General features: G+C 38.9%; 3 protein-coding genes across 18 annotated transcripts in view; 2 read left to right on the top strand and 1 right to left on the bottom strand.

The window, feature by feature from the left end:
• Positions 1-40,425: 40,425 nt before the first annotated feature.
• pfdn4 (prefoldin subunit 4) lies at positions 40,426-47,100 on the bottom strand. The gene is made up of 4 exons (XM_026154148.2): positions 46,959-47,100; positions 43,537-43,644; positions 42,106-42,246; positions 40,426-40,803 (listed from the first exon to the last, which is right to left on the bottom strand). The coding sequence occupies exons 1-4, from the start codon at positions 46,983-46,985 to the stop codon at positions 40,672-40,674; spliced, it is 408 nt and encodes a 135-aa protein (XP_026009933.1). The 5' UTR covers positions 46,986-47,100; the 3' UTR covers positions 40,426-40,671.
• A 1,340-nt stretch (positions 47,101-48,440) lies between these two features.
• Positions 48,441-63,694, top strand: bcas1 (brain enriched myelin associated protein 1). Of its 12 annotated transcripts, XM_026154140.2 has the most exons (16): positions 48,442-48,679; positions 48,834-48,893; positions 49,099-49,183; positions 50,814-51,193; positions 56,130-56,309; positions 57,252-57,311; positions 57,590-57,625; positions 57,897-58,112; positions 58,234-58,320; positions 60,154-60,195; positions 60,334-60,399; positions 60,686-60,724; positions 61,363-61,485; positions 61,607-61,687; positions 62,030-62,248; positions 62,649-63,694. In XM_026154140.2, the coding sequence occupies exons 2-16, from the start codon at positions 48,852-48,854 to the stop codon at positions 62,727-62,729; spliced, it is 1,737 nt and encodes a 578-aa protein (XP_026009925.2). In that variant the 5' UTR covers positions 48,442-48,679; positions 48,834-48,851; the 3' UTR covers positions 62,730-63,694. The 12 variants fall into 12 exon arrangements, with proteins under 12 accessions (XP_026009930.2, XP_026009925.2, XP_026009927.2 ...); XM_026154142.2 differs by lacking the exon at positions 60,686-60,724; XM_026154141.2 differs by lacking the exon at positions 57,590-57,625 and having other exon boundaries at positions 48,443-48,679.
• Positions 63,695-68,927: 5,233 nt separating this feature from the next.
• znf217 (zinc finger protein 217) overlaps positions 68,928-72,089 on the top strand; it is a 6,747-nt gene continuing 3,585 nt past the window's right edge. Inside the window, exons 1-2 of one of the 5 annotated variants that reach the window (XM_026154734.2) lie at positions 68,928-69,058; positions 70,892-72,089. The exon at positions 70,892-72,089 is cut by the window's right edge and continues 152 nt beyond it. In XM_026154734.2, coding sequence (XP_026010519.2) covers positions 70,933-72,089 — 1,157 coding nt within the window. In that variant the 5' untranslated portion in view covers positions 68,928-69,058; positions 70,892-70,932. Of the gene's footprint in view, positions 69,199-69,236; positions 69,377-70,184; positions 70,336-70,891 lie in introns of those variants that run through there. The other 4 variants (XM_026154731.2, XM_026154733.2, XM_026154735.2 and 1 more) reach the window with 4 other exon arrangements.

Here is a 72,089-nt window from a genome sequence, read left to right as displayed (position 1 = left end):
GAGTATTTTGGCTCAACCAGCCTTGTAAATTAACTGGTAGGCATGGTAGGCAGGCATTGATCTCCTCTAACTGAAAAAAACCTGAGTAAGGGTAGTTCTGAAAATGCTAACCTACTACACTTTAATGCCATAGACTCATGTGTTACACCCCGGCCTAGGCAACCGGAGTGCAACACGAAAAAAGTAAAAATAAAGGGAAAAAAAAAAAAAAAACACACACACAAAAACCCCCCACTAAAGCTCACCACCAAAATCCCGAAACGAAAGTATCGACAAATCTATTTACAACAAACTATTTATTTACAACAAAACACCAAACTATTTACAACACGGGGGAGATCGCGACCATGACACACTGAAACACAGGGTTTAAATACCTAGAGGGAGCAATCAGGAAAATGGACAACAAGAGGGAAACACAGCTGGGGCAACTCAGAACTGACGAGACAGGGAAACGTAAACTGAAAAGACTAAGATAACACAGACTTTCAAAGTAAAACAGGAAACACATAACAGTCACGCCAAAAAGAGCACACTGACAACACCGAAACGTAACAGTTCCCCCCACCCAAAAATCAAACATTTAACACCAAGTGAAAAGTTTGATCCAGACAGACGAAGCCGATGAAGGCTGGAGCGGTCCCACTGACCCTCCAGCAGACGACGAAGGCTGGAGCGGTCCCTCGGACCCTCCAGCGAAGGCGGATGAAGGCTGGAGCAGTCCCACGGACCCTCCAGCGAAGGCGGATGAAGGCTGGAGCGGTCCCACGGACCCTCCAGCGACGACAAAGGCTGGGGCGGTCCCCGGACCCCCCAGCGAAGGCAATCCCGGACGAGCCCCCATATGTTACACCCCGGCCTAGGCAACCGGAGTGCAACACAAAAAAAGTAAAAATAAAGGAAAAAAAAAAACACACACAAAAACCCCCCACTAAAGCTCACCACCAAAATCCCGAAACGAAAGTATCGACAAATCTATTTACAACAAACTATTTATTTACAACAAAACACCAAACTATTTACAACACGGGGGAGATCGCGACCATGACACACTGAAACACAGGGTTTAAATACCTAGAGGGAGCAATCAGGAAAATGGACAACAAGAGGGAAACACAGCTGGGGCAACTCAGAACTGACGAGACAGGGAAACGTAAACTGAAAAGACTAAGATAACACAGACTTTCAAAGTAAAACAGGAAACACATAACAGTCACGCCAAAAAGAACACACTGACAACACCGAAACGTAACACATGCTTTCTGTCACTGCTGACCTACTTGATTAGCTCAAGATAACAACTTTAATCTTCAAAGAAAATCAAAGTTATGCCAATATTTGTTTCAATTGATGTGTGAATAACGGGAGACGCCCAATGGTAACTGCACAAAAAAGAACACAATGTCTGAATGCGAATCTGCAACCTTTCATTTTGTTTTTTTAAATCACACATTGCAGTATAATTGTACAAAGAAACCAGGGTGCACGCTTTGGTTGTCTTGGACAACCCTTTTAGATTATGAGAGATAAGAAAGCATAATGAAAGTCTGGAATCACAACAGCCCCAAGAGGGGTGGAAGGCTGCCTTCCATCAAATCTTACTTTATAATCTTACTTCATCACAATCCAAGTCATGCTTCGTTCTTAGTAACTGCTGTGACACTTCACCAACTGTACGCAGACAAAAGCGATTGTCTCACCTCAAAGTGAGAATCCCAGGTAATTTTCATAGTGGAAATAATAGGATTTTAGTCATACATAACTCCCTGTTGCTACAGTTTCTTATATTTTAAATTCTACTGAAGAATAAAGGAAAGCTGTCTATAAACATATTGTATCGCAGAGGGAAGACGGGGTTAGTTGTAAACAAAGCGCGGATGAAGGATGATCAGTACTGGAGACGACCAAGCTTCCATCCGAGGCTCACGGATGTTTTTAGGGTTTTATTTGCAGCACTGAAGATTTTATACCGGAATAGTCTAAAAGTTAGTAATAACCATAACAGCCCCATGAGGGGGTATTCGTGTTATACAACAGACAGTCAGAGGGCTCAACAACAGAGGTACATGTTGTTATTCTGAGCCATCCATGAGGCAAAAAAGAAAAAAAAAAAGAAAAAAGTTTGGGGGTTGTGACAGAAAAAAGGCCACATTGTACTGCTGCTTAAATCAAAAAGATTTATCCTCTGGGTGACATCAAAGTTTTATTTGTATTTGTTTTTTGGCCTCAGGGTGGTGCTTTAGGAAAGGTTATTGCTGCACACATCTTTTTAAATTTTGGGATATTTTTGGATGGGACTCGTGTTTCTTTTCTGACGTGTTGCCAAGAATAATAATAAGATGACAATTTGCTCAATAAACGCACGTTTTTCATGCTATCCCCTGAGTTGCTCAATTCACCAAGAATTTGGCTGCAAAATGTGAGTACATGTTATCTAAATATATCTAGAAAATCTTAAGTGCGCGCATTAAAAAAACATGATAATAGAGTTAAACACTTTAGGAACCAAAACAGTATCAGTTCAGTATAATTAATTAATATTTTATAATTATATTTTGTTAATTATTTGTAGTGGCTGTGAAAGCTGAGTTCAGTATATTTACGTACCATGCCAAAACACCACTTTAGCTACACTGCAACCATGGGGTCTTGCAGTTAAGATGAAGCATTTGACACCATTTCACAGCAATAACACACTGTAAGCATAAATGGAGGCCAAGCCAAACAAACTGGCATTCCTTCAGCCATTATATTGCATGCTGTGAACCAGATTATTCTAGATATTTTGCTATCAACAGGGAACACCAGAACCTTGTTAGGATGTACATCTTAGCATGGATCGGTCTAAGAACTTTCCAGAAGCAACAGTTTTGATTCCTGTCTGTATTGACATATCCTCGACAACAACTCCCTGTTTTATATGCTTTGTAGATTAAAACGCATTTTTGTAAAGAACTAAAAAACATGTCAATCAAATCAAATACATTTTTCTATGATGCAACAGACTGGCAGATCTAAGTTATATTACACAAATGTAATATCCACTGGTACATTTTACGTGGTTTCTGCTTCCAGTTCAAGGTCTGTTTTCTTCTTTTGAAACTGACCTGAGAGACAGCTACAGAATAACTAAAAAAATAACCGTTTCCTCACCTCAGAGCAGTTAATGTATTAAAAGAAAAAGGAAAAAAATAAATACATTTACTTTATTAATGTAACTGTTTTCAGTGCAAGAGCAACGCAGCAATGCCAAAGTACTTTATAGATGAAGCAGTTAGTCAGTTTATCATCAGTGAATTTTGATTAATAATTAATTAATTCTTTGTAATTTATAAATGCGTGGCTAATTAAACCCTCGACCTCGCAGTAACAAAGCGACTCTTCTGCCATGGCTGACGTTTTTCTCTAAAGGTTTGGCTCTATCTACTACATAGAAGGTTGGTCTGAAGGGTCATCTATATCACCGACTGGATCATGAAAATGGTGTGACTCATCCGGCATTAAATATTAGATTAAAGCGTTCTCTACCCCACATTTAATGTTTCTTTATCTCTTCATTAGAGTCATCCAGAGACTTTGAAATGTCATAGTGCAGCGGTCCCCAACCCCCGAGTCGTTTGGAGTCGAAGCTCGGGTGTGAAATTTATGGTTTTCAGGCTTTTTATCGTTAACTCTGTTTCCCCGGGTCTTTTCCTGCGTTGTAGTTGGCCGTCTTAGTGTGAAAGAAGTGTTTACGCGTTACCATGGTGACCAGAGAGTATTAAGGGGAAGAGAGGAGGATGTTACTCTCATTGTTGTTGGAACATTTCAGGAGGTCGCTGCTAATAAAGTTACACAATTACATAGTGAATTCGCATTTATTATTATATTTACAAAATACCACAGTTTTTGTCTTGGTTGTATAATTTTATTATGTTGTATTTATCTGCACTACCTGAAAGGCTGGTCTGTGGCGCAAAACAGGTTGGTGACCGCTGTCATAGTGCACAAATTTCTGATGTACGCCTCAGTTTCCTCTGATGGGGTTTAAAGCAATGTATTTCTACCCTTTAGTCGTGCATGAAACCATTTTTAGTCTGAATATTTTGCAGCTATAGAGTTTACTTTTAGATTTCTTTACACAGATGGGCTGCTCTTAAAGCTTGATGAGCCGACTCCTCTGGAAAAACCACTGCACATTCCAGTGTTCCAAACCTGCTTCTGGTGCTTTTCATAATATTTCCAGCTTCTCCTCGATTTGATTCTCTGCTGTGTCAGCATCTTGAAATTTCACACTCCTACCAATTATATATATTTCTTTGTCTCTATACTCACAACTTATCGAATCAGGATGTAGTCTAGGGGGGCAAGGGGGTTTTTGATCGTGCCATCTATAGGTGGAGTCCTATGCAGGTATTATGCCCTTAAAAATGTGATTATTTAATATAAACTGATTTTAAACACACCTCCTTCATTGTCAGTGACCTTTATTTCCCAGGTTAACAAGGACTGTTTTAGATAAACCAGTAAAATTGGATGTCTGCACCTTCTTTGTTCAAATTATTGTCATGTTAATCTAAATACAAATGAAAAGGCTATACAAAGTCAGTGATTCAGCCAAAAAAAAATAAAAAATCTGGTAAGAGTGGCTTGCTTGCTCTTCTTCTGAATACAGATTGAACAACAGCAAAAAGCTTTTCAGCAGAGCTATATTGTGGCTCAGGCTCATCCAAGGCTCTCTGGGGATGGCTGGGCCAGAGAAGGAAGCAGCGGCAGCAGCCTGAAACTAAACTCCATCTATCACACTTAAAAAGCTGCCCACCTCCACCAGCCACAAATATGCCAGGAGATGTTGGGGGATTATAGAGGGATTTTGCAGCGAGATAAAGCTGTGAATAACCATTGGCTTGTTGTTTTCCATTAAAAGAAGCCGATATTGTTTAAGGTTAATTACTGACTTGGGGACATGGTTCAAAAGAATACAAGTCCCTGCATAATTGTGGGGTATATTAACCAACTGATTTGTCTCAGACAGGGTACATTTTGAAGAGAAGCGACTTAAGGTAAGTCTGATAAAAGAAAAGGCAGCACACTGAGGACAAAATGAATCAGAATAAGAATAGAGAAGCAGTTTTTCCCCCTCATTTAAAGTCTGATAATTTTACACTGATTAGCCATAATGCACATGTAAAGTACACTTAGTCAGATTTTGTTTCCGTCTCACTTATGCCACTTAAAAAATGCTTGCAGGGGATCTTTTATGGCCTCTGTGTCCTGATTTATTCCTGCACAACTTCCAATACCATAAAGACGAATTCAAAAGGAACCAAAGCTTCCCAAAAGAGCTCTATACTGCGACAAGATGATCAGTACTGGTTTACCCGTCAGAGGTTTTAATGTTTTGGTGTGCATGATGTGTGCATGGCCTTGCTGATACTAAGATTATAAGTACAGGATTATTTAAAAACCCTTAAAATAAAAAATGTTGAAGGCAAAAGAAAAGATTTATTGCACCCTTTTTGTATTTATTTTTTGAGGAGGGGCAATAAACCTGTTCAAAGAAACCACAGTTAACTTTTGTGAAATTGTTGACCATCAATCCCTCTGGCAAAATGATTAGAAAGCACTGGACCTGTATTTATCTACGAAGGCAGGGGACGCAAATCAATTAGTTAAATGATAAGCATGTCTTAAAGCCATAAAGGCCCGAGCGACCTGTAATTTTCTGCTTCTAAATTCAGACGCAATTAAAGTTATTATATTTTCGCCCCATTACATTTAGAAAGCCAGGTGTCCTACCAGATAGATACTCAAGACGACATTACCTTGGCCTCCAGAACAGCTGTCCTTTAACGTGCATATTAAGCAAATTAAAGAAAATCTCCAGGGCCACCGTCCTTCATTGGCTCAATATTGTCTAACTTAGGAACATCCTGCCTCAAAGTGATGCTGAAAAACTATTCCAAGCATTAGTTATTTCTAGACTGGACTACTGTAATACCTCATTATTAGGAAATGCTCCAGGGTGAGCACTAAAGGAAATTAGAAGGAGAGATCACATTTCTGCCACACTAGCTTCTATTCACTGAATCTCTTTAAGATCCAGAATAGAATTCAATATCATTCTCCTCACAAAGTCCTGAATGAACAAGCTTCACCATACCCTAAAGACTTCACATTAATATATTATCCAATTAGCGCACTTCGTTTACAGATGGCAAGCTTACTTGTGGTTCCTGGAGCTTTTAGAAGTACATTTGAAGGCACAGTCTTCAAGTGTTAGGCTACTCTCCTGTAAAACCAGTTCTCAATTTAGGTTCAGGAGACTGATACCCTCTCTGCTTTTAAGACTGGGCTTAAAATTTCCTTTTTGATAAGTTTTACTGCCAGAATCAGGTGACCCTGAACCATCCTTTAATATTCTGATATTGGCCCAAGCTGCCAGGGGACCTCCCAGCACCTCTCCTTCACTCGCTTCTCTTTAACTCATCATTCATTTATATGCTACTAATACATTAACCTTGTAACTTTTCTCTACTGTAGTCTGTGCCATGTCCCCCCTTCTCTCTGTATATACCTGTTCCTTTTTGCAGATATCTCTGGCTCTGGTAGAGCTACATGTTCCTGGCCTGCACTTACTGGTCCCACTAGCCTGCCAAGAATATCAGCTTATATTTGAATAACAGCTGATGTCAGTAATTGTCCCACATATTTACTTGCTAACTGCTGAGCATCAAGCATGCCTCCCGCTAGATTCATTTATTTAAGCAAAACTAAGAACACTTTTACTGCTCCAAAACTGCATTAAGAAGGTAAGTTGCAGCCAGAAGTTCAATAACAGAACATCACTCGGGTTCTGATCAGGCAGGCCATACATCCCAATCACGCCTCTCCAAGACTCACTGCTATTGCCTACATGAGCATTGAACTCTCCCATTGGGTGATGGAGCAGGTGGAACAGCTTCCAGCAGCTTCAAATATGCTGGGGTCTCTAAGCTGTTGTTTTCGAGTATAAGCACAAACAACAGTGAGAAATCGATCCCCAACCAGAAGGTACAATAAAGCAACCCTCTCGTCCACGTGCAAAAATCCAAATGTATATGTAGCAAGCTGAGGGGATACAAGGATTCACAGTTTGTCCACAGTGAACACCATATTTGAACATAAGGGTGACCCCATAAGTGCATGAAACATAACCATCCATCCATGCTCTTTCGTTTATCCACATCAGGGTTGCAGGACGGCTGGAGCCTCTTCCAGCTGCCACAGGACGAGAGGCGGGGCACACCCTGGACAGGTTGTCAGTCAATCACAGGCTAACATAGAGAGACAGACACCCATTCACACTCACATTCACATCTATGGGCAATTTAAAATCACTAATTAACCTAACCCCACTAAATGCATGGCTTTGAACTGTGGGAGGAAGCCGGAGTACCCGGAGAGAACCCACGCAAACACGGGTAGAACATGCAAACTCCACACAGAAAAGCCCCGTTCAGGTGGTGATGTCGAATTCAGGACCTTCTTGCAGTGAGGCACAAGTCCGATCCACTATGTTGCTTGAACCATAACCACTGGGTGTAATTAGTTTTTCAATGGACTGCATAGAGGCCTGTTCCTTTTCTTTGGACAGCAGCAGCATACCTGAGAACCCGCAGCAATGCGATGCAGACATGGCAGGCCAGATCTTCTGTTTTGTTACACGTGAGAAAGGCAAAAATATATTCAATGTGTATAAAAGGTTTCTTCCTGTTCGCCCCTCCACTCCCAATCTTCGTCATTCATATGAATGTCTGAATTCACAGAAGCCTTTTTCCTGTTTCTCACCAAGTGCTTGCTCATGGAGGCAGACTGAATCACTGCATTTTCAGTTTGTGTGTTAATATTGTAGGGTTTTTTTATGCTACAACATAAAGTGAGTTCAGATGACTGTTGTTGGGAAATGATGTTATATAAATAAAAATTAACCGAACGGAAAATTTATCAATTTCGATGTCAGTGTTATTCATTTTTTCTTATATAAAAGTTGTCATTTCAATTTGTTCTCTATTGCTAATGTTAATGCACGACAATCTGATGGAATCCCCGCTTTATTGTAGATCTTAATTTTACATAGCTGTACCAACATAGAAGTAGCGTCTGTTATTGGCGTTTTCATTTATTTATTTTTCCATTACCTGGTAGTGCTCAGTGTTCATTTAAAAGTAAACAGCCTCCTCTTTGACTGAGAGGATTTTTTAATGGACTCTGCCTAACCGTATCCCAAAATTGGGTTAGATGTAGAGAGCATTCAAGTGTAAAATGTTTCTATGCATCAAATCATTTTATCTGATATAGCATATTACAAATGCAGATCCCATAGTGCACTATGCCTAAAAGCACTGCTCTTTTGTCCTTTGACAAGGTGAAAGCACTATTTAAGAATGCAAATTGAACTCTGAGATTGAAAGGATGAACAAAAAAGCAATTTACTGTATTTTTGAGAATATTGTTAATCACTGCTCTTTGGATAAGGTTCCAGTAACAAGGCAATATTTTAGTAAGTAAACAAACCTAAATAAGTCATTATCACCCTAGCATCCAGCTACTAAACACCACTGTACAGTAAAGAGTCTCCATCTGACCTCTGGCCCAGCCAATTTCAACACCATATCTCTTCCTCACAGTGGAATTATAATTAGTAGGACAGATGCATAAGAAACTGCTGTATCATGCTGTCAGATGGTTTGAAACATTCAGGTTACTGGTCATCATTATTTTCATGTAGAGATACACAATTAAGATTGAACCTGAAAGTAACTTTGTTTTGCTTCTTGAATTTTATTTGCAGAAAAAAACCCCAAAAAAACAAAAAAAAATACAGAAAAATATAAACTACACATCTTAAGGCAGGTTTGATGTGACCACACTATCAGACCTGCCTTCTCCTCAATAGTGAGTGGAAGCAAGGACAGCTAAGATTAGGGCAACTGATGAACTGGGCATTAATCAAACGTGGCAAGTGTTGTACAAAAAAAGCAGAAAAAATAAGAAGCAAAAGTTACTTCCTTACAAAATTATCAAAAGCAGATTAATGTCCAGAAAAAAAATATAATGTACTTTGTCTGAAAAGCAATAATACGCTAAGGCCTTGTCAGGAAGGATGTGTATTGCAAGTGGTCGCTGGGGGTGAGCTAAAATAAAAAAGAGAGCGCTACACACAAATTTCTTTCTTTCTGATTGCTATCATTGGAATCATTTGCATGAAAGATGCCAAGTTGTCTGCAAACAAACACCTTTTACCTTCCAGGCTGTGGTGAAACTAAGAAAAAAATGCAATGTAAATCAGAAATGGAGAACATTTGCCTTCAAAGTAAAAGCTGTCTCTTACTGCTGCAACAAATACATTTTAAACACAACAAATCTAACCTTTACCAACCAAATTTTACCTCCGGTTTGTGTTGCATTGTACAGTTTTGCTACCACTTGGAAGTTAGTTTGCAACTGTTTGCTGCCAAGTCAGTCTTTTCCATGGAAGTAATGAGTAAAGTAATGGATTACTATAGCAAAAAAGTAATTAGATTACTGTTACTTTCCCATAAGCAGTTACTGCGTTAATGTGCTACTAAACTGTGATTTTGTTTGAGAGTGTCTCATGACAATGACGTACGAGTGTGCGACATCTGTGGCAGCAACAGATGTGTGTAGATCCACAATGGACAATATGGAGTGTAGGAGAGAGTACGACCATGCAGCGTTTAAAGCTTGGAAGCACTGACATTACTTAGCGTTTGATTCCATAAATCAGAAGCAGAATACTTTATTAATCCCTAAGCAAATTATGTAAAATGTGTATGTAAAAAGTGGCAAAAACCGTCCACTGTAGACTGTACGTGGAAAGAAAACTTCTTTCTACAGCGAAAAATTAAACTTCAAATCTGAGCAAGCACCTAGCACGCTGCCACTTGAATGTGAAATTCACAGAGAAACCCCTGGATCCCCCCCACTGGCATGACAGCTGTGGCTACCACATCCAATTCCACCAGGCAAACCTCCACCGGCCCCACCCCTGCTAAACAGGTGAAAATAACTTAAGAGCAACAGGACTTAGTGCTGCTGAATCTTTGATTTTATTCCTTTTTTGCTGTGTTTTACTTGCATCTATTTTAAAGAGTGAGCGTCAACACAACAAGTTATTTTATTTATATGCTGGAATATGCATAAAATAGGTTTAAATGTCAAACAAATTTCTTCAAGTCAAAGACAGTTGCATATAATTACATTTTTGCTTGATGCATAAAGTTAAAAGATTAAAACTAATAAAAACAAGTTTTAAAAAGAGACTTTTTCATTTGATTACATTTTATATGATGGATTATGCAGAAAAAACTGATTTGGGCTGAAAGCTCTATTGCTTTATTATATATTCAGGTTGTGTATCACGTTTTTAAAAAGCAACTAAGTAATAAAGTAACTAATTACATTTCAAAAATAAGTAATCAGTAAAGTAACTGGATTACTTTCCTGGAGATGTAATCAGTAATTAGTAACTAATTACTATTTTCAAGTAACGACCAACACTGGAAGCTACATGCCAGCAAACAAAGCAAGTGCAAAGACGTTTTTTGTGCATATATACCTCTTTGCGACCAAGACTTCCAGAAACACTCACCAATAAGCCACTGAATGCACACCAGCATCCGTCAGTTACCAGGGAGTCACTGACCACTCTCTAGGCTGAACTGACTTTAGCCATCAACTACTACCAAAAACCTCCAATCACCAATCTCAGCTTCCTCGGGAATACATATTTTTCCCTCTCAACGCCAGATGGTCACTAACCGGTATCAAGGCCTGTGCGACTGGTACCTAGGGAATTTAAAAAGAGACATTAACTTATTGATTCTCAAAACAACACAGACAGGACACTTTTCAGCCTGAAATGTCACCAGAAAATTACTCCCACGTGTTTACCTATTTTAAAGCTCGTGTCCTCGAACATTTATCCGCCAAATGATTCAGTGCAGCCTAGCAGATGGTTTCAATCAAAATACTAAGCTTGAAGCTGTTCCACTTCACATTTTCAGGTGTATTTTATTTGTAGAGTCACTGTGATCTTTAAATTGTAATGTAAATGTTGTGAACATAGACTGACTGAATTTGGATAAAACAAATAACTAAATGACTGACACTGGACCCATTTTTTATTTCTTTTCATTTTAATCACTGCCTGGTCAGCCTATATTTTATAAACCAAAGCAGAATACACCATAATAACAATATAAAATAATGAAAAGCATTAAAACTAAACTTTGACACCCTCTCTAAGAAAGTGTAATATTATAATTTAGGGTCTACTGAAGTCATATTATACCCAGGTCCAGATTTTTATTCTGGGAATAAAGTAGCTTTGCTCAAAATAATCCTCTGGATTTTTTCTATTTTTATTCAATTCAATTTAGTCACTGTCTGAAACAAGTCGTTTTACTTCCTTTAAACTAATTTTTCTGTCCCTGGTCGCCTCGAGCAAACAAAAGCAGCAGAACCTCTGTGCTCACCGCCAGAGTTCTGTATCTGAGATTACCATATTCGTGAGGTCTGCTCTCAGTGACCCCACACGGAGCCAGGAGGTGATAAAACTGACTGAAACTTAACAGTGTGAAGCCTGAAATCTTCTGGTTCAGATCATAATAAATGCCCTTAAACCAAATTATTTAGAATTTTGTAATATTTATTTACATTTGCTACATTGCCAAGAGCTAGATGACAAGATACCTCTCTCTTATCTGTGCGCTAACTGTGAGGCAGGAAACAGGAGTTGCTCAAATTTGTTTAGCATAGAAACGAAATATTGAGAAACAGTTAGCCTTACTCTGGACAAAGTTCAAAATTAAGTCAACCGTAACTTTTAAAACTCTGAAATGAATACATTGCATCTCATTTGCACGGTTCACAGAGGATATTGTAAAAACAAGATGTTACTTTAGAGGCAGATATGTGCAGGAACTTCATTTGGCTGTTGGATGCTGTTTGAACAGGAAGTCTAACTAATTAAATTCTCTGCAAGAAAGCAAATAAGCATGATTCACAAAGTGTCAAGTTATCCTTTTAACTGATAATGAAAGATCTGCATAGTTGATACTGTACTCTAGTGGTGCAAATTAGCAATTGATCAAATCAATCAAGGGCTGTGCAGTGACCTGGTGGTTTCTCCTGCTGCAGTTTCCTATCTTGCCTTATTAATGGCCCGTCCTTGTGGATATGCATTTGAAACAACGAATGCATCTGATCAGTTTTCTCAAATGCAATACTAATCCTAGTTTCTAAAATTTCAGTATCTTTTAAAATCTTATGAGTTCTCGGCAGTGTCGTCAACATATGACTGGTATTCATAGCACCCCTTCAAATTCTGCTATCGCATAAATTGGACTGAAAGAAGAAAAAAATCTAGGTTGTCTTTCTTCAAAGACTTTGAAAATATCACACTTAAAAACACCCAGAGAGAGACGAGCTCGCTGAAAACAAATGAGGTTAACAGCCACTCCCCACCCCAGCGGCGAGAAGTGATTGGCAAAGACAATGTTTTCATACAAATATGTTTCAATATCAGACAGTCCCGTCTCTCTTTCTGTGCGGACATGATGTTCATGTTTTGAAAATTCTTGACATTTCTTCCAAAGAATGATTTTTACACTGGGGGGAAAAAAAGGTAATTTCTACTTTGAAGAAAAAGCCGTTTCATTTTTCTCCAAAAATGTAAAATATTCATCAGTTTACATCGTGCAACAATTCTTTTCATGCAATATCCAGTCTGCTCAACAGAGACCTTCACAGTAGCCACACTGCCAGTTTACAATTACACATTAGATGAGGCGGTTTACAAATATGCAACTGACTGATAAATATATGCCACGAATAGGATGAAATAGAATGGCATTCCCACGGTAATGCAGAAAACACCAACCCATACCCTCAAATGAGGTCAGTCTGTTCATATTCAGAGACTGCTGCAAAGCACCAGGAATACCTTTCGATCTACACTCATCACAAGGTTTTAAACAGCTACAAAAGATAATGCTATTAAACAAGATGAAGATAACCAGTTTTACAGGGTTTCTAATAAGTCGTTCTTTGTCGTTTTCTTTATGTTGCAAACATCGTGCATGCAATAAAAGTCACACGTAGGCTGGCATTTCAGTATGAGACACTTCAAATTGAGAAAATTACCATACGTAACAAATACTTAAAAAAGTTTGACTCAGTTCCCAAAGCAACACGGATTCTGAGATCTAACCCTAAACCAAAATTATTGCTTCCTGCTTAATAAGCATTCAAAAAAACACTCAAAAAAATAACCGAGCCTCTGTGATCCACCAATATGAGTCTGTGCAACAATTTCACAGGAACTCAAGCCCTTCTCATCCAAGAACAGTTTTTATAATTTCAAGGCATCGCTGCTGTTTTGCTCATTTCATTTTCTTCATAAATAACAGCCTACTACTTCACTGTAATGCTTTTTCCCTGAGTAATTTCACTATTTATATTTAAACCGTTCACTTCCTTAGTCCTTATAGCTGCGTTTCAATAAATTATTTTTATGCGAGTTTTATCACAGCTTTCTTTCTGATGTATATTTTTTGGGTTTCCATTATTTTATTTACATTATAAAAGCCAAATGGCAATAAAAAGAAGGTATCTTGGCACATATTACTTTTCCCAGACTATATTTACTGCCTTGTGCATCTTTCAGTCAGTTGTAAACCATTTCCATGAAAGGTGCTGTATAAATAAATTTTGTTTGATTTATTGATTGAGAAGTAGCTCGGCAAGCATGCTGGACGCCCTCAGGTAAACATGAAACCCCAGTGAAAGGAAATATTCTAAACTAAATACATCTCAGTTTTACCATCCATTTCTTAATTGTTTATCCAGCTAAGGCCGTGATGGAGTTAAGGCTAGCCCAGCTTAGACCAAGGGCACGATGACAGACAGCCATGCATACTTACGTTCACATCTACAGCCAATTTAAAACAAACTTCTTGTGGATTCTGGGGGAACGTGGGACCATGCAGGAAGAATGTGCAGACTCCACACAGAAAGGCCTCAGCTGAACCCAGAACCTTTTTCTACTGTGCTGCCCACTAAATTTAAAACCAAGCGTACCCCACCTTTTCTTTGGGAAGCAACAAAGATTGTTGCAATTTAACGTGATTACTTTGATAAACCCATGGCATGCTGTTAACACGCATGTTGTTAAATGAGAAATATTTCACCACTAAAATGGACGTAGATTCTTCTTTTATGCAAGTCAGGCCTTCCTTAAAGCAACTAAATTATTCATTACAAATGAGATGAAACTGAGATCAATTGAAAGTCCTGTTGTAAATGCAACGCTGATCATTTTCATGTTTGTTTGATTCTCAGTTGCTGATGAGCAGGATTGGAGTGATAAAAGAGAAGAGATATGGTGTGGACTGGGTATCTGTTGTTTATCTGGGATTGTTTTATTCAACAAAATGTATACTGGTTTTAGTTTTTGAAGAACGTTGCATAGGGATATAGATAAAGATTCTATTAGACTAGGATAACAACAAACAAAAACCACGATAATTAGATGAAAAGCACACTGGAGGTATGAGAAAACCTCAAAAATCATGAGTAGAAAATAAAATATGGCCCAATGATGACTCTGTGCATTGGCCGTAAGGCATGCAGTTGCCAAATAACCCAAGAAAAGGTTAGTTTAACTGTTGTATGGACTTCTAATAATGACCTGGACAATAGATTCTGAATAAATATGCAGAGATTCAGTAGTATAATAGTAAATTGAGCAGCAAGAAGTTCCAGTTTGTTTACAGGTTTATGCCAAAAAAACACCTGTCAAAATATACAAGCAGTGAAGAAATGCACAAGCAGCACAGCAGAAGATAGGTTACTTAACTTAGACCTTGGGAAGATGGCAAGTTGAAAGCAGCTGCAGAAATCGCAGCTTTAGTCTTGGCGATTTTCCAAAGTGGCAGAAAGACTCACAAAGTAATGGCATTGTATCTTTCCCAAGATGAGATGCATCAGATCTAATAATGATATGATTGATTATCCAAGTAACAGAAACCCTTTAAGGCCGTAAAGTCCTGCACCTGGATGTCTGTGACTATTTACTGCACGTACAAGTGAGCCAATCATCATTAGTAGTATCCTGGAATTGGTGATGTGCATCAGCCAATACAGACATTTCTTAATTATTATATCCAAACTAATGATAGAACTGTCCAACCCTCATATACCCGAGACAATGGGTGCTACAGCTGTACTAGCTTTCTACAGAGAGAGACGTGCAGGTGAGACAAAAAGAAAGAGAATAAATATATATGAGAAATCCCAGGTGAGTCATTGTTTATGTAAACCTCTTTTTTAACACAGTACACAGTACTCATCGACGTACAAAACATAATCATTAATGAGTGAATTCCTTAGTCTTGATGTCACTGCTATAAAAGAGCTTTTCATTTCATCCCAAACCCCAAAACATTTGCAAAGGCCATTTCAATAAATGGCCTATGAAATAATAACAATAATAATCATTAATTATAGAGCACAACGTGCTTAAAAAAGCACTTTAGAAGGCATAAAACCAAGAAAAGAAAGAATAATACAGTTTAACAAGTAACATTTAAAAGGAACAGAAATAAAAGTAGATCAGTAAAATTGAGAAATGCTTTCTAGTAAATAAAGAATAGATTTACATACACGCAACATTAAACACACACACTAACTGTGAATTTGACCAGAAAATTGCTCACATAGAGACAAATATATTTAAAAAATGGATAAGTCATTGTCTCAGCTGATCTTATTTTACCTAGGCTGTTCATTCTGTAGCTTCAGGGTATTACTGAAATGTAAATATTCTGTCACCTTCAGCTTTTAAACGTGCCTTTGCAACAGATAAAATCACTGCTTATCCTTCTCATCTTTAATAGTAATTGTAGCTATGCCAACAACCATTTACAGGTAGGCTACATGTGTTTAATATGTGGCACACTGTGAAAGCATTGCTGTAAAGTCAATGTCTGCATTTCTTTGCAGTACTTCAGGCCCTGCCGACTGTAGCATTGTCTGAAAGGTGTAAAATATATGTGAGCACTTCAGTGTCAGTGGGTGCAAATAAGGCTTATATTTCCATCTCTAGGTACTGTGAACTCTAATAAAAATTTCCAGCAGTACTAATAATTTGAATAAAATAAAGCATATGCACATTTCGTTTTTAGTCATGCATTTGCAGCATCATTTACAAAATGCTTTGTAGGAATCATATTACAAATGTGTTTACATGCAAAGCAACAAAAAATGTGCACATGCATGCATTTTGCACAGTAACTTAAACTTTGCACACAATAGACAATTCTAATAAATACACGTCCACAGTTAATTATAAGCATTAAATGCAAAACTCTCATGAATGTAGGAATTATGGTAGTAATATGTCAAACAAAATTATTAGTATATTATTTGACCAGCAGCTCAGGTCAAAGAATGAGACAGTTATTAACAAAGTGGTCAAATGTGGAGGTGAAGTCCCAGAAGCTTTGCTGTAGTTCATATACAGGGAGTGCAGAATTATTAGGCAAATGAGTATTTTGTCCACATCATCCTCTTCATGCATGTCGTCTTACTCCAAGCTGTATAGGCTTGAAAGCCTACTACCAATTAAGCATATTAGGTGATGTGCATCCCTGTAATGAGGAGGGGTGTGGTCTAATGACATCAACACCCTATATCAGGTGTGCATAATTATTAGGCAACGTCCTTTCCTTTGGCAAAATGGGTCAAAAGAAGGACTTGACAGGCTCAGAAAAGTCAAAAATAGTGAGATATCTTGCAGAGGGATGCAGCAGTCTCAAAATTGCAAAGCTTCTGAAGCGTGATCATCGAACAACAAGTGTTTCATTCAAAATAGTCAACAGGGTCGCAAGAAGCGTGTGGAAAAACCAAGGCGCAAAATAACTGCCCATGAACTGAGAAAAGTCAAGCGTGCAGCTGCCAAGATGCCACTTGCCACCAGTTTGGCCATATTTCAGAGCTGCAACATCACTGGAGTGCCCAAAAGCACAAGGTGTGCAATACTCAGAGACATGGCCAAGGTAAGAAAGGCTGAAAGACGACCACCACTGAACAAGACACACAAGCTGAAACATCAAGACTGGGCCAAGAAATATCTCAAGACTGATTTTTCTAAGGTTTTATGGACTGATGAAATGAGAGTGAGTCTTGATGGGCCAGATGGATGGGCCCGTGGCTGGATTGGTAAAGGGCAGAGAGCTCCAGTCCGACTCAGACGCCAGCAAGGTGGAGGTGGAGTACTGGTTTGGGCTGGTATCATCAAAGATGAGCTTGTGGGGCCTTTTCGGGTTGAGGATGGAGTCAAGCTCAACTCCCAGTCCTACTGCCAGTTTCTGGAAGACACCTTCTTCAAGCAGTGGTACAGGAAGAAGTCTGCATCCTTCAAGAAAAACATGATTTTCATGCAGGACAATGCTCCATCACACGCGTCCAAGTACTCCACAGCGTGGCTGGCAAGAAAGGGTATAAAAGAAGAAAAACTAATGACATGGCTTGTTCACTTGATCTGAACCCCATTGAGAACCTGTGGTCCATCATCAAATGTGAGATTTACAAGGAGGGAAAACAGTACACCTCTCTGAACAGTGTCTGGGAGGCTGTGGTTGCTGCTGCACGCAATGTTGATGGTGAACAGATCAAAACACTGACAGAATCCATGGATGGCAGGCTTTTGAGTGTCCTTGCAAAGAAAGGTGGCTATATTGGTCACTGATTTGTTTTTGTTTTGTTTTTGAATGTCAGAAATGTATATTTGTGAATGTGGAGATGTTATATTGGTTTCACTGGTAAAAATAAATAATTGAAATGGGTATATATTTGTTTTTTGTTAAGTTGCCTAATAATTATGCACAGTAATAGTCACCTGCACACACAGATATCCCCCTAAAATAGCTAAAACTAAAAACAAACTAAAAACTACTTCCAAAAACATTCAGCTTTGATATTAATGAGTTTTTTGGGTTCATTGAGAACATGGTTGTTGTTCAATAATAAAATTATTCCTCAAAAATACAACTTGCCTAATAATTCTGCACTCCCTGTACAGGATGAACTTGAACTTGTACTGAAGCTAAAAACTGAATAAGTACAGACATGGTAATGAATTGTGTTGCAACTTCACACTGCATCCAAAATAGCTGCATTATCAGTATGAGTACACAACTCCCTTCAACTACTGACATTCCAATCTTTTTGTGGAAATGAAACATGCATGTGCTAGAGTATGCTTGTGAAGCCCAGGGCATCCAGTGTTTAATTTTTAATCTGTGTAGAATCAAACTGTCTGAAGACACTCGCTTTAGTCTCACCACAAGTCTAATTAAATCCAGTTTATGCCATGGACTGAATTGTAAGGCTACATGTCCATAGTATATAGAAAATATATAATTAAATTTTTAAAAAGGTAATCAAATGGACACTAATTTTAGATCACAAACAGCATATGAGATAATTCATTAAAAAATTTTGTCATTATTCAACATCACAATTAATATTAATAAGATCTTTTTGTAAATGCACAGATGCCTTTACACAAACCCAGGAGGTTTAACCATCTTGCCTGAACATAAATGTATTTTTACGGCTGCTTATTGCTGTCTTACTTTATGTTGATAAATGACTTGCTGGATAAATCTTACCATACACAGTTATATCCTCATAGCATCAATGTAAGCAGCCAGATGTGTCCACATTCTGCTCCTTTTATAACTGCATCAAATATTTGTAGAATAGTGCTGCTGTAAGGCCAAAAGAGAGCTTTACATCAATTGATCACACGGGGAATTTATATAAATGTGTTGCAATGTTCATAAAATTATGTCAACCATTGAGCAATGTTGACAATGAAGCTGACCTAAGTGCTTACTGTAAAAACATTTCCAGTAAATGTGCAACTGCAGAAATACTACATGTCTAGCTCCTTTCCATTGCTAGACATGCTCCTGGTTATCCAGGCAAAGATTAGCATCTTTAACTAAGCACAAACACTAACTAGTGACAGTTTTGGTTCTCCAAATTTATATAGCATCCAAATAGGGCTGTGGTTTAAATCTGTAGGGATGGGAAAAAATGGGATGCTGTGTAAAATGTAAATGAAAAAATATAACACAAACGTAGAAGACAGTATAGAGTCATAAAGCACAGGTTTTTACAGAACTCTGTTTCCACAGCAGATAAGAGCATAAGTAGTGGCCAGGTGCTGCTGATCAAAGGCTCTTGATTAATTGATCATTAGCCACTGTGACCACCTCTGTGAAAGTAGTGGCCTATTGGCATTTTACTGGTCTGCAGCATTGAGGTGTGTGTTAACACTATGCCACCATTTTCCCATGAGTGGATGTCCCACTGTAAATTCACCTCAAGTTCAGATGGAAAAATTGTTTTAAAAAAAAACAAAGAGCTAAAGTACACGTCAGACTCCACAGGCCTCAGTCATGTCTTAAATGTTAAGGTTCATGACAGTACAATTAGAAAAAGACGCAACAAATATGACTTATTTGTTTGTACCAAGAGGAAGCCTCTTCTCTTTAAAGAGAGTAGAAATGTTTGACCATAATGTCCATGGATTTGTTTTACAGTTACAGGACCTGAGGAGTATGCTGGCCCCTAAAGAAACCAGGCTTAATTTGAGTTATCTGGCTTGACAAAACCTCAAACCCCCAGTTGGAGAGAGCAAGTATAACAATGAGGGCTATCAACTTTCTCTCTTAAGCTAAGCATTCTGCTTCAGGCTCGGTGAGGGTGGACTTTAAAAAAAGGAGTTTTATGCATCACATGACTCTTGTTGACCGACATCACATGACTCACACACAAAACAATCCCTGCAAGTGCCACCTGCTCCAATCGGAGATGTTATCTGATAATGTTGATGATAAAATGGTGACGAAAAGGACATAAAGGAACTGTAAAATGCAACCATGTTGCAAATAAGACGAGGGATTAATGCTGCAGAAAATGTTAATCTGGTGATTTAACACACAGAGCAGTAAACTAAATATTTTAATTCAAGTTAATCATTTCACTGATGAGTGCCCTCTCTGTGCTGCTGTTTATTCATAATGTGACAGCTGCACATTAGCACTGTGAAACTTGAAACTGGAAACATTTAAACATTAAAAGTTACTGCCCCATAGCCTAATCAAGAAGCCACGGAACTCAATTTAGCTTGTTGTGGATCAAAGATAAATTAATTTGATTTACATTTTCTGCATCACCAGCTAAATACAAGCAAATCCCAGTGAGAATGCAATGCAAAGACTGCGGTGCTGTAAACTTACAGTTCGACTTCAGGTTATAATGATAAGGTTATGTGTTCAGCATAAGTTACCATGTTATTTTTTAGCCAGGTAAAAGAGGGCCACTTTTGTGACACAGAAAACCTTCATTTTAAGCTTGACTTAGCTCGTTAAGCCATTAATCGTTCTTCATAGTATAGCCCTCAGGGCACCTTGTAGTCATTGAGTCCACGATTAACTCCGATTTATATGAAAGTACTCTGGAGTCAAATGTGAGTCCATCTGTCTGACAGCTAAATGTGGCCAAAATTAGGTGATGCCGCAGGACAATGATTCCAAGCATAGCAGCAAATCTACAATCGAATGACTGAAAAAGAAAAAGATCAAGGTGTTGCACTGGCCTACTCAGAGTTCAGACCTCAGCCTGATTGAAATGCTGTGGTGGGTCCTGTGCATAAATGAATGACAACAAATCTCAGTGAACTGAAGCAACACTGTAAAGAAGAGTGGGCCAAAATTCCTTCACATTGATGTGAGAGACGGATAAATTCATTTCAGCTTTTTTTGATATGACTGTATCTTGAAACTTAGACATAAATCTCGTTCTAAATAGCTTTAAATAATAGTTTTAAATAAAATTAAATAAAATTAAATAAATACTTATTTAATAAACCAGCAAGATCTTTCAAAGAACTTGAGACATGTCAGAGTATATTTACCACTGAGCTGCAAAATTAAAAACTTTCTGTAAAAATATTAACATTTACATTGTTGTGATGTTTTCAAAAGGTGAAAAGGTGAAAGGTCACCTATGACAGGTCACCCACATTTTTTTTTCTTTGGAGGTATTAATTTGTGATACATACACATACATAGTTTGCATTCTCTTGTTGAAATAAGCAAGGTCCTCCCTGCCCAAACCCCCTATGCTTACATTAGGCATACTTTTTTTTTTTTTTTTAAACTTGCACAAAAAAAAGATTCTTCACCTTCAGAAAACACGAGGCAATAATTTTAAGTATAAAAATAAACGTTTATTCACATAAAATGAATACATACCAATCATGTAAATTTGATTTGACCAGATTCTATTAAGTGCAAAATGTTACATTGTGCTTAACAAATGCAACAAAATTTACATATATTTATATTTTGGGGCAGAATTTGTGTTTGTGTGTGTTTCAAACACCAAACTAATTTTTAAACGTGTAAAAAATAATTATGATTCAGCATAAGTTGCCTCATTACAGCATAACCAGGTTTTACAGTGAATATTATTTCAGGTTTTTGGTTGTTTTTTAATCAGAAAACTGTGATATAGAGAGCTGAAGTGAAAAACTGTTGATTATTCAATAGTTATGTTCTTTAGTGACCTTCGGTAAACACAATTTTCCATAAAGGTCAAATGTGTCTGCTCAAAGGGAGAAGCAAGACCTGGAGGGTGTTGAGGGGTTGAAGTTAGTTCACATAGCTTTAATAACAGCTGGACAGCAGGGTCTGAGCACTGTAGAAGCTTTTAAACAGCCGAAATTACAAGGAGATGATTTAAAATAACTTTGATAAGAAACTTAGGAAAATTTATGGATACAGCATTAAACGACTTGCTTTTTGTGTGTTCAGAAATTATGCGACTATTAAAATTACAAAGCTTTTAGTTTGTTAGAGGCACGACTCTTTGTTTAATTTTCCTAATAGTAAATTAAACTTCACCTATTTTTTTTGGTCTATGTTACTTGACAACTGGTTAAATGGTGACAGCAATGTGTTGAAAGCCATGGTTTGGGTGATCAGCTGATCAAACTACAGCACAGTATTAGAGGCTAAACAGCTGCTGGAGACCAGTGGAAAGAGAAATCTGCATGTGTCAAACCATTAGCTTTACAAATGCTAAAAACACATCCTTCCAAGAAGCTGCTCTCTTATGCTATTCATGGAAGTCAGGCATATGTTGTACTTGCATTCAGAGGTGGGACCAAGTCATTGTTTTGCAAGTCTCAAGTAAGTCTCAAGTCTTTATCCTCAAGTCTCAAGTCAAGTCTCAAGTAATGTCAGGCAAGTCAGAGTCGAGTCTCAAGTCACTGGTGTAAAAGTCCGAGTCAAGTCACAAGTCTGAAACTTTGAATTTCAAGTCCTTTCGAGTCTTTAAAAAAAAAAAACGAAAAAATAATGTTGCAGTTATGCTAAATGTAAATATTAGACCATGTAATTTTAAAATCTGTGTTTTTCTCAACACATGACAAAATAGTGAACTTAGAAAATATACACAAATTGTGAAATTGCACCTCTTTAAAATGCAGCTCAATTAAACCTAGCTCCAAGAATAATTTTCACCGACAGTTCTGAGATAAGCTGCATGTTATTCTTGGATGCGGTTGTAGGACTGGCTTTAAAATCGCATGACAAAAATATCATACACATAAAAAAAAAACTGTATCACCAACGTAGCCTGGACAACATTTGCTAGTTAGATGAAGTCAGCTATCTCATCGTAGCATATTTATATGCATATTTATAATCATACGGTTCTTGGAGTGAGTGCATACACTCATGAAGTTTAGTAACTTCAGGGGCCCGTTCTTCGTACCTCGCTAAGTAGGTTAGCTGGATTTGATTGTTGACGATTTCGCGTGATCCTGGATCGTTCGGTTCCCCGAAGCTCATCCGGGACTTGCTGTCATAGCAACAGAGCCGTAAGCGTAAACCTGCTCGGGAGCAGGTTTACTTTATGTAAACAGGATTAGATCGCGGCCACTCAGGTATGTCCGCTTCATTTATACGAAAGCAACAGCGATATTCCACCACTGTTTCACCATAAATAAATAACATCAATGTAACTAAAGACAATGCAGCACCTGATCCATTTATTGATTTCACACAGATACATACAGGTCATTTCCTAAAAAAGGGAAATGTACTATTAACATTCTATCACATGTATGTGATTATTACAGATGTAATTCATATTTCAGAGTAGCAATTGCAAATTACTTTGTGTAATCAAGATGAGAGACCACGGCTATAAAAGCGAAGGTGGATTTGGGAAGCCTGTCGCAGCCATGTCCTGTCCGTATACGCGAGCCACCCATTGCGGAAGGTGCAAGATTGATAAGGAGAGTTTTCAGAATTCAGCGTATATTGCGGGACAGACAGGATCCTTTAGCTCAGCGCGACAGTGTGCTCATAGAGAGATATCGATTTTCCCGTGAGGATATTATTTACTTAACCAACTTGTTGACGAGGGGGTGCAGGACCACCACCTGTCTTTTTTTTTGCTCTGCCCTTTTCTTGGTTGCTGTTATAAACAAACAGATCATTCCAGGGTCTCTTTCCAAGAGACGAAAAGCAATATAAGTGATAAATATTACCATTCTGTAGAATATTCTTATATTTCACTTTTACCTGTTCCCATGTTCTAGTGGGTCCTGTTGTGGCTCTAATGTGAAAGGGGATATAATATAACATATTATAATATAATATAATGTAATATAATATTGGATAATATAGTGTGATATGATAAATCTACCCTACCGCCTACTGGTGTTGGCCAGAGGGGCCGATGGCGTGATATGGCAGCCTGGCTTCTGTCAGTCTGCCCCAGGGCAGCTGTGGCTACAACTGTAGCTGCCTCCACCAGTGTGTGAATGTGAGAGTGACTGAATAGTGGCATTGTAAAGCGCTTTGGGTGCCTTGAAAAGCGCTATATAAACCCACTCCATTATTATTGTTATTATTAAATTACTTACGAGTTTAATTTGTCAGCAACTTTCTGCCAGCCCTCTCTCCTTGCTTTTGCAGCCTTTGCAGTGTTCCCTTGCGTTCTGATTAAACTCTGAAACTCCTGAAATCCCTCACTCAAGAGTTCTTGCTCTGCTGCCGAAAAATACCGAGCCGAGCGGGCTCCGTCGACATTTTCGCCGACCAATCAGAGGGTTGCCGATCAATGTTTCCACTATCGATGCGTAGCCCCTTTTACAACACCCAGTGATGTCACATTACTGCGTCCAGCTGTACTAATCGTCAACAGCAGGTGTGTTCGGGGAACCGGATTAGCGAGCTCACGGTTAGCGCGATGGTTTGGTCTTGGATGTGTCATTTGATCTTGGATGTAGTGAGCGACGTACGAAGAACGGGCCCCAGGTCACTGCAACAAGCCCAGGTACAGTTTACCGACGGATGGGTGCAGGACCTTGAAATGCACCGTGTAGAACGAAAGACCATCGTACGTATCATAAGTTTACCAGTCTCACAAATTGTCGTCATAAATACACATTCCTTAACCGTTTATTAATAGGACCTTTGAGCTCAACGGTAATTAATTAGTAGTGGAAATAATTTCTGGTACCCATCACAGAAATGTAGCAGTGACAATAATATTGTATGCTGTAATCGTACTGGGCAATTAGTGATACAAAAAACCTGTTTTATCCTGTGAATAAAAGTATATGTTTTTGTCAATGTACCATAATAACAGAAGCGAAACGCAATATTGTGTCAGGACAATTCACTATTTATGCACAATAAACACAATAAACAAAGGAGCATAGCGCGACAATTTCTGTTCAGCGCCAGACTTGCTTGTAACCTATATCACCAATTATGTTATGAAAATGACGTATTAACTACTAAAAAACACTGACCTTCGTGTAAATGCTTGGAGCAGACTAACCTGTGAGCTGGAGGGTTCTGGGACGTTATATTTGATCTTTGAATGGCTGCAATCCAGTCGCCTCTTTGTTACTTCGGAAACATGGCTCGAACAATTTCTCTTCAATGACGTAATCCGACCGATCTCTTTACCCGTCGGCTTCCCGTGGCTGTCATGCGACCGGCTATTGCAGTTAATAATACAACAGCTTCTTGCCATTTTTGTGTTTCTTTTTATCGCTGTATAACTGATTTTAATTGAAAGCCTGCGTGCGCTAGTACCGCTTGCCACGAGTTCCCAGAATCCTTTGCGGTTCTACCCGTGAATGACGTCACATTTTCAATCTCTATATAATATGCATGTTAAATTTTATATTTGGGGTAAAATATCAAGTCTTTTCAAGTAAACCGGTTCAAGTCCAATTCAAGTCCCAAGTCATTGGTGTAAAAGTCCAAGTCAAGTCACAAGTCTTAGAACATTTTTTCAAGTCAAGTCTAAAGTCATAAACTTAATGACTCGAGTCTGACTCGAGTCCAAGTCATGTGACTCGAGTCCACACCTCTGCTTGCATTCATATACAGTATGAGTGTATCAGCCAGTTGATTCACCGCAGGGTCAAAGATCCAGCCTCTGAAGTAGCACTGTTATGTGTATCTTTTTCTCTTACTAACATACTTTTAGCTTCAGTAGATAATACTGATAAAATATCTGCATTTACAATCATAGCAGGTACAGTAGCTGGTTTGCAGCTGCTATCCTGCACCAGATCTCCAAAACAGTATCCCCATGCAAAACATTTTCTTCACAGTTTATTAGTTGGGGTAACACCATTACTCTTATAAAACATTTAAATGTCAAACTGTATGTCACTGTCTGAATTAGGCTGTGAAATGTCTGCATGACAAAAACACAAGATGAAGGATTGTCCACAGTGAATGACGCTTTAATCTTTTCTTTCACTCTTATCAAAGTGCTCAAGATATTATTCTTTAAAACGATGGCATGCCCTGTGCCACTGGATCAGGCTAACTAGAACAGAGCAAAAAGAAAAAAGAGGAAGAACAAAAGAAGGAGTTATGCTACAGCACTTGTTACACTGATAGTGGTAGTTTGACACGTAGAAGGTGCAACCACATTTCAACTATAACCATGAATATATTAAAGGGACTCCATGGTCTTCCATCCTTACAGCTCGTGATACTGGGCGCTCTCTCAGGCCTTCAAACTCTCCAAGGTGCAAGATCAAATCTGTAATGAGCCAGCTTTTAGTTTTTATGTTCTCGGATGAGAGAACAGCTTGAAGATGATTTGTTTCATTGTTTCATGTTAGAAAATAAGGGCGGCATGGTGATGAAGTGTTTAGCTATGTCACCCCACAAAAAGAAGGATCTGGGTTTGAATCTCTGTGTAGCATCTGCATGTTCTCACTGTGCTCTATGAATTCCTCCAACAGCCCAGAGACACAAGTGTTAAGTTAGCTGATGGCTGTAATTGGTTGTAGGTGTGAACACGAACCTGTCCAGGTGTATCTTTCCCTTTTCCCAGAATGGGACAAGCAGTTAAGACATGTTGCTGTCTGTTTTATTTGTTGTTGTAATTTCTTGTAAAAAAAAAAAAATTATAAAACATCTTTTTCTTTTACTTAGTTATTTTTCAGTGTTTTAATTCTCATGTTAAATAGTTTTATTCATTTCATTTAAACTTTCCTGTTGTCAGCTGTAAGTCACGTATAAGGGACGAAGGATAACAATGATAAGATTTCCTCATTTCTGTTTAAGTATTGATAAAACAGACTGTCACACACTGTTCACCCTGTTATGACTATAACCTGCTCAGATTAAATGTGCGGAATGATATGGATGGATATAAGCTTCTTTAATTTTAAATTTTTTTTTATTTAGTCATATATTTTTGTTAAAAAATATATTTTTTTTTTACAATACAATACAATTTTATTTATATAGCACATTTAAAAACCCAAAGGAACACCAAAGAGCTTCACAGTAATATGGAGAGTCAACATAAGTCAATAACAGAGTACAAATGAGGCACTAGCACAGACAGGATAGAGGCACTAACAGACCAGGAGAGTTCGATAAACACAAAATATGCTAAGAAGACAAAAACAGCAGTAAAATTAATAAAAAAAATAATAAATTTTATAAAATCTAATAAAAGATTTAAAAGTTTTAAAATTTAAAAGATTTAAAAGGGTATTAATTGGTCAGGAAAGCCAAGTCAAATAGATATGATTTTAATCTTGATTTAAAGGATTGGATAGAGTCCAATGCTCGAATAGAAGCAGGGAGGCTATTCCAAAGGTTGGGTGCAGCTGAAACAAAGGCACGATCGCCTCTGGTCTTCAGTCTAAACTTAGGTTGGGCCAGGAGTAATTGACCTGATGATCTTAACGCACGACAAGGAGTGTACAAATTGAGGAGGTCAGTGAGGTAGCTGGGCGCAATGTTATTCAGGATTTTAAAAGTGAGTAGCAAGATTTCAAACTCAATTTAAACTCAGTGTAGATCAACAAGAGCCGGAGTAATAGGGTCAAATTTTCTAGTTCCAGTAAGAAGGCGAGCCGCCGCATTCTGAACGAGTTGCAGCCATCGAAGAGAGAAGGCTTGGAGACCACAGTAGAGAGAATTACAATAATCTAACCTGGAGGTCACAAAAGCGTGGATAAGTTTTTCCAGGTCCCTGTGTGGTATATAATGCTTAGCTTTAGAAATCTGGCGCAGTTGAAAAAAAACAGATTTAACTACAGATGATACTTGCTTATCGAGCTTAAAGGAGCTATCCAAATAGACACCCAGGTTACGCAGAGAGAGAGTTAGCTAGGGGCCCCAGCAGGGCAACAAGCTGGTCTCGAGGAATATGGCTATCGAACACCATAACTTCAGTTTTTTTCTCATTTAAAACGAGAGAATTTTCTAACAGCCAATCTTTAACCTCTCTCAGGCAATCGTACAGGGAGTTCAGTGATGCTGACAAATCATCAGTCAGTTGACGATAGATTTGAATGTCATCAGCGTAAATGTGATAAGAAATATTGTATTTTTCAAATATGGAGCCCAAGGGTAGCACATACAAAGAGAATAATAAAGGGCCCAATACAGACCCCTGGGGCACACCACAGCAGAGAGGGGCAACAGAGGAAGAGTATCCTCCCATCACAACAGAGAAGGATCTATCTGTGAGGTACGAATTAAACCAGTTAAGGGCAGAACCCTTGATGCCTAAAACATGCTCTAGCCTCCTCAAGAGTATATTATGATCAACCATGTCAAAGGCTGAAGACAGATCCAATAAAACTAAAACGGCAGGGCGACCAGAGTCAGCAAATACAAGAAGATCATCATAGACTCTTAGCAGTGCCGTTTCAGTTTTACAGTGCTTGTATAGAAGGTTCTCAATCAATTAACCTAACAGGGTCAGTCCATATCCTTCTTATAAAACCTACTGTGCAGAAGAAAACAAAAAGAACAATAATATTACCAAATTATTCACACTGTTAATCTTTCAAAATATCTTTGTACTTTTATTTTGAAAAACCAAATCAAATTTCACATTTTTATAGTTATGCATTATTCCATAGTTTAACAATAAAGATTCATTGTGTTTAATTCTCTTTATTGGCTAAATTATGAAACCACTCAAATCATATTTACTTCTGTCCACTGAAAAAATGTGCACAGTTTGAAGTGATTAATAACCCATAATAGTCTGTAAACGTGCTTCCTATATTTTGTGTTGTTAATGACTGAACAAGTACACCAACTCTGTCTGTGAAGGTTCTCAGTCATCCAGGTCATCGTAGTCTAAGGAGCTTGGAAAGAAAAGGGTCTGGACTTCTTTAAGTTGCTTTAAGATGTTTCACCTCTCATCCGAGAAGCTTCTTCAGTTCTAAGGTCAAATGGTGGAGAGTCCCAGATTTAAACCCAGTGGGAGTATCCCCCCAAAGAGGGACAAAAGGACCCCCTGATGATCTGCACTTTACTTGAGATGTATTTTTCTGAGTACTTTTTACTTTTACTCCCTACATTTTTAAGAAAATTTCTGTACTTTTCACTCCTTACATTTTCAAAACAGGCTCGTTAATTTTGGTTTAGTGCATTTGGAGGGAGTTATTATTTCAGCACTGTGAGCCTTCAAACATCAAACCGATTTGAGCCTAAAAAGGAACACATCAAAATCAGGGATTAAAAATGGGTTGGTGTTTTGGGTGACTGGATATGTTTATTAGCTGCGGTACTTCAGCATCTAGCTAGCCCTACTGAAGAGGAGCGAGCATAAAGGGAGTCATATTATTAAGTGACGGGTGTTTCAAATGTAGCGTTTCTATCAGCATAACAAACATCAACAAACACACAAACTGTTCGTGTGCAGTTTGTCTCACAGTGTGTTGCTAGCTAAAGGACCAGCTGCTGTATTTTATAGGGAGAAACAAGAGAGAGAGCTAACTTCACTCAGAGATGGAGAAAGATAAGAAAAAGGACATGAGAGGAAGAAGAGAGGTTAGATGTAAAGTTAAGGACTGCTCAGTGGGATCTGATAAACTGGAAGTGTAAAGCTTACATGTAAGTTCTCGTGTTTTTAAATTAAATACTGGGTATGTACACGTGACATGTTTTTTCTTATTTTGCAAAACAAACTGATGTAGACTAACTGTTTTTTAAAGGTTGCATGAAAATCCTCTGCAGGTTAGTGCAGGATAAACAGGTTAGTTTGCTGTACTGTGGTTCATGGTCAGTTAGGTTACACAGATCCCTTTGAGCTTGAGATCTGTGGTCTATTTTAAAAAACAGCTAAAAACCCATCTATTACTTACTTTACTTACATCAAGGGTAGCAGAGATTCATCTGAATTTTTAGCTGATGATGCTGAGATTCATTGACTAAATTCCACCTTTATACCAATTTTATAATTTCTAGAAAAACGACACCATAAACAGTGTAGTGTCAGTGTAGAGGATGAAATCAGCCAGGCATCTGCTCACATCTGGTTGAATTCAGTTGTGTAATTGAACAAAGAGCAGCAGGTCAGCTGATCACAGCCTGTACACTAAGAAAACCTACTGGAGCTCACAATAGAAATTATTATGAGTTATGATTCATTTCCCCACACTGAGCCATTACAACCAATTTTAGGTTTCCCACCTGCTGAATCCACTTTGACCTCTGACATTTAGAGGAAAAGTCGCCCTCTATAATGTAGGCAACAGAAAATAAATTCTCTTTTTTCTTTAGATTCAAGCTGAATATAATTAGAATTTTAAAAAAACAACAACTTACTTTTACTTGAGTAAGAAGGTGAATAAGTTCTTCTATTTAAATACAGACTGTCTGTACTTTTGCCACCTCTGCTCTTAGTTAACTCTGTTAGTATCCACAAAAATGCTCCAGGCCCACAAGTACCCTACATCCAGGACAATTGTGAGATGAAATGACACAATCCAGATTGTTTTTGTTTTTAACCACTGAGCTTCATCCAATTCAACCACTTACACTAAGGCTAGAGTTAATTGTGCTCCAGTATTATGCATCCCTTTTTGATGGTATTCTCCTCTGAGCTGGTCGAGTGGCCTAATTGAATGTATTCAATAGACAATTTATTGGCGGGATGACATTAGCTTACTGGCACACATCAGCATTACATTTGCCAGTTGGAGCTGACTGATGTGTTGAAACCGAAAGTGAAGTGAAAATACAGCACAGCACCTACCGAGGTGTTAATAGCAGAGATTCAGCAGCAGGATCAAGGTGAACAACACCCACAAACATCACAGTGTCAAGTTTTATAATGGAATTTATAAACCAGATGAATGAGGGTTCAGTCTGTGGGGACTTATAATGGAATTCTATGACACAGATGAACATAATGCTGAAACTTTTATTGCTTGTCTACAATGAACACACTTATTTCTTTTATAATAAAGTGATTCATTCTTCTTTTTCCTTCTTTTATTTTAAATAATTAAGCTATGTTTATATTTCAAAAAAACAAGAAAAGATGAACACCGGAGCGATTCCAGAAATCAGAAATGTCACCCTAAAGCGAGGTTATAAGAATATTTTCTGCTGCTGTTGTACCATAAATTGAAACTAATTAGGTGACAGTGGAGCTGAGTCAGTGCAAAACTAATATGACTGAAGGATCGCTGGTTTAAACGTGTACTTGGGGAAAATGTTCCTGGAGTATATTTGAAGCACTCATCTTTCTTCAGTAAACGTCATTAGAGTAATATTGTGCAAGACACGGAGGCCGCAATCGGTCTGCTGAAGCTGTCCAGTGGTGCATCAGCTCAGCGTAAGGTGGGGTGATCCGCCCACACTTTTATTCTTTGCTTAAGTGGTTCCTATCTAACACTCACACTCAATTTTATTTTTATTTTCATTTTTTTTGTAGAAGGTCTAAACCATGGGTCTCAAACTCAAATGAGCCGCGGGCCAATTCTGGCACTGTCATCTCATTGGAGGGCTACTTTAGTGTTCAAGTAGTGCAAAAAAAAAAAGAAAGAAAGAAAATCCCCACTAATATTTCCTATAATGTAGTGTTTTGTTGTTTTATTTAATTAAAAATATTGTATAACAAGAACGCATTTATTTTCCTCACTCTTATCTGAAGCCGTTCATTGAACTACCAAATAAACAAATTGGTACGCCGTGGCAGCACTTTTGCTATAATTTTGCTTGTATTTAACAAAATAAAAATGCAGACATAAGCATACACATTAGCTTTTGACTGTAAGTGAAAATGGTTTTCGTTCCAAATAAATCAGTCACCGAACTAATACAGCCAATCCCTCAACATGTTTGTCCTCTCTTGTTACCTCGGCCAGGTCCGCGGCTCCGAAACGTGGTAAGGAGACCTCTGGCTAATACTTCGGGTTTCGTGTCGGGCGTCAACTTTGCTAGAGACAGACAGAGAGAGGCTCTGAAAGGCTGCTCCAATGGAACTTATTGTTTAGGAGGAAAATACGAACACAGTGTAAAGTCGAGTCTTAACAGCTTACTTACAACTGGGCTCGTCAGGCACTCTTTTTGGCTGCAGTGGCTTTTATTATATTTACATGCATCCATCTCCCGTTTCTGGTCGGTAGCACCTCATACTTTTCGACTTTGCTTTTTCTCCATCCACACACACACAGCGGGAGGGGCAGTCCCACACCTTCCCTGCAGCACGGACTACACCGCCCATGAGGCTACAGTCTTAAAGGGCCATGCCTGTAACACTCTGCTCATATTGCCTTCATATTAAATCATTTTTCGAATAATATTTTTTTTAAAATATTTATTCACATCAATATGCGGGCCGCAAGTAAAGGTGACGTGGGCCACAAATGGCCCGCGGGCCGCGAGTTTGAGACCCCTGGTCTAAACCCTTCTGATTAGTAGATGACCTGCTCCACCTCCTGGGCTACAGGCACCTCTAATGGTGACAGTTTCAGTAAACACAGTCGCTCTGGTTCTCCAAGTGGACTATTTACATACATGCACCCAAAAGCTTGGCCAAATATTAAGAGTCAATACTAAGGCTAAGTCCACATGTATATGGGTACTTTGAAAAAAAAGAGAATTTCTGCTTTATCTTTGAAAGACACATCTGTCCACATGAAAATGTAAAAGATACCATGCTCTCTCAACTGCATACTAAAAACACCTCGCGGTTTTAAAGAAGGCCCAACCGCGTCTCCATGTTCCTGAGAATCCTCAGAAAAACGGACCTGAGAAAGGAGCTGCTGACCGTCTTCAACCGTTATATGACATATGGCATCTCTGTATAGTTCTCCAGCTGCACCACAGCACACAAAAAGGCACTTCAGAAGGTCATTAATATGGCCCAAAAAAATCATTGGACATCTTCTTCCCTCCCTGAAAGACCTGCACAGCACTCGCTGTCTCAAGAAGGCAGACAGAATCCTACGGGATTGTAAACACCCAGGACAACCGGGTGTTTAAGCTGCTGCCGTCTGGCAGCAGCTGGTTCAGGCTGCTGCGGTCCTGATAGACTCCAAATAGACTCAAGGATAGCTTTACAACAGGGTAATAGCCCTAATCAATGCAAACAGCTGACCTGGACTTTTTTTGTTGGTAACAAGAATAACAATAATAATACTAATAACAATGTGCAATAATAATGTGCAATAAACATACACTCATTCTGCCTTTTATTACTTAAGTTACTGTGTTGTGTTATACAGTTTACCAATTTTATTGTACTATGTATGACTGTCCAATGACAATAAAGATTTTATCTATCTTAAAGAAAGAGTCTGTGTTATATTTGTAAGTGTATAGAAATGTTGGCTAATCAGAAGCCTAAAAACAAAAACACTGCATCCTATCTGATATTTTAAAAAGGACATAAAGGTGCACGCCTTTGACATAGCAACACAAAATCTTCACTTTCCCTGTCTGCATGTCAAATGCAGAATTCGAGTCTCTGAAAGCATTCACCTTGGAGGGACTTTTTTCAAAAGCTCCATTTTCAGTGACCCAAAATGCCTTTTATATGTGGACAAAAGACCTAAAGCGTATAGAGAAAGCTAAATTGACAATAACAACTCAAAACCCACAATCTTGTCCTTGGTCCAAAGATTCTGCATTTTCATACGCTGGTATCCAGACATTAGAGTAAATGTAAAAAGGAGTACAAAAGGAAATTTACTTGATCTTCCGGGAACCTCGAATACCTGAATAAACTATATAAACAACAGTATCTCTTGTACTTGGTCAATGTGAACCACAGGGGTAGACAAACGCACTGATCCAGATTGTCTAGCCCTTAACGAACACGACTTCCACTGTGACTAAAATGGTTAAAAGAAATCATCCACCCTTCCACAGAGAACACGCCACATATCACACAATGACGATGCAAAAATAACTGTTACCGCTGTGAAATGGGAAGCCCCTACCAATCAGAGTGAAACATATATTGATTGACATATGAGGGTCTGGTAAATACAAAAGAAAGATGCAACCAGAGCCTCGAACATCCAGTGGCAACCAACTGTCAGCTAAATGTGACAAACAAATCCCAGCTGTTATAGTGCAAGAGGTGGGGTATATTAGACACGTTGCTGCATATAACTCAAAATAGTTCTATAAAATCCCTTTAAGAGACAAAACTATAGTAGGTTTTAAACAGTCTGTTCTTTCTTTACATGCCGTGAAGCGTGCATATGTCCGTTTCTTCAAGGTCTTTGCTGTGTAACTGACAAAAATTTTAGGTAATGATATTCATTGATATATTTGGAGTCATTCTACTGTCTTTCATATGGTAAGTTATTGGTCTATTTTTCCATAGTGGATATGGAAATGTATTTCTGAAGTAATATTCTCTGCATATTAGGGGCTTCTGATTAAAGCAGCTAACTGATGGAAAGTTACAGCCTTAGACTCCCACAGATTTTTAGGCATTCTAGGTGGAGGCTTGGTAATACACGGGGTGAAAGTTTTAATTTCCAATTCAGCAATTCATAAATGAAAGATAAACAAATCTTTAAATAAACCACTGGATGTTGGCTCTGAGACACCAATTTGTTTTCGAAGCACTTATAAGTTCTGATTGCTGCACCGATGCCCCCCCCACACACACACACAAATTCTCACTGAGGGATCAGTCCACACACAGACTTGTCTTCATCATTCAGATGATTCATAAGCCGCCGCAGTGGAATTGCGCCTTTATTGTCTCGGCTGATCATCTTGACAGACAGTAATGAAATGAATGACAGAAGATATCCCAACATAGTGCTCAGCCTCCACACATAATGCGGTCCAGAGTCCCTGTCCACAGGAAGTGAAGGAATTCATTACCATCAAATTAATTAGTCTTAAAAGTCTCACAAAAACTTAGCGTGCCGTCTACAGTTTGAGCTGTGTGCCCTATCGCTGCCTCCTAAATGATCTGTGACATTTGTTGACACAGGTGCATACCTGGATTGTGCTTCTCGCAGCCCCCGACACGAGGTCTCTTCACTGCACTCAATCTCGCTTTGTGCTTTTTAGGCCTTCCCTCTTAATCCCCATGATATAGCTTACTTGACATTCTCTCATAATGCATTTCACTGCAGCTGTCAAGGCTAAGGACTCTTATATCCTGTCCCATCATTCAGAAATTCAGTTGGGCTTTCCAATCTACTTGACTGAAACACAACAAAGGCAGAACGGTGTAAGACTAAGGCTGCAACTTGCTACTGTTTTCACTTTGCTTGGTAATTGTTCTGATTGATCAGTTAACTATTTGGCATATAAATTGACCACCGCTATTTCTTTATGCTTCACTGATGTATTCAAATATCCAAACAGTCCAAAATCAACCATATTTGAGTAATAATATAAGAGCAAAGCATTAAACCTCTAAATTAGCTGTGATTAATCTGCAATCGACTGAGAAATCATCTCAAATCCAACCGAGGAACAAATCACTGCAGGCGTGTGTAATGGTGGTTTGCGTGAGATAAACTCTCCTACTTACAGAAATCTTTATCTCATCTAATGAACCTATAAAGAAATTATAATAATTATTGCTATTCTTTAGGGTCACAGCAGAACCATTGTACTTCCTTCTAATCCCATCATACGTAAATTGCCTCCGACTTGGCCGGGGGGGCAGCAAGCAGCAAATTTGAATGAATGAATTGAACTAAACAGCAGGAATATTTAATAACAGCAGGTTCTGAAAAATGGCCGTGATAATGCGGCAAAACTGAAGTCTTTTTTTTTTTCTTAAAGAAATGACACCAATGCTAGCATTCTGCTGAGGCGTGCCTATTGGTCAATCAAGGATAACATACTGTAGTGACACCACCTTTCTAAATGAAATTACAACAGAAACTTATCTGTGTACAAACAGAGGTGTGGACTACTGTACTACTAAAGTTATTCTGAATGAGAGACAATTTTGTTGTTGCTTTTATAGCCTCATATCAATCCAAGGCTTGTGATTTCCACACATTCAAAGCGAATGTAACTCTTGCTGTTGTATTCAAACTGTCCTCAATTTCCAGAAACCAGTATCTGTGAAAACAGTTCACCGTGCCATTCATAAATCCAGGTTAAAGCTCTATGGTGGAAAGAAGAAGCAATATGTGAACATAATCCAGAAACACCAGCATCTTCTCTGGGCCAAATCTCATTTAGTGCAAGTGGAAAACTGACAAATCTATATTTGAAATTCTTTTTGGAAAACAAGGACACTGCATCCTCTGGACTACAGAGGAGTGGGACCATCTGGCTTGTTATCAGCACTGAGTTTAAAAGCCTGCATCTCTGATGGTATGGCGATGCATTTGTGTCCACAGAACTGGCAGCTTGCATATCTGAAAAGGCACCATCGGTGTTGAAATATACAGGTTTTAGGCCAACATCTGCTCCCATCCAGACAGCATCTTTCCAAGGCGATGATAAACCACGTACTGCAGCTATTATAACTGTGTGGCTTTGTAGTAGAAGAGTCCGGTGCTGAACTGGCCTGCCTGCAGTCCCGACCTCTAACTAATTGAAAACATTTGGAGCATCATGAAACGAAAAAAATGACAAAGGAGCCTCAGGACTGTTGAGGTGCTAGAAACCTGTATTAGACAAGAATATTACAACGTTCCTCCCCGAAAGTCGTGCAGCTGGTCGCATCAGTTTCCAGACATTTACAGACTGCTGTTAAAAGAAGAGGGGATGCATCTGCTAACTTGGGCCCTATCCCAACTTTTTTAGAAGCTGATATTAAATTCAAAATAACCTTTTTTGGTGTTTTAATGATACACTTTGTCAGTTTAAACATGAACTATTGTGACTAAAATCATTTGAGATATGCAATTCATTGCATTCCGTTTTTAATTGACATTTTAGAGTAGCCCAGTTTTCTTGCAAAAATGATGTCGAATCTATGATATGAAATTTAAGTTCTCATATTTTTGTGAATTTTTGCCATTGTTACCAAGATATACACTGTTTTCATATTGACTATATTGCCTATGTTTCTGTCCTCAGTCAGTGCTTCTTTACAATACGGCCAAACCATCCATCCATCTTCTTCCGCTTTATCCGGGGCCGGGTCGCGGGGGCAGCAGCCTAAGCAGAGAAGCCCAGACCTCCCTCTCCCCAGCCACCTCCTCCAGCTTATCCGGGGGAACACCAAGGTGTTCCCAGGCCAGCCGAGAGATATAATCTCTCCAGCGTGTCCTGGGTCTGCCCCGGAGCCTCCTCCCGGTGGGACATGCCCGGAACACCTCACCCAGGAGGCGCATCCTTGTCAGATGCCCGAACCACCTCAGCTGGCTCCTTTCGATGTGGAGGAGCAGCGACTCTACTCTGAGCCCCTCCCAGATGGCTGAACTTCTCACCCATACGGCGAAACCACGACACCTTTCTAGGCCTCGTCCAAGTCCGCCACCAGCGTCTACACTTCCAGGATCTTCTCCTAATTCGTACCATCATTTTCAAGTAAGGACTCGGTGTTGGGGTTATATTAGTAGTCGTCTATACAGTTTTGCAGTTGAGTTTGCAAGTTTTGGACACTTTGCTTTTTAATTACTTGCATCCTAGCTTCCAATAGAAATGACTGCATTGAGCTGCTTGTTTATTTTTCTATCTTACCTTTTGGCCATTTAATCTATCATTAACATAATAACACTGTTCTATCCCAGTTAGAAATGTTCATTATACAGGTGCTGCTGTCCCACTCTTTTCTAACCAAAAAAAAAATCCAAACCTAAACTTTTACACAGGTGCTCACATTGCTAGGTCATCATAAAATCCTCAGTTTTACACGTATAGCCTTTCACCTACTTAAAAAAAACATATACAATCAATTTATTCTGCATGTCTTTTATCCTGTCTTCCTTCTCTCACCCCAACCGGTCGCAGCAGATGGCCCCGCCCCTCCCTGAGCCTGGTTCTGCCAGAGGTTTCTTCCTGTTAAAAGGGAGTTTTTCCTTCCCACTGTTGCCAAAGTGCTTGATCATAGGGGGTCATATGATTGTTGGGTTTTTCTCTGCATGTATTATTGTAGGGTCTACCTTACAATATAAAGCGCCTTGAGGCGACTGTTGTTGTGATTTGGCCCTATATAAATAAAATTGAATTTAACTATTCCTTTAGCACTCCTCCAACAAACTTACTGTGAACGTCTCAAAACCCGAGCCCGTTTAGAGACCCTATGACCACCCAAAATGATCAAAACGCCCTCTACAAAGACGACATCCTTGTATCACCTCTGCAAACCTAATACCCCCCCCCCAATTAGGTCTGGCCAAGCATTCTGGTTTCCTGCCATCTTACTCCCTTTCCTTTCACCATTTGCTGTGAATTGTCGCAGAGAAAATAATTCCAGTCTATTAAAAGAGAGGAAAAAAAGCAGACCCGTATGCTAATAACAACAGCAAAATAACAACACGATGTACTGCAGGGTTTTTAATTTTGCAAATTCATGTAATATTGTGTTATTGAACCGCCTGCCATTTGACAAGCAGCACGCTGCATTGTGCTTTCGAGAGGGGCTGGATTGCTCCCCCTTGTAATGAATAAAAGCTGGCTGAGACAGAACAGCTGTAAGTGATGAAGAATGGCTGTAGCTGCTATGGATTTTTCAAACCGTCTGGGTTGACTCTCCTGACATTTAGGCTAACATACAGAGACAGTGAGCAAACACGATTTTTCACTGTAGCACCAGCGCAGAAAATGATATAAAGTGTGCACAAACTCTTCATGGAAAAACAAGGGATACCCGCTCAAACAACTATTTCTTTTTATTATTTAGAAAGCAGGCAAATCAAACTGTCGTATATGTAATGCATGCAATTGATTTTTATGGGAAAATGATGTCCCAGGTGCATACTGCTGTTTTTGTTTTGGTTTATTTTACGTTTCATTCATAATTCTTCTGCAGGAGACATGACGTGAGCATGTTTGGACGTATATTTGCAATGCGCAGCTATATTGAGGGATCTCAGAAAGCTCATCTCGATCCTACTTATAGATACGAGCTCACTGAAATTACTGGGGAACTAGAGACACCCACTGGTATGTTTTTGCTGTTACTTTAAATCAAAGGAAGCAGAGCCTACTACATATATGTACCTTATTTAAAGTCACAACTTCAGATCATTTTCCTTCAAATAAAGGAATTAAGATGACAGTGTTTGGTGAATTAAACAACAGACTTCATCCTATTGAAATTGTGTCCAAACACTAATGAATCTAAAGATTCTGGCAGACTATACCCGACCTTGATTGAATATTCACTCCAAATCATGCCACTTTAAAAGCTATCAATCCAGCAGCGCGGTTGATAAATATCAACGTGTGCGTCATTTGAGAGGAAGCGAGGGAATGAGCGGACAGGTAAAAACGAACAGATGCGGGGGGCGAAGGGGCAGAGACTGAGTAAACAAGGCCATGAGGGAAATAACTCAAGTCATTTCCATGCATGTTCCTCTGAGCCTGAGGTTTAACAAGCTGTGCATAAAGACAAGCTTGTGTGGGCAGTGTTCCTCTTAATCATAGCTATGAATGTTCAGCAGGAACCCTACAGGGAGGGGAAACTTGTTAATTGAGATCTCGATTCTCCTGAGGTGTCTGCTATAACTCCAAGCTCTCCATTTCTTTTATTTTTTTTCCATCCCAGACATTTTATTAGCTCACGCAGGCCACACTTGAGGGCACAATTTAATGAGGTTTGTGCATTGTTGATATTTGTGAGAGCCACCAACCATCCAGAACACTGTACATGCTGGATTAAAATGGAGGAAAGACATTAAAGACAACATAATTCATCTTTTAATTCTGCTGAATTGTTACAGATCAATGAAGTGCATTTCAGTTTGAACTGGGTACTAGATTATACTACCCCCGCCCCCCTCCTCCAACAACAAATACACTCACTCTCGTGCAGTCTTCTTGTTCTGATAATGTAATCAGCATTTTCAACATACACCCAAAAATCAAACTTCTGTGTTACCTAGTGAGTGGCTAGTTCCTTTTACCTTTTTAAAAATGACGCCCCACTGAACTGTGTTTTGTGGATGTGGTGGCAGATTTCTTGCATGTTGTTTTAAATTGCATCTAAACCGTATGGCTACTTATTAAAGCAGAGACCTCTATATTCACACACTCGTTCAGCCTGCGACTACGGGTCTCAGCAAAGCGTCATTTGCTGAAAACGCGCTTTTTTTATCGTTTCAAACTCGAAAACTCTCAGACAGAATGAATTAATGATTGATGAGAATGACGTCAAAACTTTGCAAAGAGTACAAATCAGTGTACTCTAAATTATTGATTGACAAGTACACCAGTGTGTCACAAACATTTTGTCCTACCTTTGACATTAGTAAAAAAATGACAAATCCTTTTGCTGCATTTCAGACTCTGTAAAAAGAACAAAGAGCTTTGTAATATTTTAATTTCTAGCAAATTTGTAATCAGTTCAGTGAAAAAAAATTGATTATGCGACCACTTGAAATTCATTAGAAATGAAGTACATTTATTCATTTGTGCAAAACATTTGTTTGATGACCATGTGATCATGTTTGACAACACAAAACTGCAGACACATTATTGGCATGAATGAAAGATGCTACCAAACGTAAGAAATCTTTTTTTTTTTTTTTGGGGGGGGGGGGGGGGGGGGGGGGGGTGTTGTGAAGCCGATACAGGAGGTCTGTGGAAAAGTCCAAACTGGGGCAACTGTCAAAGTCCATTTCACTGCTCAGCTTTCATCTGCCTCCAGGTTAATGTTGTTACCAAACTTGGCATAAAGCTGCACCTTCAGATCACTCAACACTTGCTGTATCGCTGACACTTGTTTCTCAAGGTCTTGGACCTCTTGCTCCAGTGTTTCCTGATTACAGAACACAGAAACTCCAATTACAGAACAGCCAGTTCAATTTCCCCACAGCAGGCAAGCAACAGACACAAGACATTTCCCAAACCGATTTCACCAAATGACTCTATTTATGTCATCAAAAGCACATTCCAAACACTAAAAGAGATCATTTTAGGTAAGAAATCATCTAAAATGACTGATATAAATCCACATTAAAATATAATCTGCCAATATAATGACTGAGCTGTCTTCGACACATTTGTCATTCAAGGTTTGCAGCAGACTCCTTTCAATCAATCAGTTCAGGGCTGTGCAGTATGTCCTATTGTGATAAAGTCACAGCAACACAAGGACAAATGGAGACATAATGGAAATTACAGAAGGGAGAAGGTTTAATCTGAAGTCCCTGTTGGTTAACGTCTCTCATGTAGCAGCCACAGAGCACTGCCATTGCTACACGTCTTTCCAAAAGGTGCGTCAGGAAGCTCTCAAACCTAAATTTGAAACTTAGACTTGTACTTTTTGTAAAATGGGAATTTTTGAAAGGGAACTGAATTATGAATACTTGTCAGGCACAGATAACAATGACTGCTTTTTGGACATAACAGCAGGACTGCTAGAAATCCTTTACCCAGTGGAGCATTTCTAAAAATACTCTCAATTAACAAATGCTTTTATTTTAAATTATGTATTATCAGATAAATGTATAAGTCTAAATCAGGTCTGAGTGATGAAAAGACTCAAAATCCTTATTGATTTATGAAGAAATTCTTGGTCTTAAGAGATTTTGGAATTAATACATTAGATTTGACTGACAAAGTTGCCGTTTTTTCATTTTGCAAACAAGATATTCATATCTGCAAAACACATGACACAGTTTTGATGAATTGTGATTCATGGCTAGTAAGCAGTAGGTATAAATGAACAGGCATTTAGCACTGTTTGTCCACGCACTTCTGAAAGTAATTATAAACTACACAACAGGCACATTTGTCAAACTGTGCTCAGTGAGTCTGTTTAGATGAGTTCTGAATGTTGTGCATGCAACGATATTTTCAACTCTGCACAACAACACATTCGAGAAAGCAAAAAGCATGCAAAATTCACTTTTCCCTCAACTTTTTGGGACTGCACTGGCCTCCAGTACTGATAAGCTGACTTACAAAGGAATGACACGACAAGGACAAATCTTTGTGTTTACAGAAAGGAATGTCTTTGAAACAAACCGTGATCGATAAAAGCCGTTGAAATTTGAAAAGAAGCTCACAAGACAGTGATTTAGAAAAGGTATTGAGAAACCGTCTGCGTTACACTTACCTTTGCGGATTCCAGCATCTCTTGCGTTTCGTCCTGGGAGTGATTTATAAAGACGTCGCCGATTTGATAAGGGATAAATAGAGAGTTGTCGTCAAACAGCATTAGGTCATCACTGGCATCCTGAAGGTTCTGAAGAGTTTTCTGCACGAAGACATTCACAGTCAGTCAGTTTGAGGTGGTTGCAAATAAACCTCGGTAGTTTAGGCGTCATTTAGCATCACAGTTCAAGATCGGTTTGTGTAATGCATCATTCAAACAACAAAACTGGATGAACTGTAAATGTTAAATTATCTTGATGTTGCGAATTGGGGGGGTATACACAGCAAATTAGCAGCTCACAGCTGACCACAGCTGATGAGGATGTGGGTAACAACACACAGGGACAACACAGGGGCTGAGAATATGGTGCAAGCCAAACTTTTCACATACATTTCTCTCTAGAATACAAATGTGAAGGATTTGAGGTTTATTCTGCGTTTCTTCAATACTGTAATGATTTACTGAAGTCAAAAGGAATTTGACAACTGCAGGCAAACAACTCATCTACTAATGTTTCTACAAAATCCTGAATGAATCCTTTATTCTGGAATGCCTGAAAGACATCTCGCAAGATTTAAATCTCACAAGAAGAACAACATTAATGCATTACCCTTCAGATCTAGGATGGAGGGACTAACAGCATCTGCAGCTATCTGACAAAGAGCTGCGCATAAAGGTGAAGCTGTCAATTCCCTGGCCAACTGGTTCTTAAACTGACCTATAACAAGATCAGGTACAAGCAACAGAAATGAGCTTCCTCATAACAGCATCTGGTTTCAGCTTTAGAGATTGAGGATGAGGAGCTCAGTTACTCAGGAGGAACTTGGTACAGCTGCTGCTCTGCTGATCATTAGGAGCCAGTTCTGGCATCTGATTAGGATGCCCTCTGCACACCTCCTCGGAGAGGCATTTCAGGCATATCCAACTGGGAGGAGATCCCAGGACATGAGAACATCGATTGAGTCGGTTCTGGGGTAATTTTAAAGTAAGCTCATTAGAAACATCTCCATGGATATTCATCAATCATTCACCAGCAACACAATGTTTAGCTTCCATAATGACAACTAATTAAAGTCACTTTTCCAGCAACTAGGCTAGAAAGTGAAACCAGTGCACAAGTGACAAAGGAATGAGTCTACTTTGTGTTGAATTCAAACACAAGCCCATTCAAATAAAAAGCTAAATAGTCAGACTTCTCCTCCAGTCATTAGCCCAGTTCAATCTTCCTGATCAGAGTGCCAGTTGTCATTTTGAATTTAATGTAATAATTTTATCTAGATATAAAAACTCACATCTGGGTGTAATTTGACTTTTGTAAATTTAATTGAACGCTAAATCCTTGCTCGGATATAAGACTATAAAACATGTCTTCCCAGCCCCGGTAACACTCACCCTCTTTTCCAATATCTCATTCTTCAGCTCCGTCATCCGATTCGTGTTCCTGGCAAATTTATTGATCTTCTGCTGGTCTTCAAACGTTACATTCACATCTTCAACTGCCTGCAAACAAGGAGAAATGACTTGAGGTTGCAGTTCATTTTAGCCTGTTAAACATGACAATCCTAGATGCGCTGACAGAATTTAACTTATTCTGCTATGAGTTATAAGTATTGATCAGCAGCAACTTTTCCAAAGATGAAATCACAAGCATTACAAAGACATGCTGTGTAGGGGTGCAACGATATTCGTATCGATATTGAACCGTTCGATACAGTGCTTTCGGTTCGGTACGCATATGTATCGAACAATACAATTTTTTTCAATTTTTTTTTTTTTTTTTTTTTTTTTGGTGTCCCGTTTGGATCTATAGCCATCAGAATTGTTGTCTTGAGGCCAAGAAAGATGCCAAGAGGATTTATTTTAAGTGGATCATCATATTGGTCCATTTGATTGACCTTTATTATAATTATGAATTTATTTTATTTTCAGTTGCAAACGGGACAGACATGACTGTGGGATAGGACAGGGGGAAAGAATGAAAGAAAGAGGGGGAGAGAAAGAAAGAAAACCAAAGGGGAGAAAAAAAAAGAACAATACAAAATTTGTAATTTATTTTATCAACTTTCCTTCTGACGATGCTGTCTGTGTTGAGCGCTCAGTGAATCTGCATTTGACTACTCCGCCTAGGCTCGAGAGTGCAGCCTAGGCGGAGTAGTCGAACGCAGATTCACTGAGCACTCAACACAGACAGCATGGTCAGAAGGAAGAGCGCAGGGCAAGCTAGCGAGACAGAAGTGGACCTCCCCACCCTCATTCAGATCTGGCGTTTGGAATTATTTTGGTTTTCATGTGACGTATGACCCTGAAGGTAAGCGAGTCATGGACTAAAGTAAAACAGTATGTTGGATGTGCCATGCAATGCTCAATTACATGGGTGGGAGCTAGTGTGTTAGCGCAGTTAGCTCGTTAACGTGTTGGCCGTCTAGCCCCTCTGTATAGGGTAGCTCGTTAACGGAGATTTGCCGTGTTGTGGCGTTAAGGTTATTTCAACGAGATTAACCTGAAAGCACTAGTGGGAACACAACGAATATGACTGCACATTTACACCGACCTCATCCTAGTGCAAAGACAAAAACAACAAGCATGCATGCTACAAACTTTAGCCGAGTCATTTAGACAGCTGTTAGCACAGGATTCTCCTTATGGAGACCTGATATGTTTAATATGCTGCTGAGAATATAGCCCAGAAGAAGCGGATAGTATAGCTTTTATTTTGGAAAGAGACATTTCTCTGTAATAAACTCTCTTTTCCAAAGATGAGTGATTCCTCAATCAGATACAGGGCTCGCAATATCGCTAGCCCGACGTCCCGGGGCTATCTCTGCCCTGCCTGTCGGGCTATTGTAGGAAGGAAAAATATATGTCAATGCTTTTGCATTCTTTCAGAAATGTAGCTGGGTAATTATGTCATTGGGTGAGCCACTGTCAATATGTGACATATTGAAATCGTGTTTGAATTTGCGCTTGTTTTTTTGCTTTCACTTTGCAATCGCGCGAACTGTGTATAGAGAGCGACAGCACTGATCTGTGAGTGATGATAATTTGTGCACCAATTCCTCTGACATCGTCTTATTAATTGTTAGCTTACTATGCAAACATGACAAGTGAAATCTCCCGCAGCTTAAACATGTGAGAGGTTGATCGCGCAGAGAATCGCTGAGCTTATGTGAGTGCGGCAGGATATATATTTCACTACGATGACCTGGATGACTGAGAACCTTCACAGACAGATATATATTTTAGTTCTGCTGAGCCAAATAAGACAGGTCAGGGTGAAGAAGTGACAGCCAAAGAAAAGCTTACCACAAAACGGAGAAGTTATGACAAATCAGACTATAAGGCAAAAAGAAAGTGCAGCTTTATGGTTTCATGGACAAAAGAATTTCTGTGGCTGCAATATGACGAGCTAAAAAACAACACGCACAAGGGTTAGGGTTAAATTTAAAAACTGTACTTTTGTGTTAAAATATATATTTATAATTTTAATAAATGACAAATTAAAAAGGCATGAACATTTTTTTTGTATCGAAAAAATATCGAACCGAACCGAACCGTGAATTTTGTGTATCGTTGCACCCCTAATGCTGTGTTAACTGAAAAAACAAAAAAAAGACCCACCACCTTATGAATGGAGAAGCATTTAGTAAGATTAAAGCAAGCCTTATAAATAAAGAATGTGTGGTGGTGTTGTTTTAAATCAAGCGTAAGGAATAAAACCAAAGAGCTGTATTCAGTTTCATTTAGAGTGACCAAGTGGCCTACTTTATGCAGGATTGCACAATGTTTTTATTTTTCACCTCCTGTCCTACATTTCGAATTGGCTCCAATTCACCACAGCACAGGTCTGGCTTTTGGCTGACTATATAACGAAATCTACCACAAATAAAAGTTATGTGGTGTGTTTTTGCTGGCACTAGACTGCAATTTCCCTTTTGAGAGAGTAGAATCAATAAATAAACTATGCATTTTTCATTTGAACCTCAAATACATGTAATCTGGTTGATTTGTCCAGTGCTAAAATTAATTTATTCAGCGCATCCCTCCTCAACACAAAGATTATTAGGGGGGGGGGGGGGGGGGGGAACAGCAGATGAAACACCAGAACAAATATTAAACAAGTACTTCCAACCAAGACCATTGCATTAAAAAAATAAAAAGCAACAGCTGGAAAATTGGTTGTAAAGGTGCATATAGATTTGTACCCGTCAGTCACATCCTCTGCAACCCGCATAGCTTTATCAGACTGCCCTCTTAGCATTAGCGTAACCCACATTGTCCAACACATGAAAACTATTTGCTCCACATTTGGCTTGTTGTGATATGGTCATCCTACTGTGCTGTTGGCCCCTCAGAAACATTTAAATATAAACTGAGTGAGACTGAGCAGGGTATTGGTCATTTATTGGGGACATATACTGCTTTAGCTTGTCGTTTCTTAGACAGTTAACTACAGGCCGATTTTTATTTTGTTTGCTAGCATGCTAGCTTGGGTGTCCCATCACCTGCAGCGGCCACTGCCCTGATCTGGATATTGAGCTCATTGTTTCACCACATAGTTGTTAAGCTCGCACGAACAACAGCTGCAAAATTACAACGTATGTCGAGCTAGTGTTTTAACCCAAGGAGATATCGCTTTACGGTAGCTACACGAGGGTGTGACGGCGCTTTCAAATATCACCGCCGTGAGAAAGCTCGGCGTCTTACTCGCACACATACACGATGCCACCTTCTTTCTGCATCCCCTGTTAAAACAGCGATAGAGTAACGCATATGCAAGACAAAAAAGTGGATTTTTGTTTAAAAATATTGCTTACCACGGATGATTTCATGGTCGCTGCCATCTTTGCTTCTTCGACTGTTCACCCGCAGCGTCGCTCAGCGGGATAAATATCCCGACACTGCCACCTATCAGCAGGCCTGATCTGGAGTTTGACCCCCACAAGTTGGCCAGAAAATGTGTTTACTTCTCTCAAACTGTTTGTTTAGTTCTTTCCCTTCTTTTTGAGTTTTCGTGTGATTGATTTGTTTATTTAGTTGAGTTCATGTTCTGGTAACTATAGTTAGATATGTCGCAAGATGCTTTCCCTTACATTTACATCTAGAAGCTGAAATTTGACTTATTTAAAAAATAATTCAGCCATTTTTTTGTTCTGTTGTAGGTAATTATCTCAATAAATGTGCAATCGTGCTTTACACTGGTTGTGTAAAGCACTTTGGGGTCCTTAGGGACTAGAAAAGCGCTATACAAATACAGGCCATTTACCATTTCAATACGCCAAACAAGTTATTATGCCAACCGGAACTGCTGTTCTGTAAATATTTGCACACAGTACTGCACCCAAGTTCAAATATTTAATGAATACATCTGTAATGGGAGAAGACTAGAAATTCATATTTGTCTAGACCGAATTACAATGCACCACCTGTAGTTTTAAGCATCACTGGCATTTTAGTCTGAGTGAAAAACAAATCATAAATATGCAGGTTTTTCTGTCTCAAAGTCAGCAGTCTTTATCTAACTTTGTAGGAGCCACTAGCATACCTAGTAGGCTGTTACGCGTTGGTGCACCATGAAGAGTTTTCTTGAGGCCCCTCAGCTGCAGGCCTTGCATGAAGTCACCAAACAGGGGAATCCAACTCCCACCTCAGCATGCAGTCTATAGGATACAGTCGAGCCATTGTTTTCATGGATTCCAAGGCTTGCCATAATAAAGTCAATAAATAGTGCACATGTTATAGTCTTTTTTAGTTTGTTTCTTAAGCATGCTTGTTTGTGATAAAACGCTTTCACATACTTTGGTTGACATCTTCCAGGAGTCAAATGACTTCTAGAAGTTAAATCCAATAAACAAAAGCCTTTGTCAGCATTATCATGGCCTAGTTACCAAAAAAAAAAAAAAACATAAAGATGAGTTCATCTTCAATACCATATTGACATACACTGATAAACAATAGTATCTAACTTGTTACCCGCCTTGATGACCTCTTTTCTTTTTTTTATCACATAATACCAAAACAACATAATGGGTATGTTAAAGCACATCTGTGTGATTAGATTTATTTTTTATCAATCAACTGCATCTTTAAAAACTAAATCAGCAAGAAAAAATGCTTAAAGTGTTATCTTCAAATTAACCAGTGCCAACATAGTTATTTTGGGTTTTGTCAGTGTGGATGCTTGCCAGACCAGTATCCTTAATATACATCCTGTTAGGTCCCCGCCAGATTGGTCAACAAACTGTTTGGACCGCCTTATCACAGCAGGCTTGGACAGATTCACACCTCATTATGATCTCGTCAGGGTATGTTCAGGATGCCACATGGAGATTACTGTGAGTTGATCAAAGTACCAATACAGCGCACTTTCTTTTTTTTCCAGAGGAAATCCAGCTGCCAACTTGAAAACAGACCCACCCATTTTGACACACACATAAAGTGTCCAGTTAACAAAAGTCTATATACATAGTTGGGCAAAAGGAGGAAGTCCATCTCAGACAGACACGCCGTATCCTTAAGAAGGAAGTCAAGTAACAAGGTAAGACATTTCACTGAAAGCAGTATTAAAATGTTTAAATGGCTTTGCAAAAGTCTTAATAGATGTTAACCATTATTTGCAGATTGTCTTTGCTTATCAGTACAACATAACAATATGACATTTCTATTTCATTTAATTCTATTGCAACCTGCAGATCTTAACTGGGAAAAAGATGGGAAACGAGCAGTCAGTAAACATAGAAGAGCTATCCAAGGTAAAACAATGCAAATTACATGGCAGACATTACAGGCTAAAAGTTGCACGTGCCATTTTCTATATTTGTTGACATCAGTCACAAGATGCACACTTTTCCAAAACTCTAGCATGCACAGGTGACAGGTGAAAAAAACTCTGCTTCTCTTTAAAGATAACCCATCTAGACTAGAAAGCACAATGCTGACGTTGTTATTTACTCACAGAATGGGACAATTCCTGAAAAGCATGAGAATGGAACCGTGAATGGCATCTCTATAGAAGTCACGTCTGGCGGACTGGAGATTAATGGTACATGAGTTTTATTTTATTTTTAATTTCTCTTAGGATAAATAACATCCAAGCAATCTGTGATGATGTTCTGCCTGATCTACAGTGGTGGTGCCACTGTAAAGCATGAGCAAATCAATGCTCAACACTGGCAAATTAAATTCTTACTTAAGAATGAATTTTATTAATGTCAGACTGTTGTGTTTTACTGTATCACGCTTTATGCTGATATACTTTAAGGTTCTCCTTCAATGAAAAAAAGCAAATTAATTTTACAAATTTATTAGTGGTGATTAATCCTTTAATCCTTTTAATACTCTGCAAACACAGTGACTCCCAGTTGCACGGTGTCTGAGTAAACCACAGGTGTTTTCTCAGGAATTAACAAGGAGCAAGTATTTGACTTGTCAAGGTGTGGTGGTTTGTGTCTTCACTATAAAAATAAAATACTGTGGGATTCCCATGGCTCTTGACTGTTGATTCCTGAGATAACGTTCTCACACTGACTTGCCCGTGTTTACTAGCTCGTGGAAATTTTGCTGAATTTTATGGCAACTGTTGAAATTCTCTTTAAGCTAGAAGTAAAAATCACTCTATGGGCTAATACTAAACAAAATGACACTTATGTTTAAAAATAAATTCCATAAAACCCAGAAATGTTCATTTTGACCCTTTTAAGCTGACTCATTAGGGGGATGTTTGTTAAGGTGGAAGTTCATAGAAAAGGTCCAGAATCAGAATCAGGAAATCGCTTTGTAATAGACATTTAATTAAGGTGTAATAAGGTGTGTCATTCAAGCTGCAAAATATTAAATAAATATTTCAAAGCTAAAAAAAAAAACTATGTGCAGTATTTACAAGATTCAACAAATGATGTTGCCAGGTCCAGATGTCGCAGGGAGGAACTGATACATTTTAACAGGAATGATGTGCTTTGACGTTCCATGTTGCATTGCTGTGGTATTAGCCTTTGGTGAATGTGCTCCTATTACTGCCTAGCACATCATGGACGCAAAGTGAAGCATTATCTATGAGTTCACATGACTTTGACATTTTTCGCCAAGCTCCACAATTTCCAGATTTATGGGCCTTGAGGATCACTTTGTTGAGTTTGTCGGTGTCCATAAAGGTGCTTAATGTAGTTTCCTTTAGTTAAAAGTAACAAAACACTTTCCCCAAATTAACTAAAGCTATGACGTGATGCACTTGTTAAGACTTTGGGTTTAAAATCTCTATATATTGTGTTGAAGAGATATCAACTGAAATGGAACTAGAGCTGGGCTGCACTTTCATGCAATGCCAATTTGTACCACTAGGTGGTATAGTAAGTCCATGTAATCTTTATTTAAACAGACAAGTAATTTATTGTTGTTTACAATGGCAGCCTGGCAAAATGCAAAATATCCAAAGAAAGACAGAAAGAAAGAAAGGAAAAGCACCACCACACATCTGAAAACATCTGAACACACCCAGTGGCAAAATGTTGCTGCCTGGTCTTTAAGCATATATGTCCAACTGTTATTTTATAGTAATTTTTTTCCTGAAAAAAAAAAGAAATTTAGCCTGGGTTTAACAATAGTTTCAGTCCTTTGTTTCAATGTTTTTCCTGTATGTGGCATTTTGCTTATTTTGCCACTTTTTTATTTTTCAGGTAAAAGTGAAACTACAGTCTGCCAAAATGGCAAGGCCCACTCTTTAAACTCTGCCATAAAATCAACTGATGTGATCGTCAAATCAGAGTGTCAACCTGATATTGCCCAAGCTGTTTCTGAAGTTCCTGACACCAAAATTCAAGCCGTTTCTGAAGCCTCTGACACCAAAATCCAAGCCGTTTCTGAAGACCCTGACACCAACACCCAGAAGGAAGAGGTCAAGAAAAGCAAAGGAGAAAGAGGTCGTCGTCATTTTGGCAAATTGTTCAAAAAGAAAACAGAACCTAAAGCTGAAGCTGAGACTGTTGAAGAGAAAGAAAAAGAGACACAGAGTGAAGATCAAGTGGATGTAAGTGTTCCTCCCACTGAGCCACAGCAGGTGAGGGCACTTTTCATGTTTATTCTCATCAGATGAGTCTAGTTGTTTTTTTCTATTTGCCAACAAAACTGTGAAGAGACAAGCAGAGCAAGTCAGGTTACTTTGCATAGCACATTTTACACACAAGGGCAATTCAAAAGGATTTTCTAATGTACGGATGAATGGCCACTGGAATCTATGATGTATGAACTGCAATGAAAGTATGCAAAAACACAAATAAACTCATAGTAGAATTTTAAAGGTAATGGTAATGTTGCCATATCAATTAAAAGCAATGGGAAAAGGAAAAGTCTTTAGCTAAGTTTTAAAAACTGATCAATTATGGTAAATTATGATAATGCTCATGTTGTGCAATAGACCATTGATTCTGAAAAACAACAACAATAATGTAAATACATATAGCAGATACAATGCTTGCCCTTAATTAAAAAAAAATAAAATGGAACCACACACCTTCCTTTATTAGAGCGAGCACACACACTGTGTTGTGTTTCTGAATTATGTTATTTTATCATTCTGCAGCTAACATTAACTAAAACAGAGTAAGCAGGCGTGCATATGCCCAAGGGTATAACCCTTTTTAAAAAAATAAATAAATAAAACAAGATAAATATGTCACACGTTGTTTGTCTTTGACAAAGATTAGTGGGCGTGGGCCTCTGCAGCACTGACGCCGACGCCCACGACAGGAAATTCAGAGAGCACAAAGATGTGCCGCTCACATTGTTAGTTTTGATCTTATCATGGGATTTCCTGAAAATGTCTAAAAAGGGGGGGGCACACTTTTTTATGTTGTGCTGTTTTTGTCAATTATCAGTTGACCAGATAGCCAGAAGACACTTGGCATAATCAAAATTCCCTGATGTCGACTTTTAGCTGTGCAAAGAAAATTATTTTATTTTGTCAGCCTGCCAAACACTCCAAATCATTTTAGCAATGTAATGTAGTCCAACACACCAAGCATTCTATGCATTTAACTATGTTTTTCCTTTTTGTTTTTTTGTTTTTTTAGCTTTGTTTACAATGGGCAACATAATGTAGAATAGCGCTTATTTCAAAAAACAAACAACTAAATAAGCAAGTAAATAAATACAAATGTAAGCATGTTACACTACATGACTAATTTTTCTGATTACTCGTGATCAACCACACGATTATCATGAGTGCCCTGGGAAATAAACACAAGTTGTATGTTGGTTTACATAATTTAATACAAGTGGAGCGGAAGCTGGCGTTATAACTCACATTGACCATCAAGACGGAAATGAATGAACATTAAAAAATTGAATTAGCAACATAAAAGCAGATATTTCAACACAAATGGGTGATGGTGACTTTACAGCCACAACTGTGGAGGATACACTGAGTGAACATGCCATTAGCAAAGCTGAGGAGCTTGTTAGAGACCCTTTAAAAGATTAAACATCAACGTTCAGAGCAGAGAGGGTTGAGAAATCTGACTCAAAAGATGATACTGTTGTAGAGGGACAGACGAGAGAGAAAACTCTGGCAAAGGAGTTCACTTCCACCACTCCAAAAGCTGCAGCAAGTTGTGTTGAAGCAGTTTTGGCAGTTGCCTCTGACTGCGCAGTAATTGCGTCAGAGCTGGGAGTAGGTGAAGCAATTACTGAAGACAACAGTAAAGGAGCTGCAGACAAGTCAGCTGATGTAGTGCTGATTGAAACTGCTGAACCCGAATCTAATGCTGTCACTCCTGAGACCGGGGAAGCAAATGACATTACCTCCCTAGACAAAGAGGCTGTGACTGGAGTGACGGAAACAATCTCTGAGGTTGTTCATGAGAACCCAAACTCCGCAGCCGTAAATGAAGACATGCCTGTAAAAGAAGCCGCTGTCCGTTTTCAGAATGGAAATCTAGTTAAGGTGGATCTGGCCCATGAGGAGGTCACTCCTGATGATGCACCACAGCTGAAGATGTGCTACAAATAAGTGAGCAAGACAATATTAGCCTTATAACTACTAATGAGTCTGGAGAAATGTTCGGTAGTTGTCCCAAAGAAGAAATTAATGTTGCAGAAGCCTGAAGCTACTTTAAAATCTCCAGCAACTGAAGTCAATCCACATTGTATTCTAGAGATTATTATAGTAGACATCGAAGTTGAAGAACATGTGATAACTGAGATAGAAACAGAATCAACAATTTGAACCACGCTTCAGGAGCCTGCAGTGGATAACAACAGCACCGTCAAAGAAGAGGACATTGTGGCAACAGCTTTTGTGCTTCTCTCTGGAGAACATGAAGAGCGTCTTTCCCATTCAGAACAAGCTTTTTCAGATCAAGCTTAAACAGTGGCAGACAGTGTTGAGGAGAATACTTCAGTCCAAGGTTTATCTACTGAAGGAGAGGTAGAGGTTGCAAGTTCTGAAAAAGCTGTAGAAGAAAGTGACATAGAAAAGGTTAAGAATCTAAAGATAATGAAAGCCATGACACACCTGAACAAACCCTTGTAATCTTAGAGGAAGCAGGACGAGAACCCAAGCCCTTTGTAAAGAAGATGGTAACAGTGAGGGTTAGGGTTTTTTTTTTTTTCAGAAATCCTACAAATAATTTAAACAAACTTGAAGAACTAACAACTGAAGGACACCGCAGAAGATTTAGAGCCTTATGTTTTAGTCTAAGATGAATACTGAGGAGAATACTGCCCTGGAGAATGCTGATCAAGGATAGATGTTGTCATGTGTGATTTGTATGTGAGCCTTGGGATTAAATCCTAAAAAGATAATCCAACCTTGTTTTTGTTTTATTTCTCCAAATAGCCTGGGAAAGATAGTAGAGAACAAATAAAAATGAGTCACTATTTCTCATCCTTGAGACAACTGAAAATGAACATTTCACCTCTGAAGATTCTTAAACTGCCATCTGATGAGCCTGTGGCAAAGTGTGGCGATGCACTCCCAGGCCAGAAGTTAAATACACCTCTAGGTGGAGAGTGATACTGAAGAGACGCATGAGAGGCGGTGCAAACCGGATAGATTCAACATGTGATGTACAGAATTTCCTTAAGGCGTCTCAGTCACAAGCTCAAACATTGAACATTTACCTCTTAGGTTTCAGTCACCTATAGCTGTTGAGAAAAACAACAAGCCTGGTGACTGAAAGATAATTTCACCAGTCCTCCGTATTATTGACATCCACGAGTCTTCAAACAAACAAATAAATTATGAATGAGCAGTGATCAATAAGCAGACACGGAAATATTAATTTGAAGTTTCCTTTTCTCATTCATTCATTATTTCAGTCATACTGTGTTTAATGACAAATAATACTTAAAGGGACATATTGTGCTCATTCTGTGCATTATGTTCTTAGAGATTTTATTCAATTCAATTCAGTTTTAATGGTATAGTGCCAAATAACAACACTTACTCAAAGTGCTTTATATTGTACAGAGAAAACCCAACAAATGAGACGACCCCTTATGGGAAACACCCACTTGATAGAAGTGGGAAGGAAAAACTTGCTTTTAACAAGGAGAAACCTCCTGCAGAACCAGGCTCAGGGAGGGGCAGCCATCTGTTGTGACCGGTTAGGGGTTACAGAGAGAAGACGGGACAAAAGAAACTCCCTGACAGAGAGCCAGTTTGACAATTAAGATAATAAAGAAGAGAATAAAAAATGATTAAATGCAAAGTGGTGTATAAATATAAAGAGAGTGAAAAGAAATGAGTGAAGATTATCTAACATGTCTAGTCTTCTTACACACAAAGTCTTGGTTTTTTACACTTTCACACATACATATGTATATATATATATATATGACTGCTGGATTCAGTCATTTAATCTGAAGCTGGTTCCTTCATTTACATTTTAAACAAATATCCCTCTATTTACCTGTTCTGTATATAATACAGGAATGATTAATAGCAGCCACAATACATTTACGGTTACATAAAATTTAGCAGTACTTGCCACAGGGTCCACACAATCCTGATGGTCATCAAAAACATCTTCAGCTTTACCAGAACTAATTATCATCTGCTTAGATATATAACATAGATACAGATTTATTTGTAATTCTTCATTCTGTACATTTTGGTAACTGTTCAGTTATGTGTGGGCAACATTCATTAAGCAAATGCATTCACAGGGCTAGGATGAACTGAACGTTATATACAGTATATGAAAATCAAGAGAACTGGTATTTAGAATAAATCTTTTTAAAAAGCAAATATATGTTAGTAATCACTGCATGGGTTCATACAAAGTCTTGTTCAGACTGCCACATTCGTTTAAGGACGAGATAGGCTGCATGTAGGCATACATACACTTTGATCATTATAGTGCTGAAAATAAGGGCCCTCGTGTTCCTCACTTCATCCGCTACTTAGAGCAAACGTTTATGCTCTCTTTCCTCTGATTTAAACCTTCTTTCTTCTGATTGGCTGCCCCTCGTAAGTAGAAAGTGGGTCTGGCTACTGTGAGCTGACCTGTGTGACCTGTCTATGTTGCTGGTCTCATTAACTGAAACTTTGGCAACATTTATTTTGGTGCTTGTAACAGAAAATATGGAAAAGCAAAATAGGCCACCTCTACAGTTTCTAATGGGATAATAAATTGGGCCAAAATAATGTATCAAGATTGCTGGAAGAAAAGGCAAAAAATGTATAAATGAATTGACATTGGTTCAGTTCACATATTTTATAGACACACACCATACGGGCATAGCTAGGTATTTGGTTTTCCTGACATTTCTCGAGAAATAACTCTCACACATTGTTGAATATCAATGACTGAGGGGTGGGACACACACATTAATAAAAGGGTGATTGTTGACAATGCCCCGAGTAGGCAGAGGCATGGTTGGAATTGTGCTCCCATCTCAATACTGCGATTAAGACACTCACTGCTTACATATCAGCTCCGCTCTGCTCTAACATAATTCTCAAAGGCGAATTCTTTTGTCATGGTGTACAGGAGACGGCTAACCTAAACCACGAGCCTGAATCATTAAAGGAGCCAGAGAGGGTGACTCCAGTCTCCAGTCCCAAGGAAGAAAACGTCCCTGAAACTGACAACGGAGACAGTGAGCCCGTGGAAAGCAAAGAGGAGAGTAACCCAGAAGAGAATCCAGTTATGAACTTCTTCAAAACCCTAGTAAGTGGCATCATTTGGCAATTTAAGGTGACTTTTTATGCTCCTGCTATTCCTGTTTATCATGTCAAATTAGACTATTTGGGGGAAAAGGGAAAGAACATATGTGCTTTTTTTATCTGCTTCTTTTTCTGAAGAGAAACAGGCAAAAAAATTAAAAATAAATAAAATGAGGTTAATGCGTCTTCCAGTTGTGCCCCAGTCAAAGTGAGATGTGTGGTCATTTTTCCAATCATTTAGCAGTAATAAGTAGTAATACATTGAAAATGTTTCATTAGTTTGTGTGTATTTTTGATTTTTTTTGTTCTATGTAGTGATGTGGGAAGGCGGTATAACTGTATATGACATTAAGTGTAACCGTAGCGAAATCTGCCATCATGACAGTGCCAGATGGAAAAGTTGCAACAAGCAGCTATTGTATTTCCTCTTCATCATGCTGTCTTTTGGATTCATGCCGTTTTAAAGAGTTGCCATTGCCCTAGCCCCATGCTAATCAAGTCTTTGAACATGCGGGAATGTGGTGGCCTATTGTTCATCCCATAGTGTGAGCTCACAAGGGAGGCCTGTGCGGTTGGAAGTCGAGATTTGTGAAGATAGAGCGAGGGCAGGCCTACGCCATCTCCGGAGCACAATGGCTGTCACAATGGCAGCGCATGTACTGTATGTGCTCTGTCAGGGACCTCTGTGGGCCTCAGTTAGCTTACCATAAAGGCCTATGTCTGCATTCATGAAAGGCTTCTGTTTTATCCAAATAATTATTTTTCTGTCTCATCAACTGTATCCCCTGGCATTTTGCTTTTCACACTGCTTAACCGCCACATACATAGTGCTCCACAATGCTTACACAGTTCACATTTAAAGATTAAGATTTTTTTCTCTTGTGTTTTTATGTGGATCACGGCACAAAAAATAAAGACGGTTCATTTTTATTCCTCTGTTGCACAGGTGACCCCTACTAAAACGTCCAAAAAGGAAACGGCTACTCCCGATGCCGCTAAAGACAAGGTGAACAGAGGTTCATTTTAACCTATCACTCTCTGCTGCTTTTATCAAACCATATCTCTGATTATCTAATACAGACAGCTATACAATGAGCTGTCACACCCTCATCTGTTCTGTTTCTGTTGCTTGAACTAAGGATGTTCCTGAATTTAAAAAGTAACATTTATTTTTAAAAGGTGATTTATTTTTGCAGAATTTGTGCATAAAGCTTTTTTTTTGCATCCTTTGTTTGCTTCAGTTTAACCTTTTTTATAAGTGCTTTCTTTTCTGTTGCAAAATAGTCCCAGAAGGAGACCCAACCAGCGGCAACCACTACTGTGAGCATATAACCCATAAGTTTTGATTCCCATAACCATTGCACTTCACGTTAAATGTATATATTTACTGCACATGGTGAGTTTATTTAATTTCCGGATATGATGCCTTATTTGCTCATTTTACATAGCAATGCATTTTTATTGGGTGAAACTGGAAGGAAATACAGTTGCTGATGTCATATCTGACAAAACTGCTACATCAAAAATGTCTTTGCAGTTTAAGAGGGCTGTGTAAACCATTGCTTTAACAGCCCCTCTCTTTCTTCAATAGGTTGCACAAATATCTGAACCGCCTGCAGCACCCAAAGGAATGTCTGTCCCACCACCCCCACCTCCAGAGCCACCGAAAGTGGAAATCAAAGGAGAGCCAACTGCCAAACCTGTAAAGGCCTCTGCGAAAGAAGAACCTAAAGCTGCTGGAAAGGAGCCTGTGTCCTCGAAAGGAAAATCAGCCAAAGATACTCTGAGCAAATTTTTCCGCCAGAAGGTAAACAAACAGCTTTAACTGCAGATTACAAGATCCAATCACTATTTTAAGGAATAGCTATTCATGTAGACACTCACTGCATGTTCAATGAGAACACAGTGTGAAACATACTGTATGTCAGTTTGAGGTATTGCTAGGAGTCAAGACCTCCAAAAGCAATGGCGCTTCAGCAAGTGGAGCCAAAGCCCCGGGCAAGACTGCAGCAGTGGTACAGTAAATGATCATATTCTCAAACTGACCATGGCTCATCAGTTACTAACCGAACAAGAGCTCATTTGTCCAGAGGCACCAGAAATTTGCAATTTACTGTTTCCTAATCGGAGCTATAGTTTTGTGAAGTAGCATTAGTCCTGTGCTGAAACCTTTTCTCTTGGGAGAATCAGGTTTTCTTATTTGTTGAGAATAAGATAAGAAGAATGACGTCGTCCTTACGTTTTTGCATAATACATAAAGACAAAAATAAAAGATCATAGCTTCAGCATAAGGAGCAGAAGCAGGGACAAAGGGCTAACAAGGCTCATCAGCACCCACCAGCACCACAAATGCTCACCCATAACACTGCATCTCCTTTCTTTTAACCGCACTGACTGTTAAGTCACATTTGCATCACTGTGAGCTCAATGAGAAGCCATTACATTTAGCTGCTGCCCAGAGAAGGTGTTATAGGGCATAACTACAACAGATTTCTTTTTTTTAATTTTAGTTTCCGTAGAGCCAAAATAAACAACATGAGTATTTTAAAATAAAAAAGGCTTTAATTTACAAGATCAAATCGTTATGTTGTTACATTTTTGAGCATCCATGGTTTTTTTTTTCTTTTTTCTTGCTGGATTTTGTCCCATATTTAAACACAGATCAACCAATTCAACCCAACACCTTTCATTTACATACTGAAGAATTACAAGCTGCCAAGACAGCAATAAACAAAAAATAAATAAATAAAAAGTTAAAATGAACAGACAAACAACATGAAGAGGGTAAAATTTCCAACATACATGCGCTAACAGTAAGTGGAGGAAAAAATTAACTGCTATCTGAAATAATTAAAAAGACAAAATTTCATGAAAAAGAATCACATTTACAACAATCAAACTAAACATAAGTGAGTAAAATAGATTACAACACACACACACACACACAGAAACAACAAACTTCTACTTAGTAAAATAAACTAAAACAAGTAATATCCCTGATGAATATTTTAAGATTCTCCCAGATTCGATCAAAGTGGTTTGGAGTACACAATCTATAAACTGGTTTTGTCCTGCACTTTGGACTCATGCCAGAGGAGCTGTGGGGCTGTGCCATGGGCGTAACTATGTGCTGAACATTGGGGGGGTCAAGATCTCTGTCTAAATAAATAAATAAATCTGGGTAAATTCCCAGATGATTAAACATGCAACTATTTTGCTGGTAATAATGGAAATGAGTAAAGAGAATCAACAGCCTATTTATGCAAGATAATTCATAATTTTATTGGGGGAGTTATATTGGCTGGGTCTGATCATTGGGGGGGGGGGGGGGGGGGGGGTCATAACCTCCCTAACCCCCCTGGAAATTACACCTCTGGGTTGTGCTGACATTACAGTGTGGAGCTCTTTCTGACTCTTCTAATGCATTTGAACTTCCTTAACCAGTTGATACAAGTCACCATTCATTGTCATGTTAACATAGTGAGTAGTCCATAAATACAACTTTTCATCTGTTTTGAGGTTCTGAAGTCCTTTTGCATTTCGCTGTCCTGCAGACAATCAGTCATGTGCAACAGTCAGCTGTAGGAGCAGAGGTACAGCCAGGTGTAAACTTACATGTGAACTCGAGCCTGTTTAATCTTCCCAGCTGCATTCAGGGAATGTTACATTAATGTATTAAGATGTGAACATGAATCTTCCGCACACAAGCCTTGCTGGAGACGACTGGATAATTACAAACCATCTTGCCTGAGTTACATAACAAACATGCTTTATGGTTAATTACAGGGTTTGAAATGTTCATCGCAATTTGCATCTGTGCAGAATAAAATAACAGTTTTGCTCTACAGGAGACACCAGTGGATGTGCCAGCGCCTGTTGTAGAAGTGCAGGTAAATGAAAGGCAACTTCTCACTCTTGGGGCTTTGTACTCTTTTAGGGAGTGGAATGGTCTTTTGAGCCTCTGATTACACCACGTACCCTCTTCCAAAGCTGTTTTTGTATGTAAAGATTCATTTCTATTTGCTTAGATTCAAAATGAGGTTGAACCTCAGGAGGCAGCAGCAGTGGGGGAAGAGCCTGTTGTAGAAGTGCAGGTAAATGAGCAAGAAGTGCTTAGGAATATTAATTCCTGATTTTCTTCACTCTGCAGGCACCTCTGCAATAATGTTGCCACACTTATATGGTACCATAACATTTCCCACATTTACTCTTTGTAATTCATCCATTTTTTTAAATAATTGTATCGCATCACATCCCAAACTGTACAGATTAAACAACCCCCATTATGGCACAAAATGAGTACGATATAAGATTTAATGACTATCACTATTTACGCTCTTCCAATTCAGGATATAACAAATAACTCTCCCTTTTCTGTAGATAAAGGAAGAGGTACCACAACCAGTGGTAGAAACTGAGGTAAATTAGTGGTGTTTAATGTTCTGGGAAAGCTTTTTTTCTTTTCTTATGTTTCTTTTAATAGTTAGGGGAGATGAGTGGCTATAAAATAACCATATGAGTCACATTGATAATCACACTATGTGTGAGGCCAAAGTACCAAGATGGCTGACTGAGCTTTAGCAGAAAGACTACAAGTACGAGGAAGCAGCCTTGCAGCCTTGCACTGTTCAACCGTGACACAATCAACCCAGATATCTGGGGTTATGTGACTCTTCTTTTCTTACTTTCTTGAAGAATTAAAGTTTTCCCAAAATGTTTAACTAGCTGTTTCTTTAAAAGTGGACATCTTTGAAATGTAAAGTGAATATTGATGGGCTTTGCCTTTTTCCTCTTTCTTCCTCTTTACAGATTTTGGCTTTTGCGCTTGACAATGTGGGCTTCCTCACTAGTTCTTATCTTGATCTGATTATACGCTGTCTCTCTACTCTGATCACAGATATCTTTTTACTGCTTTACCTCCTCTTTCATGTCACAGATGGAAGCTCCTACTCTCACTCTGTCACCTAAATCGATGAGCATCCCTTTGATTTTTTTCCCTTTTTTTTTTTAGTAAATATTCATGATACATATTTTTCTTTTTCCTGCTTTGGTTAAAGACGGTGGATTCCTCAAAAGCTGGCACCCAGGAGGCTGCTGCAAAACCAGAGCCGCCGCCACCTGCTCAGGAAGAAAAGAAAAGCGCCTCAAAATCCCCATTCCTTTCTTTCTTCAAGCCCCAAGTAAGAACCTATTCCCATAAACATTTATAAGATCTCTGAAAAGAAACAACTCTGAAATACATTAGGTATGAATTGTGGTGAAATTACAGAATGGTAAGTAACAGGTTAATGTGAATTTGAGGTGCTATTAGATCACATGACCACAAAAGTCCAGGCAGCCTCCACAAGTGGAGCTCGGCTCCTCAGGAAAACTACTGGACTGGTAAATACATGAAAATACGTTGCCTCTTGCAAACAGATGCATTATTAACCAGAGTAATTTCATCAATTACGTCTGGTATTAAAACATGCTCTAAACAACTTCTTTGCCAGAAGCATTTTTCTCCATTTGCTGTTATCTTTGAGCATATGTCACCGTCCCTCGTGATGTTGCGCATGATGTCGTATCCTAACAGCAGATGTACATTTTAATCCCACTTCATGTGCCACCTCAAAGTCCATCTGCACTTAACGAGTGAAGTGTATGAGCCACCGGTGTGTGAATCTCAAGCCTGTCAAGGACTAAAATAATTGAATGCTTCATTATGTGCCGCAACACTTTTAGGCTGCTGAGCCCAAGAAGGTGACCCCAACCCCACCTGCAGCAGCGGAGGCAGCTCAAGCAGTGAAAGCCAAGGAGGAACCTAAAGTGGCAGCCAAGTCTTCAGAGCAAGCTGCAGATAACAAAACAGCCTCTGTGCCTTCCCAAGCTGGCGATGATGCAGCCAGTGTGCCCAAAAAACTGGAAAAGAGGAACTCCATTCAGCTATTCTTTAAAAATCTGGTAAGAAGAACATTACTTTCCCCAAATATTAACATTAGAAACATGCACAATATCCTTATCACTGCATAGTGCAAAGTATTTTTGTATTATCCCCACTAGATGGCAGCAGACACTTAAGGTGTAGGCTCCACATTACTGAAAACCAAGCGGACTGATATAACACATCTGGAAATGCAGTTTAGTTATAGGACAGTTACCGTTACTTAAATGTAACAAATTTAGTCAGAGTCCAATTTAATACATTTGATGCCTGTGAAAGAAATTAATAAAGTTTTTGTTTAACTAAAAAAACAATTAAAGCTTATAAAAGACAAAAATTAAATAAAAATAGATATTGAACGAGTTGCATTTTCTAAAGACACTGCAACAAAATGTACCATTTTCTCCCTGCAAACTGTAGACTCAGAAACGTCCTTCTACAGACGCCGGAGTCCAGACAGAGCCACTGACCGCTGCTCAAGGAGCTGAGAAAGCCAAATGAGACCAGAAGCAACCCTTACGTTTTCCTGTACAGTCTCCTTCCCTCCTTCTCACTTGTACTCAGTCCTTCTTTTTCTCTCTTATCACCTTCTTGAATCCCCTGAGTTACTTTGATTACTTTGTTTTTTAATTGTTACTGCTTAAAAGTCACAATAGCAAAGGTAAGGTTTTGGAAGAATAAAGGAAAGTGGACAGAACAGTTAGCAGGGAGTTGAACTTGTGGAGATTTAAAATGGTCAGAGGTTGTTTGGACATATTTTTTGTCACATAAATGTGACATTTTCTACAGACGTTTAAAATGACTTTTCTCTGTTTTGCAATCTAACATACTGGGCTTATGCAATATATAGTGCCATGCTTTGCCTTGAACAACTATTTTGTGTTAAATCGATAAAACTCAATGTCATATAGGTTCTATTTTTACACTTCACACCAGAGAATTCACGCAGTTAAGGTAATGCAGTGGTTAACATGAAGGACGTAGATATGAGTCATAGAAATGCTCTTAATGGAGCTGGTCTAAGGAGTATTAAAGTTTATATAGCAGAGTGTGCTTGCAGATTTTTGAACTCTATGCAAGTTATATGTGGACTAAAACAAAAAGGTACATGCCAGAACAGCTATCTTTTAGCTTATATGGGACATCACAATCTCTACTGATCTTTGGGGAACTGATTGTAAATACTCAACAAATGCTTAAAAATGCATCCGAGGTATTGAAACTGTGTCTTTGTGCAAATGTGTCCTTGTGGTATGCTCTGCATTACTCATAAATCACAACCGAGAAGCTTTTATTTTGATTTTAGCACTTTGTGTCGTGTCAACTAACAAAAGTTTTCCGGTGTAAGTAAACTGTGTCAGGCGTATGTGCAATTAATGTGACGCTGTAGTTTGTCGTTATGTAGTGTGTATGTGAAACTTGAGCTATCCTGAAGACAATAAATGCAAATAAATATACCACATGCCTGTTTTGCTTCAGAGTTTTCATTTTTAATGTAAGCTATAAAAGCATGAGGAGTGTTATCAAGAATAATTGGATGTTCCAGCAATTTAAAAAACAAAGAAGAAGATGACCAGGCAAGTCTGGCCAAAAAATAAATAAATAAAAGATGCCTCTATTCATGAGCAATGTCATAGCAACCATTTTTATGCATATAAGAGTGCAGCAAAGGTGTAGCGTATCCCGCTACACCCAATCTGGGTGTTAAGCCAAATACTGTAAGTCTGACTCATGTTCATAAAGATCTCTGACAAATCAAAGGAAAAACCTGATCCAATGACCCCTTTGGTGAGAGGATCTGGTGGTTGCATGGCAACATTTTTATATAGGGCAGAGACAGTGCAAATCATTATAAGATTATGGGGAGCCATCTTAACCCTTTATTATGATTAAATGCTTCTGTTGGGAGTGGCCTCTCCCAAGATGGCACCTCGAGCCACAAGTATGTACAAGAATTCAAATCGCATTCTGTGGCCTTCGCAGTCAACAGATCGTTTTCCATTTGAATGAGTGGTCTAACATGCTAGACAGCTGGCTAACGCGCTGCCATGGTCAAAAAAACAAGTTAGGGAGTGTGTTTTGGAAATGGTTTTCCTTTTTTGTTTGTTTTTCCTTTAATTTGTCACACACTTGTATATATTTGTAATGCCAACAAATAAATGTTTGTTGACTGGAGAAAAAGCAAATTAACCAGAGTAGAGGTCATATTTTTTATTTTAGACAGACAGATGGCTGTTGGACATTACTGCTGAATTTTAGTGTCTGTGAGGCGTACCTTGGAGATAAAAAATGTAAAATAAGATCTAAGGAATTTGATATTTCAGGTAAAGGAAGACCTCAAATCATCTTCTCCTTTTATGATGTAATTTCTATGATTGATGGCGTAGTGTGCAGTCTCTGGAAGGATGTGTTTTAGATAGAAGTGTCTGAGAACCACTATTCACCCACCATTAAGTGATGAGTCGCAGCCCCCGAAGGCATAACTCACACTGCTCCTTTGTTATCAATGAGGCACACTATTCTTGTATTACTGTCTATAATAGGTGTGATCATTTTAAATTGTGCATCAAAGTAATTGCCACGGCACTGAGGGAGAAAAAGTGAGGTACTGCTGCTTGCACAGCTTAAGACATGTGCTCCATTGTCTCTCCTTTCCCTGGAGGAATGTCTCAATTAAGATACACTGTGACGACTTTGCCAGCAGTTTTGTTTATGTGTGAAGAGCTCATTTTCATTAGCAAACAGAGTATAGTGTTGATGAATCTGTGAGTGAGGAATTCTGACTGAGTTTTAATGAGACGGAAGTGAAGGAGAAAGCAAAACTACTCACACATCTCGCTTAGATTACTAAAACTAATTGGAAGAGTGACTAAAAAGATGCCCTTACACAACACTTTAACTGGAAATCACGAGCAACTTTGTGGCCTTGCTAACAGTTCCAGATGTTTTAAACTTCCGTGTGCAGTTATTTAGAAATCTGCTCAGCCTTTTCTGTATTTAGTGACTTGTCAAATAACAGTGAAGACGATGATAACAGCTGCATGCCCCTACACGCAGCGTTCCAGGAGTGAGAGTTAAGGGAACTCTTTTTCCATACAGTTGGGAAAGTGATTGTGCGTCACAAGGACTAGTCGCTCCCTTTTTTTTTTTTTTTTTTTGCACAATCACATACGATAATGACCTAAAAAGGCTTATTAATAAAGAGATAGTTCCCATATGGATTTAACAATGCATGGACTGTACACAGTGCAGCAGATTTTCTCAGCCACCATGTTGCTGCAGTTCATCCTAGGACAATGCATGTGACTGTGTGAATGCACTGAGCTCAGAGGGGGTGAAACAGGGGAATAGTGGGAGGAGAGGCCTGATAGGAGACCTCCTGTCAGCACTAATGTGCATCATGGCAGTGCTTGCTAGTAATATGGAATATGAGAGGTTAAAACTATTCTGGGTACTAATGAAAAGAAAAAAGAAAACCGTCATAACCGGTTCTGATCCCTTCACAAACTGATGGAATTTTTTTTTTTTTTACCTATAAGGAAAAAGCAAGCTATATATCTCAATGTGTTCCCCCTGCAGTGCTTACGGGGACAACACATGCATGTGCGTGTCTGTTAGGGAAGTTTTGTAACGCGGATGCTACCAACTGTGTCTTTACATTTTTTGTTTGTTTGTTTTAGTCTTTTGAGCGGAAAATTAGATTATACTGCTGTAGGGATGCAAATGAGTGACGTAATCATGATCTGCCTTCAACTGATAGATAAGTGTTCATCTTAAGAACAAGTATACAGGCATACATTTAGACAAAAACACTTTAGCTTCTGTTTTTACACTTGGATACATCAAACTTTGTTCTAAGTTGGTAGAATCTGAGCACATTGTTACAGCTTTGGGATCATTTTGAGAGTAGAGATAATAAAAGATGCATGTTACATGTTATTATGTGTGCTTAACTTGATAGAATCTTGGGAATGTGCGCAAATACCACAGCTGTTGTATGTCCAGGCTGCTAAGCTGGTTTTGCTTAGTTTTGTAAACAGAACAAATCAGTTTCAGTTTTAGGTGTGGTGCTCATAACGTATAATTTTATAGAAGAGATCAAGCATTGCAGTCTGAATGACAAGAGACTGCCATCATTATAACTAATAACAAGAGAGTGTTACGTTTGCAAATACATACGTCACTACTACCATAATTTAAAAAGATAAAATTCTTTGCTTTTTTTTATCATTTGTATATATTTTTCCTGCACAGTTAATCAACAAATAATGTATATCCTTTGTGTCTTTTATATGTGTAACTGTCATTTATGCACTTTACTGAGAGGTCATAGTGAAACAAAGAAAGGTCAGGAAAAAAAAAGTCGTCAAAAGAGGTCACGCAGACAGCGGGGCACTAGCAGCAGGACAAAGAGACACTTCCTTCACCCAGTTTCTACAGTTTCTACACAGAAAAGACGGGTACTGTTTTCAGTATGAACTGTGAGAATTTCTGTTTGGCCACTGATACTTCTATGATCAACAGAACACAACAGCTGGTAGAACTGAATAAACGTTCGGAGTGATAAAGAAGCTTACGTATTATCAGTGTCTTTCAGAAGCGACACCAGGATTATGAAAGAACTCAGGCTGTGAATCTGAAGGAGAACAATGCGGTCAGCTGCTCCTGACACGTCAAGACAAAAAACAAGCCATCACAGCCTTCCCCGAGTCGCTGATCCAATTCCTGTTAGGATGTCTGCCCGCAGAATACATTATAATTCTCTAAAGTACTGAGCTTTTTTCTTACAGATACCCCTTCTTTAATTAGATTTAACTGCTTTTAGCTAAATGTTTTAATAAAGAAACTATCTGAGATAATGACTTCAAAAAAATCTATTAGCATAATGTCAAACAATAGCACAGAGTTAATTAAATCAGTTAAAAGTAAACAATGCTCGGCCACTTGTTGCTGTCATTGCCACTACAGATGATGAATGCTATTTAAATTATCATAGTAAATCAATGATAAAAGTTGCAGCCAGCTAAAGATATATTTGTAGGATTAGACACAAACAACCACTGCCTTAAGATAAAAGGCATTTCTCGTGATGGGCTACAGCATCTTTTGGCAATTTCATCATCCTGAGGAATGATACTGCTGCTTCAGACTGATAGCTTTTCACAGAGGCTTTGTGGTTGCTGAACAATAGGAAATGACCGGGAGGCCTCGATGTGTCACATGTGGTGCCTTTGATTAACATACTAGCCTTGTTTGCAACAGGATCTCGGGGGAAGGCACGAGTACCTATAACTGAATCGTAGCACTGCGAGGGGAGAAAGTGTTTTTAGTTTAGGGTAAGCTGCCTATGTAAATGAGTCTTACTAAAGAAAAAAATATGTGTTTTTTAAATCAGTGAGCTGAGTTATTTATTAAGACAAAATAGAAATAAAAAAAGTTCATTGGTATCCTTGGAATGAGTGCAATTATCAAATCCACTGTTCAAACCAAATATTTTTATTAAGCATGTTTGCTAGGCTGGAAAACCACATGTTTATTTCATTATGAGAACAATATTGGTTCAACCTGTTTGGTGACAGCAAATGCTTGACAACAGCTTGAAATATAGGCAAAAGAGCAGGCTGCTTACAGCCAATCCTTGGCTCATGTAAGAGCCATAGCTTAAGCAAATCGAGCACTCCAGTCTTTGTTCACTGTTTTTCAACTGGGAGTGGTTACTGATAAAGTTTTGTTTTCTTCCAGACATAGCTGCCATTCTGGGGGGGGGGGGGATATTCTTCATTGACTGATTAAGTACCCATCAGTGTCTCTGCTTTTAAGAGTGGAGGAGGGGTTGATTTTACATAGGAGGGTGTGGAGGCTACTGTAGGTGAAGGTCTTTATCTCACAAGCACCAGTCTATTAGTCTTAGGTGATTACACAATCCAACAGTAAATGTGTGCTGATTCTCTATTATTATTGACAGCAATATAGTATGTAACTAAAAGTTAAGGTTTTTCCTTCCATTTTTCTGTAAGATCAAATGTGTTTACACGCACCATCTCATGGCTTTGTCAGAGGTATGTTTTGGGTGGCAACAACTCATATGGGATATAAAAGTGGGCTGTGCGCCTTGGTACGTTTTTGTGTCACCATATAGGAAGAACTTGAAATTTCTCATGACTCAACCAACCTGCTTCTGCAAAAAGAAAAAAAAAAGCCTCATGTAACTGTGAAAAGTTTGAGGCACCCCTCCCCCAGCTCCACATGGTAGCTGGTGCATGACGTGCTGACTGGCTGCACTTTTAGGTAACTTCTTAAAATGCAGCGTACACATCAAAGAGTGTTATATGGCGTCTATTCAGCGCACTCACTCTTACTCCGTGGAAGTTTAAAGCATCGTTAGAGAGATGATTGAACCGCTCGAAAAGCAAAGCGTGACAACAGACTTCACTGTAAGCGAATACGACTCTAATATTGGCCGTTTGAAGCACAAATGAAGCAGCTTACACATCTAATAGTGAAAACATTGGGAATAAAAATAAAAAATAAAAACCTCACATGTGATAACGTGTAAGAAGCTCATTGTGGGCTAGAACAGTCAAATAAAATATGCCCCCATGCTTTATTGGCGTGTATGAGATAAGATGATTATCTGCACTAATCCCTCTCTGTTATACGTGACCACGTGATTGCCCTTTTTTTTTGGGGGGGGGGGGGGGGCTGCCGTGCACGCGCCCCATCTTCCCCTTGAGAAAAAGTTGAGAGCGCGCGCCCCGGATTTCAACAGCTGCAGCAGGGAGGACTCGCCAAGTCGAACAAATATGATTCAAATTCAAACAATTGAATAGGTGAGCTGTCCACCAGCGGCAACGCGTTGTGTGAAATGAAGAAGCAAACTCGAGCAAACACCCGAATTCCCTGAATTCAGTCGCTCGTAGTATCAGTATCAATATTAATCCGGAAATTCTGAGTTGGTAGGTATTGTTTGGTGAGTTTCTACAGTTTGCTCGAAGTCGAGGCAACAGAAAGTGTTGTTTGCTAACGTTGCTGTCGTTAAGAATGACCGAGGCTATGGGAGTAAAACTAGTTAGCGTTTTGTTATGCCACTCTCTCAATCTGGGTGAACTTTTGAAAGTGGCGTTGGAAAACAAACCGTAGGGGACAGCGTAAGTAGACACACACATTAAAAAAAAAGTCAGGTCGATAATGTTCTTTTTGTACCACAGTGTTGTCATGAAATAACGTCGTCGCCACTCGAGACGGGTTTGTGTCTGGATGTATTGATTTAAAATTCAGTCTTCCTCAGTCACAGACGCGGACAGGGCTGATAATTGATCTGAGTGTTTCCAAAATGAGTAACGAAGCCCTCGTGCTCGGCTTATGATGCACATATAGAAACGTAATAGCCAGTCTGTTAAATGCACCGACTTTTATTGACGTTAGCTGGAAGTTCTCAACTGTTAACTTCGAGCATCGCCTCCGAGGTAAAATTACGTTCAAACCGGAGCTTTGCTTTCTTGAATAAGAAGGTGGCTAACGTTAACGCTTGCCTCCCGAAGCATGTGTGTACTTCAGAAAACCACACAGGATCATTAAGAGTTTCCTGTGCTCACCTGGTCTAAAGCAAAAGTACCACACAGCAAACTAATTCCAGATAAATTGGTTATGAATAGCGTTGATGTATAAAAACTATATATATGTGTGTGCATGTATTATATAAAACTGAAAATAAAACCATTTATCATTGGTTTGAATGACTTGAAACCTACAGTTGGGACTTCCCCTTTATCCACTCATTTGTGGGTTTTTTGTTTTGTAGCCATATACTGAAAACTTGATTTAAAGGTAACAGTTAAAAATGTGTGAAAAGGGGGAGGGTCTTTGATGCTACAGTAGACAGCTATAGGTATTGCTGGTGCCACAGCCTTGATTAGCATTTTGCATGGGCCTTGAGCATTTTGTCCTTGCTGAACCAGTTACTCCACTTCTCCACCAATCAAAGCGCTAAGCAGTTCGAGCCTTCCCCAATATAAGCAGTTCAGTATACAAGCTGAAACCACTACACAGAGAAAAACCACAGTGTCTTTTGTCACTGATGCCTGGAGAAAAGGATATGCTGGGATTTGTGAGTAAAGGTTTTAGAGTTTTCAAAAATAGTTTAACAACTTGAAATTCTTAGATGTTGCTTTTTATGTTGTTGACTATAAGTTAATCTATGTCTGTAGATTGTATTTTAACACTACATGTTTAGTATGATTAGTTAAAGTAGTTGTCGTGTTTAGTTAGAAACAAAAGAGAAGCAAAGGTTTGTTATATTTAGGGGAAAAAATGGAAAAAAAAACAATGACCTTACTTAATCATCTTACTTTCTAGAAGTATATATTCTAAGTTAATGTTAGTCATATTAAGCTTAGACACAGAGGCATAAATTCTAAATTAATTTAAATAATGTTTGCGAGCACAAAAAAAGACTGTTTTGTCATTGGCCTGCACATAGAGGAAATGACTTGTCTGTGTAGTTGATTGCTAAAAAAGATACATTTCCTGTTTCAGTGTAAGGAAAGGCAATTCTCTGGTGTTTTTTCAAACAGATTTTATGATAACTTAGGTGTTTCAGTTACCTGATCCTGTTTTGATTTTTGAGCAAAGCCTAAAAAAAACACTTTTCCCATTCTTTCCAGGCTCCTAATAATCTGGACCGCTTGTAAAACATTAGGAGAAAATGCCGACTCATTCATTGCTGCCGTTTGTAAATAGCCCAGATGGACTCGCCCAAGATTTTCTTATTAGTAAAGATGCAAGCATCCCAGGGTTGGGCTCTAGCATGACGCCACACACTACTTACCCAGAAAAGACTGAGTTGCAAAATGAAGAAAGTGCACCGCTGTACTGTATGTTCTGCGAGGAGACTTTCGCTCATCAGGATGAGCTTGGCCCCCACGTGTTAACACAGCACCCCACCACATTCTCCGAGCCAACTGTGCTTCGGGTTGAAGCAGAATTCAGGATCCCAGGAGAGAGACCCCGGGCCAAACAAAGCAGCCTTCCTGCCGAAAAAGACGAGGTTCACAGCTGTATCCTGTGTGGTCACTTATCCCAAGATGGCAGCGAGCTTGAGGCCCACATGAGAAAGCACAAGGACTACTTTACTTATTGTTGCAATTTTTGTGGGCGTCGGTTTAGAGAGCACTGGTTCCTCAAGAACCACATGAAGATGCATGTAAAAGCAGGAGCAAAGAACAAGACCCAGCAAGACCCAGAGAGCCCAATCACAATTAATGGTATCATCCAAGAGCCTCCATCAGAGCCTGTAGGCACCGCATACAAAATGTGCATGGTTTGTGGGTTTTTCTTCCCTGACCATGATAGTTTGGTTGAACACAGTAAAATGCATAATCGAGAGGCACAGCCTGGAAAAGATAAAAGCAAGGATAAGATGGGTGATACTAATGAACCCACTGCCAACCAGGATTCATTTCTTCAGTTCCTAAACCTTCAGCCTCGCCCCGCAGGAAAGGATGTGGAACCTGTGAGATCATCAAAATGGATTCCCCAGCTAGATCCTGTCAACACATATCAGGCCTGGCAGCTTGCTACGAAAGGCAAGATCGCAGTTGGGCCTAATAATACAAAAGATGTTGGCCAGGAAAACAGCACGGACAATGACGAATCTGGCTCTGACAAGGATGAGTTGAATAATATTTGGACTGAGGGCCAAGGAGACAAGGCCGTGAAAGAAGTTGGGAGAGAGCTCCGGTCTCAGCAACAGGCCCCTGTTAAAAGCCCAGACCCACAGCGAAGGTCTCCAGTTCAGAAAGATAAGGACAAACAAAGGCCAACGACTTGTGAGGAATGTCAAAGAAATTTCAGGACCTACCA

Source organism: Astatotilapia calliptera, chromosome 20 (genome assembly GCF_964374335.1).
Source record: "Astatotilapia calliptera chromosome 20, fAstCal68.1, whole genome shotgun sequence".
Classification (NCBI taxonomy): Eukaryota; Metazoa; Chordata; class Actinopteri; order Cichliformes; family Cichlidae; genus Astatotilapia; species Astatotilapia calliptera.
The sequence above is the reverse complement of the archived record's forward strand: the minus strand, read 5'-3'. Positions and strand labels throughout refer to the sequence as shown.

Excerpts from the sequence above, each read along its gene's own strand:
- pfdn4 (XM_026154148.2), bottom strand. The coding sequence starts at position 46,985 with ATGGCAGCGACCATGAAATCATCCGTG. Across the intron at positions 43,645-46,958 it reads CGACCATGAAATCATCCGTG|GCAGTTGAAGATGTGAATGT; the intron begins GTAAGCAATATT and ends CCTTGTTTGCAG. Across the intron at positions 42,247-43,536 it reads ATGAGATATTGGAAAAGAGG|AAAACTCTTCAGAACCTTCA; the intron begins GTGAGTGTTACC and ends GTCTTCGTGCAG.
- bcas1 (XM_026154140.2), top strand. The coding sequence starts at position 48,852 with ATGGGAAACGAGCAGTCAGTAAACATAGAAGAGCTATCCAAG. Across the intron at positions 60,196-60,333 it reads CGCCTGTTGTAGAAGTGCAG|ATTCAAAATGAGGTTGAACC; the intron begins GTAAATGAAAGG and ends CTATTTGCTTAG. Across the intron at positions 60,400-60,685 it reads AGCCTGTTGTAGAAGTGCAG|ATAAAGGAAGAGGTACCACA; the intron begins GTAAATGAGCAA and ends CCTTTTCTGTAG.